The 61,134-nt window shown below is 41.1% G+C and overlaps 2 protein-coding genes across 7 annotated transcripts in view; both read left to right on the forward strand.

The window, feature by feature from the left end:
• Positions 1 to 34, forward strand: part of IL1R2 (interleukin 1 receptor type 2) — a 23,027-nt gene extending 22,993 nt beyond the window's left edge. For both annotated transcript variants that reach the window (XM_044434076.1, XM_044434068.1), the window contains one exon: positions 1 to 34. This exon is cut by the window's left edge and continues 838 nt beyond it. The gene's annotated coding sequence lies outside the window, so the exon portion shown is untranslated.
• Positions 35 to 31,601: 31,567 nt separating this feature from the next.
• On the forward strand, positions 31,602 to 55,442 carry LOC123025377 (interleukin-1 receptor type 1-like). Of its 5 annotated transcripts, none has more exons than XM_044434044.1 (12): positions 31,602 to 31,679; positions 33,270 to 33,428; positions 38,375 to 38,441; positions 39,732 to 39,957; positions 41,949 to 42,126; positions 44,692 to 44,860; positions 45,514 to 45,579; positions 45,683 to 45,794; positions 48,784 to 48,929; positions 50,304 to 50,441; positions 52,022 to 52,186; positions 53,127 to 55,442. In XM_044434044.1, the coding sequence occupies exons 3-12, from the start codon at positions 38,381 to 38,383 to the stop codon at positions 53,516 to 53,518; spliced, it is 1,653 nt and encodes a 550-aa protein (XP_044289979.1). In that variant the 5' UTR covers positions 31,602 to 31,679; positions 33,270 to 33,428; positions 38,375 to 38,380; the 3' UTR covers positions 53,519 to 55,442. The 5 variants fall into 5 exon arrangements, with proteins under 5 accessions (XP_044289979.1, XP_044289988.1, XP_044289972.1 ...); XM_044434053.1 differs by lacking the exon at positions 31,602 to 31,679 and adding an exon at positions 37,992 to 38,078 and having other exon boundaries at positions 32,113 to 33,428; XM_044434037.1 differs by lacking the exon at positions 31,602 to 31,679 and having other exon boundaries at positions 32,113 to 33,428; positions 37,992 to 38,441.
• Positions 55,443 to 61,134: the final 5,692 nt, after the last annotated feature.

The raw sequence follows: 61,134 nt of genomic DNA on the forward strand, positions 1-61,134 counted from the left end.
CCTTGTAAATAAACATCCCAATGTTATCGTTAAAGGTGGGTATTGTATTTCAGTTAAGCCTGGATCCTAGGACCAGAGCTTTCTGCTTGGTTATTGCTATTATTTACAGTTTCTAGGACATTGAAATAGAGGATGCTGGCTGGAGCCCTTTTTCCTAAGCCCTAAGGGTCCAGAAAGCCCCCTGGATCAGCCTGTGTTGGACCCAAAGGATGGTGGCTGCATACCTTGCTGGGTTGGTGTGCAGCCCAGGTGATCTTGTGTCCCTTCCCACACACCTGGGAGTCAGGTGACCCCCTTCCTCCCTTCACAGGGCATATCTCCCTTATCTCTTCTTCTTCATTATCTACCGCGTAAGTTCCAATACTGGAAGCTAGCTTGGCTCAGAGGAAAGCACACAAATGCAGGGGTTATGGAAGGGAATAGGGCAGGTTTGGGAAGGGTTAATCATTTGCTGTTCATGCAGTGCCTTCCTCGTTTATGTACATCACACAAAACTTTAATTAATTAATTAATTAATTTCTATGCTGCCCAATAGCCCAAGCTCTCTGAACAGTTCATAAAAGCACATTCAAAGTAACAATAAAAGGTACATCATATTATAGCATCACAAAAAGTTTACAATGCAAAATTTAAAACCAAACTTAAAACAGGTGGATTGTTTGAACAGGACAGAGTAGATGAAGGTCAGGAGGGGTGAAGTTAGGAGAGGAGTTCCATCAGGTGTTGTAGTCCCAAACCATGTTGGGATTTATACATTAAAACCAGCACCTTGAATTGGGCTCAGAAGCAAATAGGCAGACAGTGCAAGCAGTCCAATATTTATGTCAAATGATCAGACTGCCCGATTCCTGCTATTAGTCTGGCTGTTGCACTTTGCAAAAATTGCAGCTTTGAAACAGTCTTCAAGGGCAGCCTCACAGAGCAGCATTACAGCAATCTAGTTGAGTGATTATGAGAGCATAGATCACTGATGGACAGCTAATTTTGTCCAGATTGGGGTGTATCTGAGCTCCCGGACAGCCTTCAGTGTATCTGGCAGAAGGCACTCCGAGCCACTGAAGCCGCCTGGGTCTCGGGTGACAAAGATGGTTCAAGGAGTGAGCAGGTCAACTGCCTGGTCATCTCTGCATTACTGGGTTTGAGTCTATATTCTTCCTCCCCTCCTTTTTTTGAAGAGGATGGACCATGGCAAGGTGTGGACTGTGTTTTATTTCATATGCTTATAGCCAACACACTGAGAGTGGATATAGCCAAAATGTCACCATTCACACTCAGAAGATACACACACACACACATAGGCATGGGGGGACTTCAAGGGAGGGTGCGCTAGACTGCAAGACAGATAATTGTGTATTTGTTAATTCATACAATAATAAAACAAAATTTTATAAACAAAATTTATAAAATTCATACAATAAAAAGCAATAAAAATACAATACCATCTAACAACTACAAGGATCAGTAAAATTACCTCAGTCACAGCAGTGATAAAAATAATTATTAAAATTTCTAAAAATATTCATTCAACAATTCTTAAAATGTCTCATAAATATAAATGTTTTTCCCTGATGCTGGAAAGATAACATTGAGGGCTCCAGGCATACTTGTTTGGGGAGCAAAGTCCTTATTCCAACTTACTTGAAAAAAATTATATTTAACGGTTTTTAAAGAGGTTCCAAGAAGGGTGCTACAGGGAGGAATGTAAAATCTATTTGCATTGTTGAAAGAAAGAAAGCTGGTCTCCTTTTCATGCCAGCTATTGATGTCATAGTAACCACTGTGCTTTTCCGCAAACTTCTCCATATTTGTTTGATGACCTCTGAGTTGCTTCATTTTCAAAGTATTTGTTTAATCATTCTGCAAAGAGGAAAAGATTGGCGTAACTATAATTAATTCCATAGATAAATTTATTTTGCTGTAGCCTGGAAATTGACTGATAGAGAATGAAAGAGAACCATCACAAACAATTATTTGCTTTCTGGGGAAAACTAGAAAAGGAAGTGAAATCATTTATGTTATTATTCAAAAACAACATTTTGCTGGCAATTTTCTCTTTTATGGTAAATTATATGATCACCTGCATGACAATACCATTCTGGATTAGCTTTAGAACAACTGGACCACTGATTAAGAGGCTTCCTGGTATGAAAACCAAGTATTCTGTAAACATTCACTCCGTTCTCTAGGTTTTTATGCCAAGAACTTTAAAAGCAGTCTATTAAAGGTTAGATCCAGGATCTGCCTTCCATTGTGAGAAGAGATCTAATCTTAGGAACTGCCTCTACCCAAGTTTAGGAGGATCTTACTTCCTCCCCACAAATTTCATCTCACCCTCTTCAGCAGAGTTCTCAGAGCTGCTGTGTAGCATTTTGGCTGGATTGCCTGAGTGGCCCTTCTCTGCGCAGTTGATGGCAGTGAAGTCCAGCACTGAGCTGGATTGGACCTGATGGCCCTCTGGCCCCTTCCAACACGTTTCATGATTCTAAGTCTGCTTCTACCAGTTCCATTGCACACGTCTAAATTTAGATTGTGTTATCCAATAACATTTTGCTTTCAAAATTTCAAAGGACTCAGGAAAGCAAAATCCAAACTCTATTTAATTTAAACTGTTTACAGCCCCAGTTGGACTTAAAACCCCCTCCAAAGGAAATAAAAAAGAAGAGACTTCCTGTTAGGCTGACCACTCTAATATTATAAAATGCATCCAGCTACACGTGTGTGTCAGAAATTTAGTAAATGCCTTTGCTGAAGAAGAAAATGTGATGCAAACTATATTGGCTTTTTCCTACTGTTTTCAGCAACTGATCAGGCAAACTTGAGCTTTGCCTCGAGGATGGTTCATACATGCATTAAGGTCTTCAGTTATTTACCACAGGGTGACTCACATGTAAGTGTATGAGATGCCTCCACTACAAAGACATTTAATCAGGCAATATAAAGCCAGTGGGATTTCATGGCTGAAGGAAATGGGACTTTGCTGTAGGCAAACCAGCACTGTAGGCAAACACTCTATGAACTCTCAACCAGTAGGAATGTTGTAATACACAACAACATAAACAAATGGTCTTCTTTATTTTTCTAAGCAGGAGTCATTCTGGCTTGAGGAATGGCCACAGGGCCTCCTGCGGGCCATTCTGGCACCATGGAAGGGGCCCCCTCCAGTCAATTAGTGGCACCAGGCTCGGCAGGAGGCCTTTCCAGGCTTCTTTTTCTCATACCCCAGCCCAGGTCTTCTAAGTCAGGCCTTCGTTGGCTACCCTCCTCAGGGTGAAGCATGGTGATGCCATCATCAGGCAGTGGACTGCTGTTTTTGGCAGGGACTGTGCTGCTTCTCAGAACTGAGTGCAGGGTGCATGAAGTTCAATCCAGGAAATTTCTGGAGCAAATCATGGATCAGTCTGCAAGGGACCTGGGACTGGGCTGGAGATTCACCTTCCAGAAGAACAAGGACTCGAAGCACAGCCAAAGTAACACTAGCACTATTTATAGACAAGAAGCTGAATATCTTAGAATGGCCCCGTCGAAGCCCAGACTTCAGTCTGAGAATCTTTGGCAGAAGGTGAAAGTTTGCCAACAGTTCCTATCCAATCTGGGGCAGAAGAACTGGCAATTGTTGCAGGATGCAGATGTGCAAGGCCCAGAGAGACTTACTCCAGAAGATCCACAGCTGGAACTGCTGCCCACAGTGCTTCTACTTAGTTATTAGTTCTGGGAGTGAATACATACGCAACCCACCAGTGCAACCTGTTCTTGTTTACTTAGCTTTAGTGCCACAATAAAAATCTTTTGCACCTTCATAGTGTTAAGTCCCTTGTCCATTATCAAGTAGCAAGAATGCCATTTCAGTTTCATGCTGTAACAGCAAAAAGTGGAAAAGTCAAAGGGGGTGTCTGAATATCTCTCCAAGGCACTCTTCATGACTGTGGTTAGTTAACTGTGCCTTGTTCTTTCTCCCTGTCTTTTTTGGATTCTAGTTGAAATTGAAGTCTAGTTGCAATCACTAGTCATTATGATAACATTGGTTAAACTTAGGGTTAAATTTGTAAGCGCATAGATTTACAGAGTTAAAAAACCAAAAACCAGGCACAAGTAGAATAGGGTCATAAGTCCTTTGTAATTTGAGAGGAAAGACAGTAAATATGAACCCTTAGAGAGATTATGTTCTCCCACAGTATTTGCATGGTTTGTTTTTTGTTATTTTAGCTAAAAAAAAAGCAATGTAATCCTTTAGAAATTGTCTGCCAACAATTGTTTGCATATGTTCATTCATGCTCTTACTGTGATTCATTTATGATATAATGAAGTGCATATGATGAAATATCATTGCTTAAACTTTCCACATGCTAGCTTTTCCTCCTCCTCCTCCTCTGCCTTGTTCTTTTTAAAGGCACAAGCACCTACAAGGTGTTTTGGTGCTTGGCTTAAATTTTGGCTTTTTCTGTTGACTCACATTTTCAGCACATTGTACATGGTTTGGATGGTGCAGCTATAGAAAACTCCCTGCTACATTAGTACATGCTGGAATTGACTTTTGCAGCCAAATCCAATGGGGTACACGAATGCACTCAATTCTCACTGTGCAATGTTATGCGTATGTATTCAGAAGGCATTTCCATTGCATTCAGTGGGCAACTATGTGTGTAGCACTGCAGCCTTCATTCCTAACAGGAAGCAAGTCTTGGTAGAACATAACTTTCTGAAATCCTACTGCTGACTTATTTTAAAATAAATTGCAGTTGGCTGAATTTGTGATGCGTTTCTATAATAACTGTTACTCGTGGGAAGGCTTACTGGGGAGTGCCAGACCTCCTCCATGCAACTTTTAATTCTTCGAAGCCCCAGAACACCTGACTGAGACGCACCTTGCAGGTGACAATGAGTGTGTGACCATGGCTGAGGCTCATATTTGGTTGTTTCCGTGCTGATGGTTTGTTTTTTAAAGATGATGTTCTGAAGTTCTTTCTTCACCCAACTTATATTCACTGTAGAGGTGGCCATCTAGAAGACAGAAACATGCCAAACAGGTCTATTATAATGTGATGCTTGGTTCCAGCCCTGACTGAATTGAAGTATACCAAGGTCATGTCCCACTCCATCATCTGTCTGCCCAGCCCACATCAGTTCCGGGGTGGCTGGAATGAGAGAAGCTTGCCAGATGCTTGTTTCTGAAGATACAGTTCTGCTTGTGCAGGGCTGCAGCTCATAGGAACATCCTTCTCTTGTTAAGGTAGCTCTCCTCTTTTGGACCTTCCCACAATGTATGGACAGTGGGTAAGGGGCACTGGCAGGGTTGAAGGTGTTTGGGAGACTGAGATGTGAAGCCACACTTCTGGGTAGGGATATATGAGAATGTTGTTGTTGCTATTGCAAAACATGCAATAATATTTGGGGGATAATATTTGCAACTTGTTGAACATGTGTTTGTGTTAATCTCATTCCTAATCCCCAGCCTGATTTGCACAGATTTCCTAATATGTACAAAGTTCCTCTGTACACGGAATAAGCCCTATTTTAGCCAAGGAAGCAAACCTGTGCTAATTTCTTGTTCATTCACTACGCACTTGGTGCAAGGTTTCTATTCTTGCAGAGTGACTGAAGATCACAAATGTGAACAGGAATCAAGCATAGGACTGTTGCTGTTTGGAGGATCCTGGTGATTTCAGGCATCACTTGTTGATCTGTGGTTGGAATCCTCAACAGGACCACTTTTTTGAATTGTGAAGATAAGAACAATTTTGTGCTGGATTTCTACTTGTATTAGTTGAATAGCAAACATTCAACATAATTGTGACTAGACACGGTTACTTTAACTAAAGCTTTATCTGACTTTCTTTTAAGGTGATAGCAAAACAGAAGAGCAGAAAATGAAGCATCTGGCTGAGTTAACAATCTGTATTGTGCAACTTTTTCAAGTTTTCCCAACATTTTCTGGCAAGGCAGGCAGCTGCAGTTTCTGATTTTGCTCCAGGATATAGGCAGAATTGATTGAGTGATACAAATTGCTAGTCAATAATTTTATGTACAATCTGTATTATCTATAATGCAGAACTGTAAGTCAATGAAAACCAAAAGAAAATTGCCTGTCTCTCTGTGCTGAGCTTGCATATACTGAAAGAGAGAACATGAGCCAATCAGCTGTTTATGGGAATTGCTCCTCTGGACACTCTCCCACATCCTTTCCAAAATCTTAAAATAAACAGATCAGAACTGGAATGAAGCCTTTCTTCCTTAGCCGAAGAAAAACAAAATGAATGAGGTGGTGACTATTCCCATTTTTTTCAGTCAGCAAGTTCTTGGTTCTCTCATTTTCCCACTGTTGCTGCCATTGTTTAGTTATGTACTGTCTAATCATGACACAGGAATCGCTGTTCTTGTCTCACATGGTAGGACACCCAACAGGGGCTTCCCCGCCCTTATATTTTAGCCTGTGGATATTCACACTTTTCCGTGAGGATTTCCACCCCCAATAAACTGCTCCATTATTTTTCCTTTCTTGTTTCCAAAAGGTCCCATGGCCCAGTGAAGAAGATCTGAGGTTTTCTATGGTGGCCAGCCTCTGGAGCCCCTTAGTCATTACTGTCTTAATCATGACTCATCTTTGCCGTGGGGTTTCCATGAGAATCCAGCATGAGCTCCTGACAAGCCGTGTACTCTGCCACAGAAAGTAGGCCACTGCACTTAGGCCTAACTGCATGTGGGGCCAACAGTGTGGTTAGAGATCATGCCACTGAAATGATGATAATTTAAGAACACCACACACATCCACACACAGTTTGTTTATATGCTGTATACATTGTATTGCTATTTTTTTCATTCAATATTTGTCTCTCTCTTAGTCCATTTTACAACTAGCGGTTCCACAAGCTAGTCGTAGATAAAAGAACAAAGCAATTGGTGAATGCCTTTGCTTCTCTAGTTATCTTGATTTATTCTTATGTATACAGGCAGTCCCTGAGTTATGAACGTCTGAGTTGCCAGCAGCTCGTACTTATGAACTAACTGCTCTAAAGCCTATTCATTTTTTAAAAATTGCTGTAGAAAATGATCATCACCATAGAGAGAGAAAAGGGAGAGAGGGAGGGCCTCCAGAGCAATGGCACAGAGACAGGAAATGAAAGCAGGGAGAAGGAGGCCTCCAAAGCATGCCTTCCTACCTTGCCCATCTGGACAGGGAAATCTTTCTGGCAGTTAATTGCTGCAAAGAGGAGGCACTGGTGAGTTTGTGCAGGGGAGAGGGGCTAGAGATATTCATGGTTTTTCCACTTTCATGGTGGTCCTGTGCCCCTAACACCCATGGAAGGGGTCACTCTACGTGATCCAACTTACATACAAATAACTTAGAGAAATTTCTATTTTTTCGGGAACAGAACTCTTTTGTAACCCAGGGACTGCCTGCATTCTCCTTTTTGTCACTTTTATCTTGTTAACTTTATATTGACATAAAATTCCATGACAACAATAATCATAGAGGTGTGAATTCTGGCACCAACAGAGGTTTTTCTTAATGCCAACTGCCTTGTGGGGCATTTTTCTGAGGGTTTTTTTTAAACTTCACTCCCTGTGTTGCAATGGTGATGCCTAGTAATTATGCAAGCTAGTTTTGTAAAGCTAGGAAGTAGTTAGAATGTCACCTTGAGGTTATAAAAGTATGCAAGGTGTTTGGCAGCTCTGAATCATGAACAGAAAAGAAAAGCAGTCCATGTCTCACTTGATGGAATTGATATCTCCTGACCCTGCTATAATCAGTTGACTGAGGGGCTGTGATGGTTACATGATCAGCCTAAGGCTACAGATTTCAATGGGAGAGAGCTACTTGATCCTAGTGCTTGTTGGCCACAGGCCATGGCAAAAAGCTTTGTCGAAAATCAGAAGAGCTCACCTGTTTCCAGTCTAGACAAGGAACAGAGCACCAGGTCACTTGGGAAATAGCTGTCATATGGATGACACTAAACTTCAAAACTCTCAATGACCCCATTGAGTAGACCGACTCATCTACATATTGAACCAGGAGACAGAACAGCAGAATTCCATGCCAAGGGACTGCATGCAGAACATTCTGTGTGATCACCTGTTACACTCTTTTAGGAATAACTGAGTACAGATTACAGTCAATTCATTCAAAGTATTTTAATGAGTTGTGTATAATTCATATGCATATGCTAAAGTGGGAGGAAGACCTAAAATGGAAGACTCTGAGGAATTCTCTTTACTGCATGGGCCAAATGTCATTAATTCATCTGATTTTTAGGCTGCCTTTTAGAGTAACCTCTCTGCACCAAGGAAAATCAAAATTTCAGCAATTTAACAGCTTAAACCAAATAGCACCATCTGCACAGTAGAATCCTAACCCACCGATTGGGCATGGTAAACAGGTGGTTTGGTACAGCCAGCCTGAAGTCCTGTGATGAGCCATGTCTGGCAAGCATCAGCTGGATCAGAGTTCTCAGGGCCAGCACTTAGAAGGTCCCATCCTTCTCTCCTGTCAGCTTAATTGCTTTTACAATAATGTGGCAAATGCGGCTTTTACAATCATGTGGGTGTGGCTTGTCACCCACAATGGGCTGTTGTGTCATGCAAATCCAGCCATTCTGATTCTGAGTAATCACGGCTTTGTCCAAGGGCTTTCAGCTTTTGTTTAAAAGGGAGTTTAACAGTTTGTGCCCACACTTAGTTTTTGCTTTGTAATAGCTTTTAAGGGCTAAAGATTGATCTAACTTCACATTTTATCTGGCCCTGTCCCATGACTAATTTTAGGAGGATTAAGCTGAGTCTCGACACTTCCTTTTTCCAGCACCCATTTGTCTTCTAATGTCAACTGAAGTAGCAGATGTGGTATTCCAAGGCAAAAGCAGCTTCAAGACCCCTAACTTACTAGGCAACACATCTTGTAACATGGAATGCTTCTGTAGAGTACCATTTTTAGTGCAAGAAAACACACATTATTTTAAAAGTAAGCCCATTGGCCTGCAGGTGTGGAAACTCTTTCCCCTGGGTGCAGCCAAACATTTTGGAGCACTTTCCACGGATATTGGAACTTTTTAGAATATTTAGTGTAAGTATATCTTGATCTTGCACAGAACTGTTTAGAGGCTACTTGTTAGGCCCACGTAAGTGTGACCTCTGCACCGAGGCGACACCATTCTGTTGCTTCCAGGTCATCCACTGAGCCATCTAGTTTGAAGACTGATTCACACCTTACGTAAGCATTTCAGTCAGTTCATACTTTTGGTCAGAGCAGGAGTGTGGCCAAAACCACAATAGACCTTTTATGTTTCATGGACACTTTGTAAAGCAGCAAAAACAGACAAACTGCAAGAGCACCGGAGAACACTGGCTACAAGGATGCCAGGAGCAGGAAGCGATTTTCCTCCCTCCCCCTTAACAGTATAAATGTAAAAACAGACACACTGGAGAACAAGAGTGAAGTTATTTAAAATGATGTTACGTAAGACAGATTCTAGTTACAATTTGGGACCAGGGAAAGATCTGTTTAGGAGATAAAGTAGACACTTCAAAAGTTTCTGAGTAACTTGAATACAATGGAGTTAGCTCTTTACTCCTTTGATCTGGAGTGTTAAGGGGCAGAAGAGTGGCTTCTAGCTAATAGGACAGACACAGACACAAAAAGCTCCATTACACGTATCAACAGTCCAGTACTTATAAAAATGGGACCCCCTGCCATGATCAAACTAATGAGCTTGACAGTTCTGCATAATCTGTAACAACTCCAGCAAAAGTTGCTGAAGCTTGACATTTTTTTTTTTACTCTGTTTACTTTTTACTCCAGTTTGTGGTATGGCATATAACCTATTTCTTCAGATTCTGGGGAAAACTATTGACATGCTTTATTCAGACTTGTCAAGGAGGCATGCCTTTCATTGGTTTGGTTCTAAGCAGCAGTTCCAAAGATAGTAAGGTTTTCCTGACCCACTATAGCCTGTGACAGCAACTGCTGGCAAAGCTATGCCTTGCAAGCTCCTTTTCATTTTGAAGCTAGAAATTCCAATAGTTTCCAAGATGTTTGCAGAGGGAATAGACTATATTTGATGCTTCATGCCTGGTCCTTTAGTTAAGGAATTTGACCTTGTAAAATCGGTCTTCACATTACTACACAGATTGAGCCCCTAACTTAAAAGCGGGGATTAGGGAGACGTTAATTCTATCTCACCTCCTCATGATCCCATTTTGATCCACAAGTTGTTCATCAAATAATTCTTCCTTCTGTCCTTCCTCCCTCCCTCCCTCCCTGACAGGTCAAACATAGTAAGATGAATGTAGCATTAAAAAAAATCACTGTGTCAAGAATTGAATCTGACATTATAAAATGTCACATTAGCATTTTCTTATTTATGTTTGATGTGTGTCATATCTGAAGGTTTCTGGATCGATTCCATAAATGGAAGATAACAAACATAATTAGCCAACTATAAGTAGGCTGTGAAACTTTATTTGAATCCTATACACACTTCACCTATGAAACTAAAGAATCATGCGGTCTGTGATGCATGTGCCTTAATTGACACACTTTTAATGGTTTTATGCTTTCCCTTTAGGTTGTCATTGTGGTGACTGATTGAATGATTATATAACGGCACCACTGCAAAATCTCTGATGCTGTGCTATTAAATTTGGTAAGTTTTTCACATTGTTATCTGTCAATGTAAGTCTCCCCCCCTTAAAATGTTCATACCTTTAACACAGATATTTGCAGATAAATATATGTTGTAATGGAAAAAGAGCTGTTTGAAGAGGGATGGGAACATTTTCTTTTTGTTTTTTTGGTGTAGTCATGTGGTTTGACACTATGTAATTTAAAAATTGGTTGTTGATTTTCAGAGAACTGTGTAATGTAGACTCTAAAAGACACAAACCCAACCGGATCTTGATAACCTTTAATACATTTAAAAATGTAACTGGTATAAACGAAGAAGTGAATGAGACTAGTATTGTTCAAAGCTCTGTTTCCATGTAATAACTAATAAAGCCATCACCCTGGCTGACACGGCCATGATCCACCAGCAGCTGGGGTTTAAAAATGTGACGTAAGGTATTGTTACACTGGTGATCACATCATTTACTGGAAGCAAGATAATAACTAGCCAAATATTTTCTGGAAAATAAAGTTGGTTTTGCAATGATGTTATACTTCCCTTCCAGTGTTTTTCCAAACCCATATGATTTAACTTGACAGTTGCCATTAATCTGCTTGAAGTCTTCTGGACTAACACTCGTCCAGGCCTCCACCCCACCCCTGCAAGAACACCAAACACCCTGCCATATATTTATGGAATTTCCTCTGCTAAGGCACAGTCACTGAATGACCCTTTTCCTCTACTAATACAGAGTCATAAAATGGATACTTGTAAAATGAAGCTGCTCAAGCAGAAGTCACTGAACAAATACGAAGAGACCTGTGGAAAAGCATAGTCAATAGGCATATTCAGACAACATGGCAAACCAGAGTGGTTTCTTATCATTGCTTGACTGTTGCTCAGTATTAGCCAAGTCATAGCATTTCAGCACGATAAGAAACAATGGTTTGTTCTATGGTTTCTCTGTGCCATGGTGGCTTGTGCCATCTGAACCCAAGATTGCTGCTTGACCAGAGTGGCAGTTTCACACAGCTGCCAAAGCTGATCCTACCTTTCTATATCCTCCTGCAAAGATCTTCTTTGGGGCAAGAGCCAGACTAACAGTTGTGTGTGTGTGTGTGTGTGTGTGGGGGGGGGGGGAGGAATCAGCTGGATAACACTTCCTTCTACTGGGGCCCTATTCCATAGCTGATTCTCCCCCCTCCTGATGCTGAGGGACTTCCTCTCAGGCAGGACCGTGGAAATCAGCTGAGAGGTGCTGCAGCACCACACAGCTGATTCCACCTCTCCTATTTGCCTGAGAGAGGATCAGGTCTCCTCTGGAGCTGGAGATGAGGGAGCCTGATCAGCTCCCCTATCCTACCTGGGGTGCTTCAGGGTGTAAGCCAGTTTGCACAGCACAGACTATTTGGCAGCTGCCATGCGCTGAACTCAGCTGGTGATCACAGCTGTCCAAGTCTTGCTTCACCCCACAGGTCTCCTGGGAATACTGCCTGGAGGGATGAGAGGGAAGGAGGTGCAGGGAGGGAAGAGATTAGCAGGATGAGTTGATCATCTGCTGGGTTGATCATGGTAGAAAACCCTCCAGCATGGTAACCACACAGGGTTGCTTTTTCATAGCATGTCAGTGTGCTACTGAACATAGCAATGATATTCATACAGCTTCCTTCCTCCCTCCCTCCCTCCCTCCCTCTTGGAAACTCCTTCAAAGACTTGTAATATAACCTTTCCAAATATTGCTGTGTAAGTAGCCCTTAATTATTAAATGCATACTTGAGACAGTTACTGATCTCCATCTTACAACTCAGTGCACCATGTTGAATACATTGGGAAGGTAAAATTGCTAGATTTAATCAAAAATGGTTAAGGTAAAGGTTTCCCGTGCACATGCGTGTTAGTCGTGTCTGACCCTGGGGCGGTGCTCATCTCTGTTTCTAAGCCAAAGAGACAGCGTTGTCCAGAGACACTTCCATGGTCATGTGGCCGGCATGACTAGATGCTTTCACACATGGGATGCAGTTACCTTCCCACTGAATGGTACCAATTTATCTACGTGCATTTGAATGCTTTCAAACTGCTAGGTTGGCAGAAGCAGGGTAAGTAACAGGAGTTCACTCCGTTATGTGGCACTTGGGATTTGAAGTTCCAAACTGCTGACCTTCCGGCTCACAAGTTTAGCATTTTAGCTGCAGAGCCTCCACACCCCTTACAATGATTACCTTCACACTGACTTACTAGATCCTGCTGTACCTTGAATGGGACCTGGGGTAAGAGGCATTGATCAGAATGCAGCTGCAAATCTTGCTTACATTTGTGGGAAGATGGGGCAAGGGCCCAGCATGCAAGGTGAGTTAGTAGGATTGCACCTGGCCCACCTGCTGCCGCCACCCCATTTGGCAACTGGAACACAAATATGTTTCCAAACCTGTGGTGTTTTAGCTATGATGCTGGAGGGGGCAATTTGACAATGCAGTATCGCTCCTAATCACCTCTGCCTTTCTTTTTTTTCTCATTACCTCTATTTGTGCATCCCTGGGGCAATCTTCAGTAAGTATTTTTACTGCATTGTAATGCCTGACTAACAGGCAGTGTCCTAAGACTCTCCTCTTAACCCATCTTCTGCCATCAGATCCCAAATGTCTTCAGTCCGTTTACATCATGACTATTTCATTTGTTGAGGTTTCTCCTTGGTGCATATATCAGTGCATGCTAAACTGTTGGTACTGTTCTGTATCCAAGAGGATAATGTACAGTGGGGTAGGACTGTGAATACATGCCCTATCAAAGCTTCTGTTGCTTTCCTGCATCCACACCTCCTGCTTCTTTCTCTCTTTCAGAATTGCAAATGCAATGCAATTACTACAACCATCTTGCAAGACTTCCTGTGAAGCATGCATTTGACTGCATAAAGACATGATGGTGCTTCCTATACACTCTTCTGGATATGGAGAAAAACCTCATTCCAGGTGCCTGGGAGACTAATGTTGTTCCTCAGAACAATTGCAAGTCAAGGGTAGACGTACTCCTTCAGGACAACTCAGAGCAATCTAGTCTCAAGGTGGAGAGCAATGCCATTGCCAATGGAACCAGGCCCAGTGAACTCTTCTGGAGCCCACCAACCAATGACTGAAGAAGCAGCTTGGCAGGTAGAACAGCAGGCTCAGATGGCAATATATAATGGAGAGAATCGGAAATACTACTTTTTCCTATTTGTTAATCCATCACAAATAGTGGATTATAAACTGAAAAGTGTTTTCTTGCAGGAATGATACGTGAGGATTATTTTTGCTCACCTGCACTGCAGTCCCATCCAGAACTCCCAATTGTGCTATCTTCTTCTTGTTTACTCAGGTGCTGTAGAGTAACCAGCAGCCCCACTTTAAATGCTCCATGCATCTCCAACTTAGCCCATGCCTGGACTTGCTTCCTGCTGGATGTCCCCATGGATGATTGGTGTAGGAGAGGCTTTTAGGGCAAAGAGAAAGAGGCAGGTGTCTGTGAAGCCAAGCTGGGAAAATCCATCAGATTCCCACCCCCAAACCACATTCCTTTTGCATCATTAGGAAGAGAAGTGGTGGGAGCAGGACAATTAGAAGTGGCTGATTCTAAAGGGAAAGAGAAATTCAGGAGCGAGTCAGAGAGAAAATATGTTCATTGCTCCCTTAAAAGGTTAAATAAATTGAGCAGAAGGCTATTTGCTAGGTACCTGAAATAGGGGTGAGATGCTGATAGTGTAGGTTTTTGAAGAGATGAGTTTGAGAACTCTTCAGGCTGCCCATGTTGGAAAATGGAAGCGTGTTATGGCTGTTAATCACTGGACCTCAGATGAAGTGATGACTTGTATAGGAAAGGGTACAGCTACAGACTACAGGCAGGCCCTTCTGTTCTCCTTTTAGACACTAGCTTTCAACTGTGTTTCTCAGTCCAAGGGTAAATAAGCAAGCAAGCACAATTAAGAACAAGACAGCAAGCATATGGAACCTGAGGCAAACAAACCAGCTCCTCATATAGATTTGGGGGAGAAACTAAAAGTAAATATGACATTTAGTACAATGAGTGCAGCTAAACAAACTTGTACGAAACGTATTTGAGTTGCTGAAAGTTTTTCTGAATGAAGAATCAGAAAGGCCAAACCAATGTACCACAAGGCAGAGGTCATCCCATGTGTGTCTGCAGGTAAACTGTTTCTGTATTATGCATAATGCTGTATTTTAAAGGCTTTTAATCTTTATAAACCATTCATTTTATCGAAATTTAATGGATGGATGGATCTTCTGTTAGTAAAGGAATGGAAAGTGCATTGCCTTTGGAAGTTCTGTGCTTCAGCCAACAAGTTCATGATGTATAAACAGGCCTAAATATAGCAGTTTCTGATGCATCATGACTGTTACCTTTGGAAAGAAGTCAACTCAAGCTTGAACACCACAAAAATTCACTAGTAAAATGGAGAATAAAATAAAGAGAAGAACCTTGTAAGCCATGAACCTTGCAGGAGGAAGAAAGGTGAAGTATACATAGCATAAATAATGTTTTTGTAAATATTATTTGTAGGCAAGTGGCTACTGATAAGCTGCAGTCAAGCTTAGATTCCTTAGAACTTGTGCACTACACTGCCAGGCAAAACTAGCGAGGGATTTCTGTTGGTCCAAATGCTGTGTTCAGACTGATGAGCATGGTTCGTTACAGGGTTCACTGTAACTCCCTTGTTCCATCACAGAGATATGAGGTGGCGGGGGCATGAGAGAGGATCTTCCCAGGCTCTGGAACTCCCTTTGAAGGGAGGCTAGAAGGGGTTACTCTTTCTTGGCAAATAGATTTTTATTAGACAGGTCTTTGACACTGCTTCCCGCTGTAAAAATAGTCTCTAAATGACGCATGTAATACAGAAATATGTTGTATCACTAGATAAATCTTTCATTTTAAAATTGAAAGCAGCTCTTTGGTACAATCAAATTTGATCACTCCAGATTTAGCTATTTAGCCAATATCCCCAGATATAAGCTCAGAGGGTCCTTCCCTGCTTTGCGTTTTCAAACTGTGCAAACAGCCCTTTTAGTGGGTCATTATCCTCATACTCCAATAGAACATGGTGTATATTTTTGTGGTTCTCCTGTGGCAGAGAATCTTCCCCATTACATGATATCCTACATGATATCCTAGTCTACTACATAGAGCTCTAAGAAATAAAATTTTAGCTGGAACTTTATAAGTCATTGATGCATACTTGGATTCTGAGAAGACTGTTTTTATGTTATAACAATGCTTATTTATCCTGTGAAATGTCTCTGTTTGCTTTGGCAGCTATGAAGATTATATTGAAGGTGGCATCAAATAGGGTAGCTAACTGATAGTGATTAAACTAGCTTTTATTTTACCTTTTTTTTTCAATTTTAACATCTGTTATTAACAAATTTCCCTAATCTTTCACTATGTCTTTTGTAAATTTTGTAATGGGCTATGGTTAAATACAATAAAACTTGACTTGACTACAGAAATATAAGATTGCTACATATTAATATTAATAAATATCAATATTTAATTGATACCTAGAATTGAAGCGGAATATATATATGCTAAAGATTTACTTCAGTTGAAAGATACAACAGCTGGTATAAAGCACACATCAAAGTAATGTGCAACTTACCAAGGAAATAAATACAGAATATGTATATGTTCCAAAGCTGATCTAAGGTCTTCATAGGGAAGTCTGGCTGGAATGTTTTCATAGGATCAGGTAAGAACTTTGGTAAGTTGACAAGAGTTGACAAGAGAAAAGATTTAATGCAAAAAGTTGCATTCAGGAGCTGGTACAAAATTGGTCAAAAGGAAAATCTGTGTTTTTCTTTTGACATGAGTCCCATGCTAGGATTCACACCTTGAGAATGTGTCATTTTTTTTTTTCTTTATGAGAAAGTGGGCATTGCTCTAAATTCTGTAAAATTAATACCAACTGCCTAACTGCCATTGGAAATGTGGAAGCATGGAATATATTTTAGGAATACAGTGCATTTTACTATATAAATACATGCAATTAACACGGGAGCAGGAGGAGATAGAATTGCAACTGTTCCTGTTGCTTGGCATGTTCATGTATAAAAATAGCTCATGAACATTTAGGGGTTGATAATGTATTGAATCTACATGTTTTTGTAGTTAAAAGTCTAACATTACCAAGGAGAAAAAATAGTTCTCCATATCTTTGTTTCAGAGGCATTTTAATTGTTTATTCCTTTTGTACATATATATTTTTAGTTGAAGTTGTCCAGTTCACACCTATGTCTGTTCCAAGTAAATTGACTGAAAGTATTATTGAAGAAAAATGAGTAAACATATAGAAGGATAAGCCTTGCCGAAAGAGAATCAACATAGCTTCAGCGAAGGTAAGTCTCATCTCACTAACTTGTAGAGTTCTTTGAGAGTATCAGTAACTATGTGCAGAGGGTAGACATTGTTTTAGATTTTCATAAAGCTTTTAGCAAAGTACCTCACTAAAGACTTACAAACAAACCTAATAGTTATGGAATAAGAGAAGTCCACTGATGTATCATTAAGTGATTAAGGAACCAAAAGGAGAGAGTAGGAATACATGTTGAGGCATATAAAAAGCAGGGTTTCACAACGCTTTTCAACTTCTTAGGAATTAGGAGTGAGCAGTAAAATAGCCAAATTTGCTGACGACACCAAAATAGCTTAGGTGAAGAGATTGCGAAGCATTCAAAAACGATCACTCCAAAATGGCAAGCGCAGGTAAGCAAGGGTTAACTTGATGTACACTTGGGCAAAAAATTCCAACTCCAATGTGAAGCTGATGGATGCTGAGCCAGTTGTGACTTGACCACAAAAGAGGTCTTGTTGTGGTCATGGACAGTTCAATGAAAATGCAAACTTTGTGTGCGCTTACACTGAATAAGACAAGCTCCATGTTAGGTATAATTAGGAAAGGCACTGAGAACAAATCTGCCAATAACATACTGCCTTTACATAAATTGATGGTGTGACAACACTGAAAATAGTGTCTACAATTCTGGTATGGCACCTAAAGAAGTGTACTACAGAGTTGGTAAATGGCAGGCAAAAGTAGCTAAAATGAGCAAGGGGTTAATGTAGCTCCCCCATGAGGAAAGGTTCCGACATCTGGGATTGTTTTGTTTAGAAAATGGTAAGGGAAGGCATGCTAGAAGTGTCCGACATGATGCATGGAGTAGAGAAAGTAGATAGGCTGACTTTCTTCTTCTTCTTCTCTCTTTATACCAGTTCCCAGGGTCATCCCATGAAATTTATTGGTGAAAGATTCAGAACAGAGTAAAGGAAATGTTTCTTCATACAAAGCACATTTAACTACAAAAGTATCCCAATAGACATTGCTTTTGCAATAGTAATTGGAGGCAGCCATGTGGGTGTGTGGGGCAGCGTTAAAGCGCTTCTGCTTCTCATGTGAAGGTCCTGCTCAGGCTATCTAGACATCACTGCTGGTTGTGCATGTAAAGTTCAGGCCTCAAGGCATGAAAACACAAGGAGCCCGATCCTGAATTCCTCCAAGCTTCCCTTCCCTCCCTAAGTTCTCTGCAATTGTATCATCACTCTCTCAGTCTCAGGTTAAGTGGAAAGATTTTACTTCCCGGGACTTTCTTTTCAGGGAAAGCAATCAGCAGCTGCAAAGCAAATTCTAAGTTAAATGCCATTCCCTGTAGGTTGAGTAATCAATTGCCACACAGATGAGTTCAAAGTAGCAAGAAAAACCTATCATAAGGCAGAGACCTCTTCTTAGAATGGAACAGAATGTTCTTTCTTGGTCTTCAGCACACAAGTGTGTTTGCTCATAGAGAAATGGTTGGAAGTAAAGGCGAGGGTTGCAAGGCTATAAGAAGAAGGCAAAAGGAAGAAGGGCTTGTGTTGGAACAGGCAGCGGCTGGTATAACTTGTTTGATGCAGTTTGCATCCAATAGCTTAGTTCAGGCTTTAAACAGAAGCATCAGGAGGAAGTATCAGCAAAAATCATACACATTTGGCAAAGACATTAAAAACAGTGTATTATACCTGCGTTGTGCTCTGCAATTTATTCTTTTAAAAAGTGTCCGTGTGTCCGTGTGTGTGTGTGTGTGGGGGGGGAGGGGTGGGAGTTGCCAAGGCATATGCAGCTAAAACCATGTAAATAACATAAATATTAAAGCTAGCCAGCTGAGTTGCCAGTTCAATGCTCTCTGGTCCGGCTCTTGGCATCTACATTTAAATGATCAGATATCTGTTACAAAGACAATAAACTTTGAGCCTGGGCTGGACAGAGGCCTGGTTTGCACAATCATCATGGCTCAAATAAGCAACAGGTGGCTTATGTGACCTGTGATACATGCTGGAGTGCGCCATGCTTTATTTGCATTACTACACGCACACAAGTATGGCTTATCATATGATCCAAAGCCAGGTGGCCTGGCTTGTTTGAAAGGGAGACACCCCACAAATAACCCAACAACAGACCCTCAAGTATCTGAGGGTTATTTCCCTCTCCAACTTGCCATGCCAGCTCGCTTTGGATGACCTGACAAGGGACACACAGGGATGGTGTTATTGGACAAATGATGCTGAGTATGCACCATAAGCAAGAGATGGTGGCTCATATAAGCCATGGTGATTATGCAAATGAATTCAATATCATCTATAAATAACAGTCCCAGTGTACTTGCTGCAGGTATCTAGAAAAAGAACCAAGATGATCTATTGCTTAACTGGCTGAATATTTTGTTATCAGTTAGTCATTTAGCGCAATTGCAATATAGAAAATGATTTGTGTACTTTGGGCCTAGAACAGAATTTTAAATAGCTTTGGAGTATTTGCATTTGGCTAAATCCCTGGTCTCAAGCTCCTTTGAGTTATTATACATGTCTGAGATTCCGAAAAACTACTTCACTCAGATCAGGCAAGGCCAGTGCGCATGTGGGACAGATTATTTCCTGTATGAAACTTTCCAGTATTGCAATTCATTCTTATCTGAAATGAAGGGCTTTAGATTTGCCTTAACTGGGATTGTGGATCAAACTGCGGTTGTTTTAATTGTTTTGAAAATCTTAACATTAATGTATTATCAGTCCCATATCTGGGAAGAAGTGGCCATGGACACACACACACTCTCCCTCTCCCTCTCCCTCTCCCTCTCCCTCTCCCACACACACACACACACACACACACACAAGTGTTCTTCAAAATGTTTCCACACTTTTATATTTTATAAATATATTTTATATATTGTTTGCTGATGGTATTAAAAAGTTGGTATGACTCTGGGAAAAATCCATTGCAAAGGAAAGTGACTGTGTAGAAAATTAATGTAATATGTTTTTGAAATTCTTAATAAATAGCATTTAAAAAAGTGTGGAAACTTTTTGAAGAACCCCCCCCCCCCTCCCTCTCTCTCACACACACACACACATGATTAGTTACTTCTTCTTTGGTCCAGTTAGAGCAGCAGAGCCTCCGTTGTATCTTACTGCAATACTAAGAAGCCATCTATGTTATATTTAGAGTGAAAAATCAAACCAAACTATCATGTCCTTAATTGTACATGATATTATATGATTACCTACTTTATCAAAATGGTTCTTGTCCACAAGCAATCCTCATTTCCCACTAGCATAATATATAAGGACAGAAAAAGGGCAGCATAGAATCACAGGACTAGTAGTTACTGGTAGTTTTATTCTCCATGACTTTGCACAATTCCTTTTTAAAGCCATCCAAATTGGTGGAAAAAGTACACAAGACCCAAAGAAAGTGGTATAAGAACTGGGCATCATCATCATCTTACATGATCTTTTTACTCTACTTTTCTTCACCTTGCTAGGAGCCCAAGATAATTTACAAGGTTTTCCTCCTCCCCATTTTCTCCTCACAACAACAGTCCTGTGAAGGTAGGTGCACTGAGAGCCTGTGACCAGCCCAAGAACTTGAAGGTCAAGTGGGGACTAGAATCTGGATCTCCAAGTCCCAGTCCAGTAGTCTCACCACCGTGCTGCACTGGCTAATGAACAGGAGTCATGCCCTTTGTTTGATGTAACATATGGGCAACACTTGAGACATGTTTCCTGATAGCATCACAGGATTCTTCCGTGCTCTTTGTCTGAAATGTCATTAACTGTCCTGACTTTGATATGTAGAAATGTGGGATATAAATTATTCTAATGCATAAACAAAACAATGGAAATGATGGTAGCAATGCCGAGCTGCAAAGATATCTGGCTTTGCTGTGTCATGTAACTTGATTCAAGAGCAAGAATTTACTGGCACTCAGATGATCTTAAAAAAGAAAAACGGTTCCAGGAAATTAAGAACACCAGTGATTGAGAACCGTACTGCTAAAGATTACAATCAGCATATCATTTAATCTGTTCATAACATATTTAAAGGTTGGGTGATAACTAGTTATGGTTGTGATGCCGTGGGATTCTTCTTACTTTTCTTCCCTGAAATTCAAATAGGCATATGGTTTACTTCCAAACTCATAACAGACTAGTAATCCTAGCCAATTCACCCTTCTTTCAAAGGGATTTTCTACTTCCCAAATTTCCAGGACTCCTAGGAAGAGTTTTTCTTCAGAAGAGTTTGTGAAGTTCCTTAATTAGAAGGAAGTCATATCAATGACTTCATATTTGGCTGCAGTTGCCTATGTCATCTACATCATCACCATCATCACCCCGTCATTTTTCCAATTCAGTCATCATAGGACACTCTTTAGGAGGTGTGATGAGATGACCACCACCCATGCAAGCATTCCAAATGTGGCTGGAAGAGGTCAGGCATTAGAACAGACCTCCCACCCTCATCTCCAACTCTGTCATCTCTGCATAGGATTCTCTTCTCAGATGTTGTGCCAATGTGCACACAACTCTACATGCTGAAGTGCTCCATCTCTGAGTAGCTGTGGAACATTTCATCCTTCGGCTCCCCATTGTGGAAGACAATGCAGACAGACAAGGAGTCCATGTACCCAGTTATCTATGTGGGAAATTCATCACCCACAGTGACCACCCTGCCACACACCAATGCTGCGGCAGAGTTGGCTTTTGCATTCTCTCTTTTAACAACCACTGACAGCCTAAGGAGTACATTGAGGGGTCATCAGTAGTTTTCTTAAATTGGGGGACAGAAGTTAAAAACTGCAGAAGTGTGCAATACTCTGTGGATGGTGATTGGGGGTCTCAGGCTGGAGTGTCCTGTGGGTATCTTCTGTCATGGTGGAAAAGGTACCAGTCCTGGACATTGACCGAGTGAGACTCCAAAAATGCTTTTTTCTTCCTTTTGCTTTATTTTGACAGCTGTCAAAAGATGAGCTGTCAAAGGAAAGGAACACATGAGTGACTGTTGCTAATGAAAATGAGGGAATGTAGAATTTATATGCCTTTATGGCAACATTCTCTTTTTGTTGTTTAGCACTTGACTGTCCTATGGGAAAGCTCCTTTTTGCCAGTTGTTCCCAAATTCTTGCTGCTCAGCAACATGAAAGAATTTGTGCCATCCCCTTTTAAAAGGACTAGCATTTTGACAACTAGCTATCTCATATAGTGTTCCCCTTGAAAAGGCTTTTTTTTACAGGGCTTTCCATTGGTTTCATGAGTTGGACATATGCATCCATGCCTGTATGTGTCCATGTGCTGATTTCATGGGAAGGCATGACAAACCCTTAGTTGGAATTTTGACAGATGGCTTGCAGCTCCTTTTAAAAGGGGGTGACTCACACTTTTCCATGATGCTGAACTCCAAGAGTCCCTTGAACAACTAGAAAGTCTTCTAAGATTTCTTCAGTAGTCTTAAAATGAAAAAACAAAGAACAAAGCATAAAATCATTTCCTTTTGTTTTAGAAGTTATCAAAGAACACAAAAACAAAGGCACCTATGAGAAAAATGAGTAATGTGATTGAATGACCTGGACAATTGCCTGCAGACAATCTGGTTTTGTGTAGAGATCATTCACATGCACGCACACAGACACTATACAAAGGCTGAGATCTGAGATCAAGTTAATTATTTGACACAAAAGGTTTGATGGATGTTTGGTGTTTTTGTTGGATGAATAACAACAAAAACTTCCACATGCCTTTCACACAAGTGAACTGGTTTTGTTAAAACAGAATCTCATTAAAAAAACAAAAGTCACAACAGCACTGATTCACTGGAATTTTACAGGTCTTTGACACTTGGGCTTATTAGAAACCTGTGGACATAGGTGGAGGCACACAGCTTAGGGCACAGCCTTATGCTAAATTCCCAGCATGCCTCAGTCAGTCATGCTGGTTGGGGCATACTGGGTGTTGCCAGACTTTTCTTTGTCTAAACATGCATAGGATTGTGCTCATAAATGCTCTAACAGAAAACTCTGCTGCTCCTGAGATTTGATTTATTTATTTATTTATTTATTTATTTATTTATTTATTTATTAAAACATTTCTATGCTGCCCCTTGCCGAAGCCTCGGGGCGGCTCACAACATAGAATAAAATACACAATCAGCAACCTAAAAAAATGTTTAAGGTTAAACCAGTAGCTATTTACCTCACTGTCTCACTTAAATGGTAGTTTCTATTGCTTGTTTTTAGTAGAGACCAAGAAGATTTACATCTTCCTTAGCTAAGAAGGCAGAAAGTATGCCTTTCTATACCATTCTGAAAAGCTGCAGAAGATGCAGCCATTGAGAGCAAGGGAAAGCAATTTCCTTAAGAAAAGAATTGCCAAGAATTAGTAGCATGTTCCTTGTTTAGTCGTCCAGTCTCATCCATTTTGAGTCATATGGACCTCCTATGACTTCTAGAGAAAATGTAATGAAATCCAGTAATAATGGGAGGAAGGCAAACCTACAGAGTGAACACCAAAATCCTACTAAAGCAAAAATTCCAAATACTAATGCAAAACTATTCAGAGAGATAGAATGCAGAATTCAGAAAGAAGCTATGATGGTGCTTCAAATATCACTGCAGTAAATTTGAAGTATCTCAATTGTAAATTTTGGCAGATTTTTATTCCCAAAATGTGTCGATCTAAAGCAATAATAGAAAGATACGTTCAATGTTTCATTTAAATTGCTAGTGATTCTAATGGGAAGACTCAGTGATGTTACAGGGTCCCCTTTAGATTCCCATGCATTACTTCCGATGTAGAAGACCCAAGAAACGTTTTTTCTTCCATTTCCCTCTCCCATTCCATGAGCTTACAACTGTTTCAACATTCCTGATATCTTTCAGTAAAATAAAACAAAGCAATTCTCTTTGATACAAAGAAATACACGCACAGTTTTGCATTCTAAATTCACTTGTATCATAGTATTGTTATGACTACAGGAATAAACTGAAACTCATGCCTGCAGATCTGTTTGTGAATACATTTGTTTGAGATTAAGGACTGATTTATTAGAGAAAAGGGGAAATATAGTACAAAAGAAAAAGGAATAGAATGATTATCTAGAATCATGTACATGCCCCTCGGCCTCTCCCTTCCCCATCAAGTAAACAGGGCATTGGCATGATCATTATTAGCCCTGGCCTAGATGCTAGGGCCCTGGACTTCAGGTCCAGTGCACCAGTGTTTCATTCATTATGTTTACTGAAATAGACACATGTTACTGTCAACCATGTGCTCTGTCTGTGGATGTAGACATAAGTTGGAAGAATACTGACTAGGAAAGGAGAGTGAAGCTACTGTAAAGAATACTCAGCTCTGGAAACATTACAGGATTTGTGTGCATTCAGGAGTTGTATCTGCAGAGTTTGGGCTTTTTTTTTTTTTTTGCATCAGTCAAGGTGTGCTTATTACAGTATTAAAAGAACTTTTTCTGACTCAAATTCAAGAACTAATATTTCAAGTAAAGCAAATGTTTCATAGTGTTCCATCCCGAGTCCTCCTTTTGCTTAGCCAATGTGTATGAGCAATTCTGCTAGCTTTATTTGTTCTCATGAAGCAAACATTTTGCAGTTAGCCTGGCATAAATCTTGGAAATACTATGAGCAAAGGAGCTGTGATGTAGACTCAGTACGGTCCTAAGTACAGAACATTTCTTATGGGGTTCTTCTGCGTTCTAGTTAGTTTTTGATCAAAATGCGTATGACTCAGCCTGCACAGTGCTAGCATTACAATAATTAGCTAACCATGTTCTGCTGGAGCCGGGCTCTGTGGTTGCTCTGTGACTATATGCAGTCATGAGGGACTGGATGAAAGTGCGCTGTTCACGCAGAGTCACGGCAGGGTTGGTCAGCAGCACTGCAGCTCTTGTTCATTCCATAAAAATACACTTTTGGCAACGGTTCACAGTAAATGAACATACCTACAGCACTGTAAAACTTGGAGGTAGGTGGAGAAAACATGGCATTTCAATTAAAAGCTGATGGAAAGAAAGGAAAACCTGAAATAAACTCTTAATGCTTACAATGGTAGCCAGAATTTCCTCCTGCAGCTGTCACTGCCTGATGAACAAGTTATGGCAGAGCCCAGGAAAAGTTTGTATCAAGGGCTGAACTGCAGCTCAAGAGATTCAGTTCTGTGTCCTGTGGCTGGAACAGGAATTGTGTGTGTAATTTACTCAGCATGAGTTACAGGTCCCCAGTGCAAGGGTTTCTGTATCATCACCCAGCAACTGCTTTATGAATGGCTCCTATTAACAAGGTAATTAGCACAGTCTGTACTGTCTGTGCTTCACTTTCCTGTTTACTATTTTCTCCCCCACCATGTGCATATACTGTAAATCTGTCAGCTCAGCATAAATACTTCATGCATATGATAAAGTGGGCTGAGTGCACAAACACTTATGCCATAATAAAAGTGCTCCCCTTTAAGGTGCTGCAGGATGCTGTTATTTTTGTTGCAACACATCAAACTTGTCCGGCAAATTGTTCTAGAAATGAGAAACTCATGGCATTTTTTCTGATTTGGATGTGTGAACTGTCTTTCATTCTTTCACATATCTCCTTGCCTCCTTCCTGGCTGAAACCATCTTAAAGGTTTATTAAAATTAAATACTAGGTGCAGAGAGGATGGAGGAAGGATAGTGACTGGTACTGGAGCTGGCTTTGTAGTGTCGCAGAACTCAATAACAAAAGACACCTGCAAAGTCAGAATACAGGTCATTAGGGTGCAAAAGAAATGGATAGTTTGTTGAACTGAATTCAGTTGAATGCTGTACCTTTCCTTGTTTCCACACCAAAAAGGGCTGACTCCACCTTCAAGATGGAACATGCTACTTATAAGCCAGTTGCCTGGAAGGTCTGATATAATTGGTGGACCTTCTTAAACTGATGCTGCAAAATGGGACTTAGAATGTGAAGTCCACCTCCATTCATCTCAGTTGGCTCTCTAGGTCCCAACCCCTACTTGAAACTGTCTTGTTCTCAACATCTTCTTACTTACGCTTTGGCATTTCAGGAACGGGCCCAATCCAGACACTCTTCTTGTTTGCAACTGAGATTCCCAACATCCTTTCTAGAATGTTTGTAGCACCATCTATTTCTGCATCATGACTGATCTGTACACTTCATGATATGGGAAGGATGGCTTGCAAGGAGAACAGACATCACGCCAGCACTTGACGGTTGTCAGACTGATTGGATGTGAAAATTAGCACCACAAGGACTTTCTTTGAATATTCCCAGCTGTGCCGCTTCTGAAGCTAATTCCCCTCCTGCTAGTTTGCTATTAAATTTGCCACCAACATTTAGTGTCATGCTAGTGGAAACAGACAAATTTGTTTTTTCCATTAAAATAAAGCATGTAGTGTTGGTGGGAAGATATATTGCTTGAAAGCAAACAGATGCTCCTGCATCTAAACAAGACTCCCTGTTCAAGTTCCCTGTCCTTGCATATCTTATGTTCAAGGGAGACTGCAGATTTTTTCCCCACTACTGGGCTGCTGAATTACAGTGGCAAATTCAGCCACGCAACAGGCGTGTGATGCAAAACCAGGAGATGTATGTGTCCTGCAGGTCATGTGTTGCCCATCCTGGGGCAAAAACATGATGGCAGAGAAGCCCCACAATGCAAGTATTCATGCGTTCTGAGAAATTCAGCATTGTGCTAAGAAACTCAGTATCAGTGGGAAAATGGGACAACAGACAACTTTCTGGCAGAAAACTCCGGAACATTTTCCACCTTACTCTCCTTATTTTCTTTCTGCAAAAGAACAAGCTCAAGCTCCTCTATTTATTTTACTTAATTTTGGAAAGCAAAGTAACAAGAGAACGTTTCCATAAATAGCAGTTTTGGATCGTTTCTCTTTCCTTCAGCAGATGCAAGTCCTATTCAGAGACAAACAATTTATGGCCTTATTTTTATGTTTGTTTTTAACTTACAGCTCTGCATTGGGGAACATTCAGCTGGGATATACAGTGTTTGATGAGCAATTTGTTTTGCACAATTGGTGAAGCACTTGTATCTCCCAAGAGCAAAACCACAAACGGTATCTGGACACACTGTCAGAATGTGTTGGCAGATCCCAAGAAAATTGCAAAACATGGATTGCTAGAGCAAAGCCTTCAATGACACATTCTGTTTTTCTTTTTCTCTCTTTAGCTATACTAAAAAGAAAAGTCCAGCAATAGCTTTAATTGAAATTACTGCATGAATTCAATTTGCTTTCTGGAGGTTGCATATTTACTATTTAGCAGAAGCTGAACTCACAATGAAATATTTTGGCTCCAATGCTTCCAAAAAGAGTGTTCCTGTTGGGAGAACAAGCCATCCTGGAATAGGATCCTGCCTCCTTACCCCCAGCAATCCACATGGCACCTTCAGCATGCCTTGGCTTACTTCCCTTAGATATAGTAGGGACTTGACCTTTATTTGTTTATTATATTTATACCCCACCTTTCTTCCAGTGGCTTACATAAGTCTCATCCTCCCAAACTTATCCTCACAACAACCCTGTGAGCTAGGCTGGACTGAGAATCTGTCAATAGCCTGAAGTCACCAGTGAGCTCCATGGTCGAGTAGGGACTAGAACCCAGACCACCTGCATCCTAGTCCTGAACTTTAACCACTGCTTCACACTGTCTCTCAGACCTTAACCAAATGATATAGTTTGACCAATATATGTCATCTCCTGCATCTAGCCAATGCTGATAAAATGTGTGATGAGATTTCAGTTTCTCCTGGCTTTGAAAGTGGCAGCCAATACAATTCCTAGGGTTGGATCCAGATTTAGTTATGTTTAGAGTAGACCTGCATGACTAAGAATGACTAAATCAGGATCTAGCCTAGGATATGCAAGAACTGATTTGGGGAAATGCACAACTTTGGACTGGAGCAAGCTTTAGTTATACATAAAGTAGATCTACTGGAATCAAAGATATTCATGACTAAGAGAGTATGCTTAGAGTAGAACCATCAAAATCAACAGACAAGATCAAGTAAGTCATTAATAAGGTCTGATAGATTTCAGTGGGTTTATATGAAGCATGTGTTTGTTAAAACCCAAAGGTAAAACAAGTCAGTTGAGACAGACACACTTTTGTTGTAAGGTGCAGCTTGCAAGTAGAGAAAACTGCTATTGATAAAAGTATGCCAATTACCTGCAGGTACTGACCAGGAATTGAAGGTGAGGTTGTATGCTCCCTGCCGCAGCATTTCATTTCTGCTCATGCTTGTGAACAGCCTATGTGGAAGGCTGGTCCCTCACTTGGATGGTCTTCCAAGTTTTTCCTGTTTGTACATGTTATTCAAACAGTCCTCTCCATGAAGGTCCCTAACATTTGTGTACCCCCTTGCTGCATTTTCTTAAGGGTCATCATAGGGACATCTGAAAGGGCTTGCCAAATGCAAATAACAGATACATTGGAAGCAGTTGAGTGTCAGGCATAGACTCAAAGTTCACATCTCACTCCAGGTCTATGCACATGGACTGCCTCTTTTCAATGTTGTTAATTTGGTAATGACCTTAATGCTTGAAACATGAATTTTTGGCTGTTGTGCAGATGCTGCTCTAAGAAACCACACTTAAATGTTGAACCCATGTGGTGATGAATCATTCAGCCTATGTTGTTGCTATGTGCTATCAAGTCATCTTCAACTTATGGTGACTCTACAAATGAAAGCAGTCCAAAATGTCCAGTCCATGATAACTGCACCCAGCTCTTCCAAGTTCAAGGCTGAGGTTTCCTTTACGGATTGCATCTTTCTCAAATGTGGTGTTCTGCTATGCAAGGCATGGTTTTTCTGAGAGCTCCCTTCTGCCTATGCTCCAATACCAATCACAATCCTGAACATGATTCTTTTCTCCAGTAATGCTCCAGTGAGGTTTATTTCTAGGGAAACCTTTGGATTTAGAATTATTTTTTTATTTTAAGGAACAACACGATATGATGAGAAAATGGTGTGACTGTGATTCCCTTCCTAAAGTACTGGAACCCTGAGAAAGCAGATGTCTATGAAAGAAAGAGGGTAAATTAGCTAGGATTGCAGATTTAAAGATTCCACAATCAGGCGATTGTGCAATATTATTTGGCATCATACACAATTTAAGCTAGAAAAGATGTGCAAATTTATTAGAGAAAACTGTAGAAAGCTGAGGTCTATCTATACAAATTTTCTAAAATTGTTTATATTTTTGTGCTCTGTAGACTGTAAATAAACATCTAAAAAAACACCAAGAATGAAAACCAATGCATGTTTCAAGGAAAAACAGTCCTGTCATCTCAAGCATTTTCCACCAATGCGGATGACTGGGCAGTGCTGGGAATTTCAGGACTTTTTGTCTATAGCTGCAAAAGGCTTCTGGTTTTAAAAATTGTTAAAGCACGGCATGGCTTGGTTACAGATCCTGATGCATCTCCTAACCCAGTGGTGCGGACCTATGGCATGCATGCTGCAGCAGGCACGCAGAGTCCTCTCTGTTGGCACATGAGCCAAGTCTCCCCAGCATCGCCCCAGCAGCCGAGCATCGGACAACAGCGCACATAGGGGCCATCGCATGCTTGGAAAGAAGTAGTGGTGCCAGGCAATGATGTCACGAGCTGCGACTCTACCTGTGACTCGTCTGAGCTTTCGCATGGCTTGTCAGTGCGCTGCCGCCTGGACTGACTGTGAGTTGTTTTTTTTCTAAACTAAAACCTCTGTTTTCAGGTTTTATTGTAGTTTTGGCACTTTGTGAAAAATAAGTGGGTTTTGGGTTGCAGTTTGGGCACTCAGTCTCTAAAAGGTTCGCCATTAATCTCCTAACCCATCATTCTGAGGTTGTTTCTGCTTCCTTATGCTATTTCTCCCCACCCACTGATAGACTTTTTATTTATTTATTTATTTATTTTTGGATTTATATCCTGCCTTTTTCCTACAAAGGGCTCAAGGCAGCTTACATCATTCTCCTCCTCCATCTTATCCCCACAACCTGCTGAGTTAACAAGGGTTAATAGTAGCATTTTTGGTTACCTTTATTAATTTTTTTTGGGGGTGAGGAAGGAGACTAATTTTCAGTGTACATTTATTCATTATGTATTTGATTTCATTACATTTCTGGCCAGGGGTTTATATTAAGGCACCCGTGTGCACCCACTTTGTTTTTTAATTTTTAAAAAATGCATACATGGATTTTATGAAATGCTTACTAGTTTCTAGCAATTGCACATCAGCTTCAATGAAAATGAATCATGTATCTAAATAAGCTGCCATTTGAAGGTGGTCCCTATCTGCCACCTGGTCATTTTATTTATTAATTAGTTTTATATCCTGCTTTTTTCTTTTTTAAAGAATTCAGGGAAGCTTACATTATTCTCTCCCTCCTGTTCTCAATCTTATCCCTGCAACACCCCTGTGAGGTGGGTTGGGTTGAGAGTCTGTGACTGTCCCAAAGTCACCCTGTTGCCTCCGTGGCTGAGTGGAGACTCGAACCCAGATTGCCTGGGTCCTAGACCTAACCACAACACCACAATGGCTCATATATTGCAGCCATTTTTGAGTCTTCAATCCATTGCACTATAGGAGGTGCTTAATCTTCCAGTGCTGTCCTATCAATTGCATAGGTGTCAAAAGGACACGGAGAATCCATTCATCTTGACCATCTGCTAATTTCCATGAAGTAGTTTAAATAATTTGAGAGTGCCTATATCAGTGAATATTCAAGACTGATCAAGTACGACATTTATTTGCATCATGAGATCCTCCTAAGAGAAGCAACTACTGCACGTTGCCAAAACATACATTCAAATGCTGCATCAGCTGTGCTGCCCTCCAGCAACTGGCTGAATCAGACAGTCCTTTATGAAAATGTTTGTTGAAGAAGATGCAGCAGATCGATGTCAAAATGGTAAGGCATCACAGTTCCTCCAATTCTCAGATGTGCCCATGGGTCCAAAATGCCATGGCATTCCTACTCTAGGCAGTTTACAACAATTAGGGTGCAATCCAGTGGAAATGCCAACAACACTCTGGTCCACAGGCTTCCTGTGGAAGTAGAAGATTTCTGCCCCACAAGACTTAGATGGCTCATCTGCCAGACCCCCAGCTCTGAGCTCAGACTGTGACTCCTTGGTTGGAGCTGGGACTCAGAATTGTCCGCCAGCCAGCCAGCGCCTTCTGGCATAGGACTGTGCCCTTAAAACCATACAGTGTGGCAAACAGTGTACTCAGAATTGGCAGCGTGGCTGTAGTGTGGAATGTGCCACGCCACAGACGCAAATGCGTGGCATGCGTGCCCTTTCGAACTGCTTCCCATGCGCTTGCCATCATGGCACCGGCCAAGGGCGCGCGGCGCTTGGTCACTGAGCAAACGTCGCGGGGAGCGCGCGGCAGTCATTCCACGCGGAGCCGCGCGATGGTCGTGCGTGGTGTGGCGTGGCGGGGGCGACCCAGAGGGATCGTCCTCGGGAGGCCCAGCACGGGGTAGGCCTCGCGGTGCGTCCGGGTCCGACCTGCGGTCGTCCGAAGCCGAGTCAGCGCATCCCCGCTTCCTGTCCAGCAGCCAGCTGCTGCTCCGTCCCGCGGATCCGTTCCCGGCGGCCGCCGCCTCCTTCCCGAGCTCGGTCCCGACGGGCAGGGGGCGGAGTTTGGATGCGGCGCGGCGCGCGAAGTTGCCCTCGCCGCTTACTGCCTGGGGCGCTCCGGGGAGCGGGGCCGTCGGCGCCGGTCCAGGTGAGGCATAGCGAGGGGGGCGCGGCGCCGCCGGATGGGGGGTGGCGGGGGGCTTGCGGCGTCGGCTCCTGCTCGGCGCAGCCCGCGCCAGAGGCGGGAGAGCCGCCGCCACTTTCCCTTTCTGGCTCGGAGGGCTGGCGCGCGGGGAAGCATTCCGCTCCGCCGCTTCCCGGCACGGCCTGCGTCAGCCGCTGGAGGCGGCGCTGCCTGCGCTGCGCTGCGCTCCGCAGGGCTCTGCCCGGGCGGCCCCTCTCTCGCCCGCTCGATCGCCTTTTAAACGGCGCAGCGCTTTGCAAGGGGGTGAGCAGCCCGGATCGCGGTCGTTCTCGTTGCAACGAGCGGGTGTCTTCCCAGGCTCTCGGAGCGCTCCTTTGGAGCAGGTAGCAAGCCGCGCCCCGCTTTGCCGGAATGTCTGCCCCTTGAGCAGGTGCTGGGGGCAGATGCACTGCCTGGCGCGTTTTAAGGTGCAATCCTACGCGTGGTAAGATAGGCAGAAGAAAATGCATACGGTTTCCAGCGTTCTTCATCCATCATAGCCTAGCTGAGGGCTGCAGGACTCGGAACGCGTCGACACATAGGCGAGCTTGGCAGGTTTGATCCCACCTTATCCTGCCCTTATATTCGCAATGTACACGCCGGTCCCTTCACATTTCTGTCTTTCCTAAGGTGGTTAGGCAGCTGCTACCAATTCTGCAGGCACGTCGGTTTCTTTGTGCCTCCCAGAATGACTCTTTGAGACTCTCATGTAATGTCTCAATGGGAGGCTATGCATTTTTGGGGGGCTTGTGGCCAAGACGAGAAACAGTCTCTGGCCACGGGCTTACAATTTTAAAAGAATTAATATGACAGACTGTACGAACTATTTAGATAGAGGAACATTTTTCCTCAAATGCCATCCTTTTATTTTATTTTGGAATTGATACTGAAATAGGAAGAAGTGCGTGTGCATGTGCAAAATAGTTGAATGTTTCTTTCTAATCACAAACACATAAGCAAATAAGGAATAAAAAGAGAGGAATAGGGAGGTCAGGCTGAGTGTGATGGGAAAGATGAAACACCTGCAGTTTGTTACACTGTTAAAATGGAATGCAAGACTTGCATAAATTTGACGCCTAGTTTTGGCGTAAATACATAACCGAGGTAACAAAATTACAGTCAAAGGCTAAGAGCACAGAGTGCCAAATACATTTGCTGTGTATGCGTTCAGTGAGGTAAATGCAATCTGCAACTATGGTGTGGTGCAGAGAGAAAGTGCATTGCATATTGCATTCTGAATTAAAAATGATTTTCCAAATCAAGGAAAGTAATTCCTTGAAACTGGAAAACAAGTGCTTTGGTACACAGTGAATCTTGCAGTGTGACCTCTTCTCTCCTCACTGATACAGTTCCTTGGATGCTCCTCAAACCTGCTCCAAAGGACCCCCAAAGCCTCTGGAGCAGGTTTGGAGGCTGAAGGGGGAGAAGGAATCCGTCTTCTGCAGGAGAAACATAAATACAGAAGCCATACTTTTCTTGTAAACACATTTGTGGTAAAATGCTCGTTATAAAGTTTGCAGATATTTTTCCTCATTTTCTTACTTTCATGAATAGGACAGTGAACTGGTGTTGATCATCCCAGAGATTGTTATGCCTGTGTATTTTGGATGGGATGCTAGGTCCTTGCCTTGCTTGCTTCGTGGCAGGTAATCGTTGTGCATTGCAGGCCCGTGTGTGCTGGATTCTTGTGCCTTGGGACCCCTTCATGTTCAGGTGAGACAATTCAGATGAACTGGGTGGCAAGCATGTTTGTCTGCTTTTGGAGATTGGGTTTCTGGCTGCAGACTATTGACTGCTTATGTATTTATGAATGTAAGAAAAGAACTTCTGTCTTCAAACTGTGAGGTCAGTGAACTCTTGAAAAGCAAACTTTTGGAAACTTTGGATTCAGCAGAAAAAGTGTGTAAACAGTATAGAGTAAACAACATGGAACAGACTATGTGGAAAGGTCCTGAATTCCTGACCTCTGATTGTTTTTAACTAAGATAAATAAGGGAGTATACAAAGATTTTTTTAAAATAAAAAAAAATTAAAAACCCAGCCACAGCACTGACACGCATAGCACATTGTCAAAGGCCCTCCATATAGCTCCCATCAGCACTAGCCAATGGTGAGGGATTATGGGAATTGTAGGCCAAAAGCCATCTGGAAGGCCTCAAGTTGTCTACCCTGTAATGGGGAAATTTATGAATGAAAGACGATATTTAGTAGTATCCCATATGGGGCTGGCCCTATCATAAGGAACCATGGGGCAGCTTCTTCAGGTGGCAGATGTGGAAGGATAGAGAATGGCAGTGCTGAGAGTTGGAGGACATAACTCTGTTTGCACAATATCGCTTGTTCTCACATCTCCTCATCTAGATGATATTCCTCATGCACAATGCAGGACATTTTTCGTTGCCATTGTTGAAATAAAATTCAACAAAAGTAAACTTTGTTTACATTTTGTTTACTTTTTATTGATTACATTTTGTTACATAAGGACATTTTGTTGAAGTAAAATTCTGTACATAGATCATGGCTATATTCTTTCTTACCTGAGGCAGCAAAATGTCTTCTGTCAGCCCTGACTACAAATATTAGGAGATAATTAGTTTTATTCCACAATGGGATGAATTGTACAGATAAATATGGTAACTTCTTCAAAGAGAAATGAAAGAGAGTTTAAGAGATACTGAATATTTTCGCAACTTCTAGAAAAGAGAGTGGAGCCTATTGGTCTGAAGAAGTGGGCAGCATTCTATGATGAGGTGGAAGGCAAAATAATAAGGGTGGGTTTTTCTTGACAAGTTTTATGCTAGTATACACACATTCATACTAGGTCAACTATGAAAAGATTTACACATCTTGTTTATTAACAATTCTATGCTCCCTACCGTCAATGTTGATTTCAGATGGCTTGCAATTGCGTAAAATACAACATCATAAAGGATAATAAAAACTTATTCATAGAATTATAGAATGGTAGAGTTGGAAGGGGCCATGAAGGTCATTGAGTCCAACCCCCTGCTGTTGCAGGACGCCAAGTTACACCATCCCACTCAGATGGCTGTGCAGGTTCTTTTTGAATGTCTCTAGTGTGGGAGAGCCCACCACCTCTCCAGTCAGTGGAAGCACTGTTGTATTGCTCTGACACTGAGGAAGCTTTTCCTGATGTCCAGCCTGAATCTGGATTGTCATAACTTGAACTGATTATTCCATGTCCTACGAAGCCTGACCAGTTTTAGCTGTAATCTTGTATTCTATCAACAAATGTACAGAAGAAGACTGGACCTGTGCATTTTCCCCCCTGCTCCTATTCATCTGTTAAAAACAAAACCTGGTGTTATGCTTGTTACCTTCCACTCCTTGGTATTCATCCAGACTTTGTTAATTCTTAAAATATTGTTCAGCCATAGAATTCACCTGGTGTGCTTCTTTAGATTCCATGTTGCACAAACCCATGGTGAGGCTGTGGTGCACAAGACCATCCTTGTGAATATCTAAACCCCACTTGTGGGTTGTTGTGTTGTGTGATCCCGGTGACATGGGTAGTTTAACCTTTGCATAAGCTTCACTCCCTGGGTTCAAATATGGGCTGGATAAGGAATCCCTGTTGAGCCACGGCATGCTGTTCAAACCTGATCAAGGATTCCAGGAAGAGTATGTGTCTAACCTCTCTTACAATGAAAGTGCAAACAAAAGAATCCATTGTATAAAGACCTGACTGTTTTGATGAAAGGCTTTCTACTGCCACATAGTTAAAGAGCATGTCTTGCTTATATCCCTTGTCAACTCATACTTCTTTTGTCAAAGCTTCTCTTCCTTTTTGTTCTCATTTGGCCAAGACAAATTCTACCTCCCTTACCTTTTGTGGCTTTCTGGGCTAATCCTTTGAAGCACTTCGGCACATCTTGAACTTTTTCCTAATGTACAATATATATTCTGTTTGACTTTCTATTATTACAGTTTTAAATAACTTCGAATAATTCTAAAGAAAGATGAGCATCCCTGGCTCTCCCATTCACCACCTTTTAACAAATGCCTAGGTTTTGAAAAGTTCCCTATTTTAAATTAAATGTGATCAAACTGTATATTCTGGGCAAGCTTTTAACTTCGATATGCATTAATGCTGATAGCATTGTGGTCATTGTCCCTGGCTGGTATGACTCTTAGATGAGATCCAGGGCATCACTTAGACACTAAGTTTGCACGGTTGCCTTTCTCTACTTGGTTGTACAAGTTATTGCTCCAGGCACTTTGTTTTGCCACAAGTGCTGTTTAATTTTTTTCCATCATTACTTAAATTTCCGTTTGGTGGGCATCCTGTTTGGCTTGCTTTGTTTTTTTTTAAGATTTACAGATCAGCATTCTGATTCTGTTTAAAGGGATTTACTGTATTAGAACTAACTTCCTTTTTTTAATGAAGATTTTTATTAAGATTTTAAACTAAAAACTAAAAAACATCAATCATCAAATACATCGGACGTAGTGGGTCAGCCCCCTATAACATATCTTTTTAACAATCTATAATCATATTCAAATCGATTTATAAAAATTTAAAAAACATCTTTAAATCTAAGCCAAGTCCCGTTTCTCCAGCCAATCATGAAAAAGGTCCCAAGTTTGATAGAAGTCAATATCTTCTTTCTCCTTCAGTAATAGAGTCAATCTGTCCATTTCTGCACAGTCCAGAATCTTTTTTAAAATCAGTTCCTCAGTGGGTAGTTCCTCACTCTTCCAGTATTGAGCAAGCGCAATCCTCGCTGCTGTGATTAAATGTAGCATCAAATACATTTCTTGTTTGCTAATATTTTCCGGTATAATGCCTAACAAGAAAATTTCACGTTTAAAAGCTAAGGGTTTTTGAGCATTTCCTCAAGCCATTTATGTATTTTAATCCAATACTTTTTCACATATTCACAGGTCCACCACATATGGTAAAAAGTACCCACATCATGTTTACATTTCCAGCATCCGTTTGACATATTTGGAGACATCTTAACTAATCGACTTGGTGACAAATACCATCTATAAAACATTTTGTATAAATTTTCTTTATACGAAGTTTGATAAAGTTACCTTAATATTTCTCTCCCATAGCTTTTGCCACTTTTCTAATTCAATATTATATCCAAAATTTTGTGCCCATGTTATCATAGTTTCCTTAACCTGTTCCCCTTCCATTTTCCTGCCATAAAGAGACATATTTAATAAAATTATCTACTTATTCTTTGCCTTTACAGTTCTACCTTTTTTTTCTCCTTTGAGTCCAAAGTCTGTACTTCTTGTTGTGAATCAACCTTCAGTATTTCTCCTTCTTCAGAATGGTATGCTGTTATATCCATTGCTTCGGCACCTTTTGCTTCAGCACCTTTTTCTCCTTCTTTAGAGATGACAGGGTCCTCCTCTTCCAACATGGCTCTAAATTTTTCATAGAACTCTTGTGCTTAGAACTAACTTCCTGATTGGACTCTTGTAACACGCTCTACATGGGGCTGCCCTTGAAGACAGTCCAGATACTTCAGTTGGTTCAGAATAGAACTGGCAGGATGTTGCCAGGGACCAGCAGATACTCATATATAACACTGGTCCTCTATTGGTTACACTGGCTGCCAGTTAAAGTCTGGGCCCAATTTAAGGTGCTGGGGATGACTATAAAGCCCTAAATGGCTTAGGACTTAGAGACCTGAAGGAGCATCTCCTTCCCTATGTGCCTGCCTGCCCCTTAAGATCAGGGTCAGAGGGTGGCTACCCAGAGAAGGACCTTCTCTGTGGTGGCACCCCAGTTATGGAATGCGCTCCCCAGAGAGGTTTGCTTGGCAATGTCACTTTATTCTTTTTGGTGCCAGGCTAAAACCTTTTCATTTTTCCATTATTTAAATGTTTGACTAGGTTTTAATGTGGGTTTTATTTTATCAGAATTATTTGGATGCTTCGCTTCGCTTCGCTTCATTCTTCTTGTAAGACCATCCCAAGTCTTTAGTAATTGGATGGTATATAGTATATAAAAGCTATAAATAAATAAATATTTATTAAATACATATTTGGTCCTACTGCTTCTATCTAGAGTGATAATTGTGGAAAAGTGTATTGCTCTTAGGTTTTTTTTAAACTTTGTGGATAACAAATTTTTATGGCATACAAAATTATCTACGTTTATTTCTTTGTGGGACTCTCATAGAATTAAAAAAGTCTGTGAGGGTGTTTACTTTATCCATGCTACATTTTATCACTTACCAGTCTTCCAGCCACACTTAAAAAAACAAAAAAAACAAAACCTCAATGTATTTGCAGATTGCACAAGAAGAATTCCTTTTGAACCGATGCCATTGTTCTCAGGTCAAGTGTTAATAATATAAGGAATACAGATTATTAGATTAGGTAAGCATAGATCCTTTTAGTGTTCCATTTTAAATGATTACATATAGCTTGTATGTATTGATGCTGCTTAATGTATTTATTATAACAGCTTATAATTTTATGCCTGAGAAATGGAAGAAAGTCCTAATGTTTTTATATGCTTCACTTTATAGCATACCAGGTGATTACAGATAAAGAATCTAACTAACTTGGAGAATGGGGGTTTGCTTTCCAGAAAGGGGCGTGTGTGTGTTGACTGTAGGACAGAACTTTTAAAAGGCAATGCAGGTTTGAACATCTTTCCATTCCTTTATCAGCAAAAGATGATCTCGGTTCTGTGGATCGTTTGTTGGATCTTTCTGGCTGATTCTTCAGCTAGGTCTTGTAAGTCAACAGCATTTCTTATACATTTAATTCTATTGCATGCATTCCAATAAATGTCATCACGCATTTAGGTTCTCTCCAGCTTACAAAAATATGTGACAGTTACATCTCACATGAGAAGCTGCTTTACTTGAGTTTGCACATGTATATTCATCCCTTGATTTTGTGTCACTTTCATGATTGCAGAGATAAAAAGTCAGACATAGAAGATACGAAAGACCTGTTTGTGGTTTTTACTGGTTCCATTGTATGAGACATTTGTTAAGCTGTGGCCAAGTGTCTTCCTTTTTTTATGATGGAAAAATGAACCAGGATGTTTAAGTTAGGGAAGGACAATTTTATATATCTTATTTCCCAAAGAGAGAAATAAGGAGACAAGCATATACATAAAAAAGATTTATTTTGCTTTCTAAGAAATCTTACCTTTAAGATTTATTAGAGGGATGCCTTTTGCTCGCTTAATTGACAACATTTTTATCCTGGCAATGCTATGCCCGTTTAGACAGAAGTAAGTCCTACAACTTCCGGTCACCCCCAGCTGGCCATGCATTGTAATATTAATACAATAAAGCCACTAAGTAGCTTACAGTAAAATATAAATGTATGACAATGTAAAAACAATATAGAAATAATTCACAAACCTCTTACAGATAAAATAATAAACAGTAAAACAGAGTAGTGGCATAGATGGTTTTGAGCCCAGGAGAGTTGCAGAGGAGTTTGACTGTAAGAAAATTGTTGCAACGCTTCCCTGCCTAGGGCTTCTGGTTGCACTTCCCGTGTTCTGCTAGTGATGGCAGTCAGGCAGAAGGATGCGGCTGGGCGAGGGATGCAGGGACTGTTCATAATGTGACAGATAATATTGTGAGCAGGGGCCATTTGCTTTGTGATGCACCCAAGGGGACAGGTTCCTGCTCCTACCTGGATTATTGTGAATTTTGGCCACATCATCATTTGAGCAACACAAGGAGAATGGGAACTGTGGTGCAGGTAGGGGTCGTACAGAAAGATGGGGATCTTTGAATTTTCTCTGACTATATCTCTGCTTTTTAATTGACAGTGCCAGCATATTTGCTAACTCTAGTATGTAGCCATGGTGACAAACTGTTCATTTGCAGTACTGTATACTCAAACCTGCTTAATTCTCAGTCAGTTTCAGAGCAAAATTTGCCATAGTTGTATCCAAGCTTATGGCAGGACATATTATTAAATCTTTGAAGTATACCATTTGTTGCAGTTACAAATACAGTTATATAAACAAGATGTGCATTGTATTTATTGATTTATTAGGTGTCAACATTGCCACTTTTGTGCCTGTGGGAGAGCCTGGGGCTATTTGCTGTCCACAAAAGTCTTCATCCTCTGTACAAGCGAGTGATAATGTAACATGGTACAGAAATGGTAGTGCTATACCAATAACTAGGGATACCTACTCCAGGATCCATCAGCGGGGAGACTTGCTTTGGTTTAATCCTGCACACATGGAAGATTCAGGACTCTATCAATGTGTTGGGCAGTAAGTTCATGTTTTTTAAAGTTAAATACACCAATTGGAAATGCAGCTTGATAGATATAACCTAAGAGAGTCCAACAATAATGATATGGCAACAGAACTCCAGAAATTTTTCCATTGCATATTAACATATTTGTTGGTTGTAATCAGGCAACAATTATTCTTAATTCACAGGTTTCTGCACTGAGAAAGCTATGTAGCTGTTAGGCCCTGCAGGAGGGCTAGGTGAAGGGGCACTTGCAGGCACCAATGCGCCCTTGCATGCTTTTCTTGGTGCTGCTGAAGTAGCCTCCACATCTATTTTTATTTCCCCCTTTTTAATTTTTTAAATATAGAAAAAAACATAAATACATAAATACAAACACCATAATATTAATAATATTACACACAAAAGCTCAACTAATGAATAAAAAAGGAAGTACTATAGTTTTTATTTTTAAATAACAAAGTTTATTTTTGGCAGCAGAAATTATTTCAGAACCAAACTGCTCCCGGATACTGGTGGGAGGAAGTACTTACTGCTGTGGAAAGCCTTTCCCCTAACAGTTTCTTTGTTGATGTGATACAGCATCCAGTGTTGCCCTGTAACATATTACTAAGTGTATGTCATGCTCTAAATGGCACATGAAGATGAGTAATTGAGAGAAATGAACTCTCAATTTCATTTGGGATCTGTTCTGTCGAATGATCAGACAGCAGCAACTATGAGTTCCTTCCATTCACTCCAGCCAGTAAAAGGACTATTGCTATTTATTGCAGGACCAAGCAACAGGAATTTGTGGCTTTCTTAATCTAGATAGATTTTTATAGTAATGTACTCTGTGACACAGCATTATAAACTGTCTAGAAAATGCACTTAATTCAGGATAGTAAGGAAGTAAATGCTGTCAAAATAATTTTGACATGCTAACTACTTCGGCTTATTGATACCAGTAAAACAAAACAAAACAAAATCCTCCAACTAACCCTCTGGATGTCAGTTTTGTAGGATTTTTTTCCTCCTGGACTGACATCCATAACAGCATGCTTGCAGTATCTGGATCATTCTGCTTTGATTAGAAAACCCAGATTAAATGACTTGATAGCCAAGTTTTCCACTTAGGTTGTTCAAGTTCAGCCTGAGTTAGCAGTTGCCCAAGGCTTCATAAACCATTGAGATCCTAGTTTATTTTCCTGGTTTCTTAACCATTGCTTGGCTCAAGTTCCCAGCTTCAAACAGAAAAGGGAACTCTGGCTTAATGTAAGGCCAGATCTTTGGGGTGAAGAGAAACATGCATCTGAGATGTTCATCTCCATCTTTATAATCCATGGTTAACAAGTTTTGGATTGCAGTTTGGACACAGCATCAGTTTAGTTTACCTCCCAGGGCTAGGCTTTTTGGAGTTCTGAGCTTTTTGGAGAAAGGACAGGATACAAATTTAAAATAATACGAATAAAATGATTGTATTTTAACCCATACAATTCTGCACACCTGTCACATCAGGATAATCCTTTTCTTCAGCAGTATGAAATGAAACCTGCCTGTGAGAAGAAAAAACTATAGGTTACATTTATTATGCTGTGTGTAGTTTCTTGGGTGGGTTTGGGGTGTGTGTATGGATGAGATTACTTAATCAGAATCATGGGGGTGGGGGGAGATTTTAACTTTAAATGCAGCTCATGGCTCCAAACTTTTTGTAAGGCAACAAAAATAAACATAACATGTAGCCCTCCTACTCATTTCCATATTCTGTCCTTTGTGTAGCTCCTACAATAACAAGCATAACCAAATCTGGAGATACTTCCTTATTTTTTTTGCTCTGGAGGTGGAACAGGGTTTTTTTTTCCACTGGATCTTTGTGCAATTCCAAATAGATACAGATTTGATGCCATGTCATATGATGCATGCATCCATATGCATGTGTGGGTATGTGTGTGTACATCTGCTACAACAAGTGTTACCATGTATTTGGCTTCATGTATATGCTGTGCACAATACCCTTTTGTCATTACAGGAACTCAACAAAGGGTGAGAAGCAACTAATGGTTTTCAACAACAGTGAGGGTTTTTGTTTTAATCAAGAGATAACGTATTTACAAAGACTGTTCTTGCATAATTCTGGAAAGTTGACTTGTCCTGACCTCGATTATTTTAAAAATGAAAGTACTCAACTTGTTTTACAGTGGTTCAAGGTAGGTGTGTGAATGTGTGTTCCATAACTGTTAGGTATATTTTGTTTTCTAAACTGGTAGTGACAAGAGGGGTAGTGGGATGGAAGTAACAAATATTTTTGTAAAGGGTGTTTAAAGCCATTGGATCATATTAAGCCATACGCTGAGTAGCACACTTACACTAAAATGGTTCAGAGCTTCAACTGTTGGGCAGTATAGAAATTGATTAATTAATTAAAAGGTTTTCAACCAAAAGACTATAGTAATTGCTTTCAGTTTCACACTGGTCGATTTTTGTGCTCAAAACATTGGCGATAGTGTAAAGAAATCACAGTGAACCAGATAACTCAGGAAAGGGTGTTGGGAAGGTATCTGCAGAAGGTATCTGGGAAGGTGCTTTCTGCAATAACAGAAAAAAGGTGGCCAAAGTTTGCAACAACTCGGTAAAGGCATCTGAAATTAGAACAGACCAATCTCCAGTGGTCAATCTTTACTGAATGGGCTAAGTTTCAATAACAGCTAGGAGATATGAAGGAGAGCAAAGAGTACATAAGGCAGCTTTTTTCAGTGATTGCAGTAGATATCCCTACTTTGGGGCAGATTGTCTTCCTGTTCCCTCTCTGCCTGTACAGAAGGGTTACTTGCCCTGGTAGAGGGTAAATCAGCAAGAAAAACCATCTTATTAAGGAACAGTGGCATGATGAAGCCACTATAACTGCCTTCCAAGAAACAATGGGACATATCACCTGTTGGGAAGAACTGGAAGAAAAAATCCATCTCTTCAAAAAAGGAAAAGATAGTTGTCTGTTCTTCCATTTTGTTTTCCCTCCCAGCTAATGATGTGTAGGAATCTGGTTTGAAGGTGGGAATCCCTTGGATTTCCTTGCCCCATCTTCCCAGACTCTGGCCTGCTTTCTTTCGGCCTCAAACCTTTTTCATGCGAAGATTCGCATACTTTTTTGCAAGAATAATTCAGCACAAAGGAGAGGTCCACTTGTGTTCCCTAGTGTTCATGGACTTTGTGTTATCTTGGCTTGCTTCCTGACCAGAGCTGAGTGTTGGGAGTGAGAAAGACAGTTGTTCTTGGTGTGCACACTTGTAAGTAGAGTTCCTAGAAGTAAATACTAGATTTGGTTCAACAAACTGCTCTGTGCATGCTCAACAATTTCTTCTGAGTATTTGTGCTTCTGGAAATGCTTTGGTCAATAAAGAATTTTTTGCAGGAATGGTCTGTGCCTTTGAGTGTGCATAGGGAGGAAACCTGGCTCATGACAGTGTGGGAGCGAAATCTGGTGGTGTGAGAGAGTAACAGCTTCACATCCCTACTCTTGGCTCCTGAAACTGATACATCATGTGGGAGAAGGAAGGCCAGTGGCAAAGACCAGGGATGCCTTTAAATGTTTTAAGGGAAGAGAAGACTTCCTTGTTCAGCTGAATTGATCTGGCAATGCTGCAGGTCCTGAGTTATGTAAGGAAAGGCGTTGAGGAAGTTGTAGAGCAGTAGATGAGAATTTCACTACTGAGTTCTTCTGCTGGTTAAATGAAAACCATATGACTGGTTAAACAAAACATACCAACAGGCAAAAGGTTCTCACAGGTCTCCACTTGTTCATTTCCAGAAACATGTTGCAGTTTAGAGAAGGAAGGGACAAGTTGAAAATCATGCCCTGCTCATAGTATGAACAGGATGTGGTGGGGAGAAAAGTGAGGAAAAATATAGTATCTCTGTTGCAATCCTGCATTTAATTAAAAAAAAAAAAAGCAAAGAGGAGCCCAGGAAAGTGATTACTTGATAGTGTTGCAGGGCACCTATCTTTTTGAATAATCTTTTCCAAGCCCTTTTGAATGATCATCAGGAAAAGCTCAAGCTCCTTCTGAGATTTAGGAGAGCTGCTCCCCGTTTCTAGTTCTGCTGCTAGTTTTCCTTCTTTCCAGACTTTCTCAGGCTTTTTGTTTGGCAGAGAGATGGTAGACAAGAAATCCAGATTTCTGTAAACCTTCTAGCATTCTGCATGGATATGGCTAAGCATGCTGGCAGAGTTCCTGGAATCTGTCGGCGTTTCTTTATTCTGTTTTCTTTTTAAATCTTTCTGGCCAGTGAGTCTGAAAAAATGGAAATGACTACAGCCATGAGTATTCAGAATTAAGTCAGCAGTGCAGAAGGAACTGAGAAACTCAGCTTTAAACCTGGTTTCTTTTAGCCAGGGCCACCTGGTTCCCTCCACCATAGCTTGGTACACTTGAGAAAGTATGGCAGGAGAGTAATAGGGAGGGTGAAGTAATTATGAACACTGATGGTCATGTGTGTGTGTGTGTGTGTGTGTGTGTGTGTGTTTTAACCTCCCCTCCTCATTTCCAGAATCCTTTAAGTCCTTAATCAAGCTTAATACTTTCAACATTTTCCAATAAGTTCTTTTGTGAAGGGAGATACATTTTTGCTCTTTCTGTTTCCTGACCAGATACACTTGACTCATGAGTATGAACTGTAGTGATTTCATCTGTTTTCATTTGTTGTGTAAGCTAAGTTTGGGTTCTGTGACATTGCCTGTTTGGAGCTTTGATAGTATTTGTTTGCTTATGTTTTAGGCATGCTATCCTGGATTATTTGAAGATAAGAGATTTAGGGCTTCTGGAGAAAGTCTCATAATTAATGAACCAAGTAGAAACGATGAAGGAATATATATATGCCAGGCAACATATACACACATGGGAATATTGTATAATGTTTCACGAGCTATTAATCTAACTGTTATTGGTATGTGCATGATTTACTTCTAACTTTTGGCTTAAATGTTTGGTAGTTGATAATTTAGATGTCTAATAGTATACTGTAGAACACAGCTTGCCTAATGATGCAACTAATTTATTACCAAACGGCATAAAAATAGTTTCATCCCATTGCATAGCTGTATGCATTTTTCCTTGATATCACAGTGCTTTGTTCTGACACCCTAAGCTGTTTCTGGACCAGCTTAAACTGGCTTTTCATAGACTGTATGTCACTCTGTAGATAAGCATATTTATCTTTAGTTCCAAAATCAGGCTGTTTAGTGGGAACACATAAGTGTTAAAAGCACAGCTTTTTATATGGAGGTGTGGAATACTGGCAACAACAGGATCTATTTTTGTTCAGAAGTATTACTGTATGCATATGTAATGCAGATCTTCAAAATGAGTCCCCAGAATTGACATGCTTTGTTCTACAGGCCATGTGTAAATGCTTTAGCTATGATGTGCATCATGAAGTTACTCTTCTTATATATTGCACACAAATTAGTGTTTAGTGCCCTGGATCTGATTGTAATCAACAGCAGCAAGAAATTTAATTTCAAGAATTTAACATAGATTAGTATAATTAATAATTGTGGCACAATGAACTGTTGCTTTTATTGATAGTTCTTTTGTTAGTTCTTCCACAGAAAATACCAGTAGAGATCATGTATCCAAAAAATAATTCAATTCAAGTAGCACTTGGTAAGCAACTATTTACTTGTGATATGAAACTATTATTTATGCTGCTAAAGGAATTCTAATATTTTCTGCGTACTCATTTGCTAGAATGCTTCTTTTTTTGTAGGATCCAGTATTGTGATGGAATGTAATGCCTCTGCAGGTATTGAAAACAGTGTCTTTATGGATTGGGAATTTCCTGACAAATATGTTCCCCAAGATAAACCAAAAAAATATATGTAAGTATAAATCAAATATTAGTTGGTCTTTGAATTAGGACATCTTGGAGGGTTCATTGTAGTGTTAGACAAAACAATAATTTTAATTCAAGGTATTGTTCAGTTGTAGGGAGGCCTCATTCAGGCGCCATAACTTGGTAAAATAGGAATCCCTCAGGGGCATACAAGAAGGCTTATTACAGGCATTTTAAAATGAACTACTTATTTTTCTTATATGCAACATATAGTAAAATCGATATATACATTTAAGGGTTAGGGTGTTTCTCTAGGATGTAGCTTAAACTTCTGTGGTCTTCTTAAAACATGAGTGTGATAGCTTCTCTCATTTCCCCCTAAAACTTTCTCTATTTTTCCTAGCATTCCTTTTTTGGTTTTTGGGTGGGCGGAGTGAAGCTATTTAATGGTTCTTTTGCTAAACAAGTGACCTTAGAAATACTGGAAGATCTACTTTTAAACATCCAGAAATATACTGGTTAACCCACATTTATCTTTTGATCATCCTTGAGCTAGAGGACAGAGTAGAAAGAGGTTTTTTATAGGGTGCTTGAAACAAACTGCTCTATAATTTGCAGTTCAGCTGAATTGATGCTATATGGCAATTGGTGCAAGCAATTTCTGCACAGACACTGTGACATTTTTGACCTCAGTTCCTTCATGTCCTCAAAGAATGATGTCTTACAGTGGTCTCGTAATGTGTGAAAACCAATGTGGTTAGAGTTTCATCCTGGGATTCAGGAGATCTGGGTTCTAGTCCCCACTCAGCCATGAAGATCACTGGGAGACTTTGGGTCAGGTCACAGCTTCTTTGTTCAACTCACAAGGTTGCTGTGATGATAAAATGGAGAGGAACAGGGTTATGTAGGCAAGCTTCCTTGGCTTCCCCTCTCTGATATGTCAGGCATTGACAATCATGCGCTTTTGGTGACTGACTTTCCCCAGCCATTAACTAGTTGATGCTTTTATTACTGTGCACTGTTTTATAGATGGCTGCAAAATTCTTTGAGATCTTAAAATGAGAAGCTATCCATAAATATTCTTCCACAAACATTTTAAACAGGCCATTGATATCGTTTCAGCCATTTTGCCTTTGTTGTTGTTTCTCACTGTGAAATACTCTACTAGACTATGAAAGGATATCAATCTTGTAAATACATAAATAAGTAAATACTGAATAAGCATAGCCTGGAAATTCTGCATCAGACCAGCACATTAGAAACAGCCAAATGTGGCCAAAGGATGATGCGTCATTATGGCAGCTCGACAGTGCATGTTCATAATGCCTGTCCCATTGCTCTGGTTTGAAGGCATTACAGATTTTTAAAGGTGTTTTGAGATTTATAAACTTCTAGCCTCACAACTGACATGGTGGCAATTTGAGTGCATAGCAGAAGAGTTCAAGCTGGCCATCTTCCATAGTACTTGGATTTGTTCTCCCTTTTTTATTTTGGGCCAATCAAAAATAATTCTGATTTAATTGGTTTGTGTTTTTGAAATGTTATTTTTTGAATCCCCATCTATTAAATTTATCTTATTTATTTTATTTAACATCCTTATTTTGTCTTACTTAATCTTACTGGCTTTTACTTATGGATGTTTATTGTTCACTGCTTTTATTGTGAACTGTGGATTTCATTGTATATTGTTATACAATGAAATATGTACAATATACAATGAACTGTGGATCTCATTGTATATTGTATATTATGTTGTACATTATGAATTTTATTGTGTTGTAAGCCACTCAGAAAGGCTAGGGCTAATAAGACAGCATATACATTGAATAAATAAATAAATAAATAAATAACATGGTGAAGTGATGATTTACAGGAGTAGAAATTATTGGCAGCGCTTTCCTTAAATACTGGGAAAACGCAGGTCGCTTACTTGGAATGGTAGCTCTTTGAGTGGCCATCTGTGCATTCATACAGGCACTGTGTCTGTGTGGAGCCTTGATCTGGGAAGCTTCCATAGCTGAAGAATCTTTGGCAGAAACCTTCTCCCACCGTGTATCATTAATATTTATATATAGAGAGAGTGTGGGGGGGGTGCTGGTGCTGATTTTGGTCCTGGTGGCAATAAGAATTCCTTTACATGCAACCAAGTCATCAAAGTTGGAATGGTGCATGGGTTGTGTGAATGCACAGATAACCACTTAAAGAACTACAGTTACAGGTTAGCAAACTTCCTAGTGGGCTCCGTGCATAACATGTATGGGTGACTGGAAAGCTGACTTTCTGTGGTAAGTCAGTGTCATTTGTGCAGAATGGATGACGACAGCACTTGACCAAAAAGAACAGTCTACTCTGGCCCAAACCTCTGTGTGGTAGTGTTGAATGAAGGTTCATGGTTTTAGCCATGGGGCTAATCAACACAATTATTTTTTGAGCAAACGCCACTGATGGAGCAACTGCCTGTGTGTAATGTGCTTGGGTCAGAACCTCAGGTTGGAGATTGCACAATAGGAGCATGGTCTGGACAACCCAAGACAAAAGACATTGAGGAGAGACTGGCATTTCCTAGCTCTGCTGTCCATGACAGATTAAAAAAAAGCATGTGACTTTGGAAATGCCTCAGATCTTGCCTTATGAAAAGCAAGAATATATCTAACATTGAGGGTATGCATAGTCACTTCCAGTATGTAGCAGGTGAGCAGAATTGCTGATGGAAGGGCATCCTGATTGAGCTGGAAGGTAGATACCACTTTTAGGAAGAAAGAAGCCTCTGAAAGTGATGGGGCAGGGTTCCCACCTACTGTGCACCAACTGTAGAAGCTTTCCAGATGGAGGCTCCATGCAGGCCCAGATCCCATTTGTGATACAGAGGTAACAAAGCTGAATAAACGATTGTTTCAGCTAAGTTCTTCCATCTCAAAATATTTTAATTATGACTTTATCTTTTCCAGAAGCAAGAGCATTATACAACTCCAAATAAAATCAGTTATATTATTACCAATGTTGGGTTTTCTCTGTTTGCTTTTTTATGGCATTAGAGCAATATCACCTTCAGGAGATCAGATACTGGGAAACAAGTTTAATATTTCCAAAGTGAAAGAGGAAAACTATGGACAATATTTGTGTATTGTCTGGTCCTTTGATTCAGAGCCCGTTGCAGCATACCTCATGTTAGAACGCCCAGGTAAATACGCATGCGTGTGTGCATACAGTAGTTCAATACAAAATGTATGTGACTTCTTCTTCACAAAGAAGCAGAGAGATTCTTGATCACTCTTATTTTGTAAGTACTCAGCTGAAACTGGGCAATCTGTTTTTTTCTGTCTGGGGCAACCTAGAAATACTGCGGGGTGAGAAGATGAAATAAAGCATAAAGCAGGGGCAGGGGTGGGAAGATCTGTCCCTTGCTCAGAGCTTTCCCATCTGCTTTAAAAGTTAGCGCTCAGCCTTTGAACTGGGCTCAGAAGCAGTGGGTGAAGCAAGAGACAGTCTGACTGGCCAGCCTAATTTGAAACCCTTGCAGATGTTGTGCTGTATGAATTGTAGTTTCTGAATTGTTTTTAAAGGGAACCCCACACATAACATATTACACAAGAGGTTACTAGGACCTCATGAGAATCCTATCACTGTGAAGGAGAGCTATGGCTGATAAACGATATTCTGCCACTGGTGCTACTTGAGATTCCAGGGACAGAACTGGGGCATCCACGAGAATCCCCCAGCCTAGCTGCACACTGTTTCTCTGAAGGGGAGAGCCATCTACGCACAGCACGTCTGTCCTGTTGGGACTGGACTTTAGTTTATTAGCCCTCATCAAGTTCAACACCTCACTGGCATTACTAAAAGGCAGAAGTAGAAAGGAACGTGGCCATGCTGTTGACACCCTATTGCAGGTCCTGAGAAATTTCATGCAGTTGTTGGGAGAAAGGATGGAATCTCCGTGGCTCTCCATAGCAAAGGTGCTTAGGGGCCAAGATTCCCAGCAGTGACCCAGCAAGTGTGGTGGAACTACCATATCCCAACTCACAGAACCGATTCAGAAAACATCAAGAAAAAGTCCCTTCTGGAGTGAGACCTTTCCTCTAGAACTGGATATGCAACCCTGGTTGTGGAACTCGCTCAGGAAGGAGTCTTGTTAAAGGCCTGGCAGGATGTGGCTGGAAATTCTGCAGGTGTTTAGAGAAGCAATTTCCACCAAATCTCTTTATTTCCCCTTCATTGCATTGGTCTTGAAATATGCACTTTTCTATGATATACTTTAAAAAATCCTCTAGAATTTTCTTCCCAGTTGTTAATGGTCCAGTGCCCACTCTTGTGTAAAAGTTTTGCTAGCATTATAACCAAAAATGCTAATATGAGAAGGGCTGACTTTGAGAAGGGCTTGCTTGTTAGAGCAAAGGAACTAAATGTTATTACGCACATTTGTTTAGCAAAACAGCAAATGGTAGGTTTACCATCAAGTCACTTATTGTTGCTATTTCTTTGTGTGCACACTTCACATGCAACGAAATGTGATAACTCTTTGTCCCTCCGTCCCTCCCTTCCTTTGCCAATACAGTTCTAAACTTGCAGCCTTACTTGATTGGAGGACTTGTTCCACTAGCGTTTATCCTACTGACAGCTCTGGTCAGGTTTTTCAGAGTTGAAATAGTACTTTGGTATCGGGAATCATTCCAGCCTCTTATCAGCAAAGGAGGTAAGTCTGGCACTGTCAGTTCAGTGCCTTGATGCCCTCTTCTGGTTAAAGAGAGCAGAGATTTTCCTGGTATCTAACATTAATTAGCACATGTTGTTGTTCTCCATGAGAGGCGCTTTCTCTCATCACTTCTTGCCAAAGGGAATCAGGATTTGGGGGCATTTTCAAATCAGAGAACAGTGGATCTAAAGATGCTGCAGGCTGATAGGCAGCATCCCATTGGCTGCTAGTGCTAATATAGATCACTTATGTAGGATATACATTTTTTCTGATGCCAAACAACAATGGTCAATTGTTTAGGGTTCTATCAGGGGGACACAAGAGAGACCAAAATATAAAATAAACCTCTGGCATGAAGGTTAAAACATGGAGAGATAAGTCCAGAGACAGAAGCTCTGACACCAGAAGTGTAGGTCAAGATAACCATATACAAAAGTAATGAAATGTTTTCTGCTGTGATGTTTTCTGTTACTGATTAGTGCAAAAAGCTAAATGTATAAATTCATTGTGCATGTTGACTGTGGCAGCTGGTCCCAGCTGAAGCTGGGCTCTCTATTGTTAATGTCCACGTACAAAAAAATGTCTTTTCTATATAAAAAGACTTGCTGGTGTTTCCTGCGTCTCTCATGGTAAGACAGTGAACAAGAGGGACCTTCTTTTGTGTCCTCAACAAACAAATTACTCTCTGGTGTGTGTGCAATAGTGTTTTCTTGGTGTGACTGAATCCTCTGGAAAAACTTGTTGTACCACTGCCACTAATAACTTTGTGCTGGAGACCCCATACGCTAGTGGAATGTCTGTGCTGGTGTTCAGTGGGATATCATCCTATGTTTAGTTCAGGAATTGTAGTTCCGAATGGGATCAACACAGTAAGGGTGAGAGGCAAGCAAAGGAGACCCAAACTCTAACCCTAATGCCAAAAAAGAAGGGGAATGCAACTTTCCAAGCAGCCAGAATCCTGGGCAAGAAATGGTGGATCCCACTTTGAAGGGCATATAAATCTCCCAGGCTCCATCTTGCAAGCCAAGACCAAGCACAACGTTGCTTTCCCTTGACAGCTTGACTTTTCACAAGAGAAAGCAAAGGGAAGAAAAAAAGCTTCTTTGGCCCCTCTTTGGGTGAGTGCACTTCTCTGCATTATCCAACCGAGGGTCATGATTTCTGCAACTGGGCAATTGCAGCTTTATAAAAGACAAAGAAAGATAGAAAAAAGAAAGCATTTGAATATTGGGTATGTGAAAACCCTCCCCCCCAATGTTGGACCCTCTAAGGTGCTGCTTAGGCACTTTGAAGGGACTGTCAGTCGCTGTCAAAATAGAGATTGTATCCAAAAAGAAAGATAAAGGAGGAAAGCCACAGCAAGCCAAAAGTGTCTTCCGATGGTGCTGGTGGTGGTGTTGGGAGACAAGTCAGTCCTGTTCCAGTGTCCTTGGGATACCCATAGGAGGACGGAGGGGGAAGGAGGTGGTAAACAGTGTGGAGTGAACCCAGCCATCTGTTGATGCTCTATGATGTATCTTGTTTCCTTTGGAAAAGCTTTGCTTGGCTCAACATATTAAGCTCGGCCTTTCTCTCTCCAGTTTCAGATGGGAAGCTGTACGATGCATATGTGTTGTATTCCCAGAATATAGCCAATTGTGCATATTCAATGAATATCTTTGTCCTGAAAGTACTGCCTGAAGTCCTAGAAAAACAGTGTGGCTATAAGCTCTTTATCTTTGGAAGGGATGATTTACCAGGACAAGGTAAGCATTTTTAAGAACAGTCTTCTGACAATAAAAGTATGTGTTTAAAGACATCATCCATTTGAGATGAACCATTTGAATTGACGTGAATTGCGTGTAGAAGCCACAAGGTTCAGTCCCTGGCATCTCCAATTAAAAGTACAAGGCATGGTTGAAGGTACAGGGTTCTGCTGCCTAGCTGGAAGGAGGCAGGCCTGCATCTGGCCACTGCCTGGATCAGAGATTACCTGTGCATGCCACGTGTGCCAATGAATTCCCTTTCTTTAGTGCCCTTTGCTTGCACTTGGACAAGCCTAACTTTAGTTCTTTACATTTGGTAGGATTTTGAATTGCCTCTTTTTGAACTGCTGCGACATAGTGAAAACAATGCTGAACTGGATGGGCCAGTGGCCTCACTCCATAGAAGGTTTTCATATGTCCATTTAAAAATAGAGCAAAGTCCTCAATACACATCTGTGATCCTATCTGTCCTCCTTCCGTACCCACCAAACACACACACACAGCTCGTTTTCGCCCTTCTCTGGTGACATTCCACCTCACTCCATGGAGATTTCAACATTCACAATGTTTTTGCTGATTGTTCTCTCTTGCCTGACCTTTGAAGTCCACCTTTCGGACTGATTCCTCCCATGCACGGCCTTGGGCACTCTTGCCTTAGTCTTCAGTCATCTGGCAACATTGTCCCTGTTGTAAAATTCCCCACTACCTCCTTGTCCTCACCTTCTGCATTCTAGCTCACACTCCCCACCTTGCTCTTTCTTTCTCTTGTATGCTGTTGATATGGGGGCTTTCTTGGAAAAATGCTCTTCCTCTTCTTGTGTATGCATTACCCTGTGAGTTTGTGCTACAGCAAAGGCACGGAGGCCAATTACGTAAACTAAGCAGTCTAAATAGTTGCTATTTTAGCTTTGCATGCACTGACTCTTCCTTGCATCCACAGCTGTGGTCACTGTCGTTGATGAAGCCATCAGGCAAAGTAGAAGAGTGATTCTTGTGTTGGTACCAGATCCACCCTACTGCAGCATGCAGAAACCAACCTTTGAAACTGAAATTGCAGTGTACAGTGCTCTTATTCGGGATGGGATTAAAGTTATACTGATCGAACTGGATAAAATAAAAGACTATAGTGATATGCCAGAGTCCATAAAATACCTTCAGCAAAAACATGGGATACTCACATGGAAAGGAGACCTTTCAGAAAAATCTCAAATGGCAACGACAACATTTTGGAAGAATGTGAGGTACCAGATGCCTGCAAGCAAATGTCCACCTTCCTCATGCTTTCCTCTGTTGCCATTAACTTTTAACTCTTCTCCGATATCGGAAGGATGATTGCAGAACCACAGGAGAACTGTTTGTTTGTACTCATTCCAGTTGCCAAGCTGGTTTCTGTACCAGCCAGGAAGCAATCAGTGTTGGCACCTCCAGCGGAATAATTTGGACACTTGGGAAGTTCCTTGTCCAAAACAAATGTGCTCAGCATGGAGCCGAAGTTTTGTTTTTGGATCTGTAAGCTCCTTGGAGAAGTGGCAGAACCCTGTGAATGCTTGAGCAGGGAGACAGTGTGAAAAGACCTTTAAAATGCTCCTATTTTGCAGGCAAAAGAAGTGCATATGAAAGAAATTGTGTTTCTCAGTGGTGTGAAAGAAGCGGTCACTAGCCATAACCTTTCAGAGCCTTCGCATTTAAGTGCCAAGTAGGGTCCGTCCATGTTGCCCCAACACGTTTGTGTGGGTAACAGGCATACTGTGCCTCAGGTTATTTCCCCCTGCCCTTTAGTCACAGGACCTCAAAACAGCAGGTGTGAGAGTTTGCCTTTCATTCAAAGGGATGCCTCAGCTCGAATGCTTTCATTCTGCCCCAAATTCCTTCAGTGCTCCTGCTTATATACACTTTTCCAAACTAGCCCCCTTCCCAAGCCTGTGTAGCCAATATGAGCTATAAACAAATGAGGGTAAAAAAATCTCTACAGTTCTTTTAACAGGAGGGCTCCAGTTATTAGGCAGTGGAACAATGTAATAAATTAATAAGCAAACCAGTAACCATCTTCCCCACACTGCATCCTGGGAATGTAAGTGAGAAGTCATTTCTGCAAAGCAGCTGGAGCTTTGCTCAGCTTTCCTCTTGTGCTTCCCTGCCCACTGAAAATGGGGTTAGATGGAAATAGATATGATTCCATATACTAGGTATATTACTGAAGTATCTCCAAAGGAGAAAACCAAATAAGCATCGAAAGACTATTTTTCTAGGTACCGAATGTTAAGCAAGGAATGTTGACTTTCTGGTTTGATTCATTTTTTATTACGTGATAATACTGACAAATATTGCATGACTGACTTGGAAATGAAGTAATCATTTTTAATACTTCAAAAATGCACCTTTGTATAATATTCCAAATCTGTTAAACATCTGCTGACACATGAGCACTTTAGCTGTATCTAGTTCTTTCACATGTTTTATATGTTAGGATTATTTGATTCCTTAAAATTTTCCAAATATGTGGGGCTTGAAAACCTAGAGAATAATGCATTACTTTGCTTATTTTGATAACTATATGATTATTCCCATAGGTGATATAATTGTACAGTTATGTAGCAGTCCCTGTAACTTTTTAAAGGAATGTATTTCTATGAGATCTGTGAATCTGCCTTCATTCTGGAATGTAGACATGGTTCAAATACATTTATTTGAACCATTGTTTATGGGAATTGTATCCTGAAGAGTTGCCAAATATAAGAATTGAAATGATATGTTAGAGCCATTCTCTCAATGGTTCTTTTAAAACCAGAAATGAGATCATAGATTGAAATTCAGGTTTAGTCAAATTTAGAGTAGACCCATTGAAAGAAATGTGATATAAACTAGTTATGACTGATCATAAGAACTTTAGGATTATTGTTTTCAGTGGATCTACTCAGATAACATAGATGTATGTATGGTATAGCTAAATCTAGATCCAACACTTTACAAAAATAACCAAGTGGTTACTAAACTGTATTTCCTCACTGGATAACTGGAATGTAGTCAGTGTAATAGAAATTTTAAAATAGATCCAGAATAAGAAATTCATATCTTTCTGCTCCGAGACTACCAATGTGTCATCTTTTATTTTGGAGACATACTGTGCAATTTCTATAAGCCAAATAATTTGTAAGTGATATGACACGACATTGAAAATAGACTGATTTTTAGAAAATTACTTAGTATGTTTGTTTTGTATTTTATTATTTTCTATTAAATAAAATGTGTTTATTTATTCATTTTTAAAAGGTCTGTATTTCCATGTCAAATATGTATGTTGATATAAGCAGTCCATGTATCTCAGTAAGCATCCAATTGAGGCTAATCACTATTCAGATGTTGATGGAGCAGTAAGATATTCTGATGATTCAGTGGTGGGGGCTTCTCTTGAAGGATGTCACTTTGCAACTGTAAGGCCTCCCTTAAGTTGACTTTTGCTTGTTGTCTGTTAATCCCTACTCTGCAGGAATATAGTTGAAAAATGTAAGAACTTCTGCACTTGTCCGTCAAGACTTTACATGAGCAATAACTGGCATCCAGGAAGAAGACAATCTCACAATCTCAACAAGGGATTGTCTACCTTGCATCAGCAGTACTGAGCAGCCCCACTTAAGAAGTCATGGAGGTGTCTGCTTCAGCTGCTAAAATCGTTATCAACTAAAATAGAGAAGCAAGAATAGCATATAGTGGGATGGATGGGTGGACTGATGGACTGACTATCTGAGACAGTCCAGTGGTTGGAAAGGAAGGAAGTTTAGATGGGTTGGAAAGAAAGTTGGAGGCAAGAACCAGGCAGGAACAAGGCAAGGAGATGGAGAGAGCCAGAGCATGAAGATGGCTTGTGTTGTTGCTGCAGCAAAGAGCAGCAGTTGGTCCCCAGTACCTCCAGCTGCATTGCATAATTGCTCCTCAGCTGTTTTCTGCAAGCACCTGCAAAGGATAAAGCCAACCTACCATCTGTTTACTCATCCCTTGCCCTTCATGGCTACTCATCAAAGCCAAGGAAGGGATGTGTATCAGTCCAGGAGATTGTTAGTGCCTCTCTGAGGGAGGAGAGGGTCCCTGCCCCCTTGAAGGAGGTGGTGATCAGGCCCATCCTGAAGCGGGTGAATCTTGACCCAGAGTTGACCACCAACTATAGACCAGTGGCTAACATCCCATTCTTGGGCAAGGTGCTCAAATGGGTGGTGGCCAGGCAACTCCAGGCTCTCTTGGAGGAAACTGAGGAAACTGGTTTCAGGCCTGGTTATGGGACTGAAACTGCCTTGTTCGCCCTGTATGATGATCTATGCAGGGAGAGGGACAGGGGGAGTGTGTCCATGTTAGTTCTTCTGGACCTCTCAGTGGCTTTCAATGCCATTAACCATGATATCCTGCTGGATAGGCTGGCTAGATGGGAGTCGGATGCAGAAGGTGGTGCTGGGAGATTGTGGCTCTGTGCCATTGCAGCTTTGCCATAGAGTACTGTAGGGTTCCATTTGATCCCTCATGCTCTTTAACATCTACATGAAACTGCTGGGAGAGGTCATCCGAGGGTTTGGGCTGCGGAATCATCAGTATGCTGATGTCACCCAGCTCTACTTCTCTTTTATATCTAATCCAGGTGAGGCAGTGGCTGTCTTTAACCGGTGTCTGGCCAGTGTGATGGGCTGGATGAGGGCCAATACACTGAGGCTTAATCCAGACAAGATGGAGGTCCTGTTGGTTAAGCAGTTCAGCCTTCCAGGTAAGTGATTTTAGCCCTGTTTTGAGCAAGATTGCACTCCCCTTCAAGGCCAGGCAGCACAGTTTGGGAGTGCTCCTCAACCCAGAACTGTTCCTGGAGTCTCAGGTGGTGGCAGTGGTGAGAAGCGTGTTCCTTCAGCTTCAGCTGATCCATCAACTGTGTCCTTACCTAGATGAGCAGTGCCTAGCATGGCACATGCTCTGGTAACTTCTTGATTGGACTATTGTAATGCACTCTATATGTGGCTGTCCTTGCAGACAGTCTAGATACTTCAGTTGGTTCAGAAGAGTAGCCAGGTTGTTAACAGGGACCAGCAGATATGCTCATATAATAGTGGTCCTTAACCACCTATACTGGCTACCAATTGAAGTCTAGTGCTGGTGATGACCTATAAAGCCCTAAATGACTTAGGACCTGGATATCTGCAGTAGCATCATCTTCCCTACATGCCTGCCCAACAGATTTGAGTTGGAGATCCTTCTTCAGGAGCCCTCCTTAGAAGAGATTAGGAGGGTGGCTACCTGGAGAATGGCCTCCTCTGTGGTGGCACCCCACTTATGGAATATGCTCCCCAGAGAGGTTTGCCTGGTGCTGTCACTTTATCTTTTTGGTGCCATTCCAAACCCTTTTTATTTTCCCAGTATTTAAAGGTTTAGCTTGTGATTTTAATTGGGGTTTTATTGTATATAATGGATGCTGTGCTCTACTTACTATACTCTCTGGATGGTCTTAAAAACAAAATATTTATTTTATTTATAATTGCATGTATAGGCCCCAGCCCAGCACTCTTAATCACTAGAGCAGTGATGGTGAACCTTGTAGAGACCGAGTGCCCAAACTACAACCCAAACCCCACTTATTCATTGCACAGTGCCAACACTGCAATCAAACCTGAAAACAGGTTTTAGTTTAGAAAAAACAACTCGCAGCCAGTCCAAGCAAAGATATATATATCCTTGGCAGTGCACTGACTGGCCATGCGAAAGTTCAGCTGAATCGTGGCTAATGAGTTGTGCCTTGTGACGTCATCGCCCGGCACCATTACTGCTTTCCGAGTGTGCGCATGGCCCCTATGTGTGCTGCTATCCGATGCTCAGCTGCTGGGCCGATGCTGGAGCAACTTGGCTTACGTGCCGACAGAGAGGGCTCTGTGTGCCTGCTGTGGCAAGCGTACCATAGGTTCTGCAGCACTGCCCTGACCTTACCCTGGTGCACTTCCCTAACCCTAATATAGGGGGAAAGTTCCATTGAAAAGAGGGCAATTTTGAAATGGCCTTCCTTGAGTAGCTTTTTCTGCACGGCCCATCATTTCTGCCCATTCTAAACACATTTCAACCATCAAAATCTTATCAGGGCACCACGTTTTTCTAACCCTAACCCTACCCTGGTGCACAGCAATAACTTTAATATAGGGCTAAGGTTACATTGAAAATAGGGCGATTTTGTAAAAGCCTTCCTTGAGTAGCTTTTTTTTACACAGCTCATCATTTCTGTCCATTCTAAACACATTCCAACTATCAAAATCATATCAGGACACCTCATTTTTCTAACCCTAACCCAGTGATGGTGAACCTTTTAGAGACCGAGTGCCCAGTCTGCAACCCAAAACCCACTTATTCATTGTAAAGTGCCAACACTGCAATAAAACCTGAAAACTGAGGTTTTACTTTAGGGAAAAGAACTCACAGCCAGTCCAAGCAAAAAATATATATCCTTGGCAGTGTACTGACCAGCCATGTGAAAGTTCAGACAAGTTGTGGCTAATAAGTCGCGGCTCATGATGTCATCGCCTGGCACCACTACTCCTTTCCGAGCATTTGCGTGGCCTCTCTGTGCGCTGTTATCCGATGCTCGGCTGCTGGGGCGACTTGGCTCGTGTGCCGACAGAGAGGGCTCTGCGTGCCCGCTGCAGCACACGTGCAATAGGTTCGCCACCACTGCACTAGACCTTGCTGACTTTGTACGTTACAGCAATAATTAAACAGTTCAATCTGGTGTGTTGGCCGTATTCCTAGAAAAAAATAGATCGTTCTCTCACACTGGGAACATTGCACCGTGGTGGTGTTTCTCTCACAGAACAATTTATGTCGGGATCACTGGTAGATGCATGAGCGTGTGTGCAGATATGCCCACAACAGCACCACATGCAGTGCTCAGGAGAGAAAAGGTTCTGCACACCTGGTGTAGACCCCTGGCATGGAGAGACGATCAAGCACAGCATGGACACTTGATCACACACCAGCTGTTTATCAAGTCCCTTTAACAATGTCTGCATAATGTTTAAGGGCAGAATAATGGAATGACATTAGCAGAATTATTTTTATTATGTGTAATTGGCATCTAGACAATTGTGAAATAAACCTAAATCTGCTTAGAGCAACCAAGAAAGACCAGAAGGGAAGATGTGATTTTCACACAAACTTCGCCATCTAAAACTGGGAACTAGACTTGAAACAAATGAAAGACTGATGACTGAATGATAGCTATATTTATTTACTAGCAACATTCTAATTCTCTATTTTATTTATCTCATAAAAAATTTGAACATGCACTTTCCTACATTCCAGGCAACATGTATAGACCACCATAGCAGTCTGGCCTTTTTCTGAAGAACCAGTTAGTTCCTCCAACTCACTATCTATCAGGATGTACATCCTTGTCAGACATTAAGAAGTAAAGATACTGCTACTCTATACTAGATGGTAAATGATATCTAAGTAAAATACTGACAATGGTAAAAATTCTTCATTCAGTCCTATTTACTAATAACAGCAACCAAATTATTCAGCAAAAGGAACTGCCTCTTTAATTTCACATCAAGATGTCTCTGTAACGTTGTTTGACATGGGAATAATAATCAAAGTACAGCTGATGGGACTTTATGTGCCATCTCTTGAGTCACTAAGATTGCAGCTGGAGCCATTACTTTCAATATACTTTAAAAATATTTGCTAGTGTACCAGAGAAAGGTACCAAAAAAATTGATTCCAGACTAAACCATGGAGGAGTATTAGTGGAAGAACATACTTTCCATTCATTTGCATGTGATAAAACTTATGCCTTATATGCTAAGATCTGGATAATTAAGTTATCCTTCCCTTTTTGGCATCTGCATCCTGTTACATGAAAGACAGGGATTGGATTAATTAAAGTATCTCACCAGCCAAAAAGGCTCTCAGAAGGGCTTATGCTTAATTATTTAACTCAGAGAACTTCTGCCCCACAGGTTTGCAATCTTCAAAAAAGACATATGCAGAAATGGCATGGGAAGAGAAGAAGAAATTTTTTTTAGAAGGGTTGGTGGAATGGTGTCACCCCACTCTAATGTCTCTCTGTACAACCTGCTAGCATAGCTGTTGGTGGCTCAAACCAGGTATTAAACCAGTACATGTACACCTTCACAAGGAATGAAGGTGGGCAATTATGCTTACCCATAGAAAACAGTGTACTGTGGAGGTTTCCTTGCAAAGAAGGATGGATCCACATGCTTGCTAAACTTCTCTTGCACTTGTACAACTCCCCAAACCATTTCCCTCCCTGCAGCAGTACACAAAGTGAGGCATGGAGAATATCTTGCTGTAATCCTGGGCAAGCTTCAGCAGAGCCCCCAAGTGTCCTCTGGATGGGGTGAGGGAGATCACCCACCAGTTCCTCACCCAAGAAACAATAATGCTAATGCTTAACATTTTCCTCCCCAGCACCGTGCTTGGATGTGTGGAGAAGCCTGTCATGTCTAAACCAGCTCCACAAAGCACACTTGGCACTGTTCCTAAACATAAAAATGCATTAGGATTTTGGTGCAGGTTCTGAGTTGCACAGCACACTAATTGGACAGCAACGTGACTACGTCTTTCTCATTCTTAATGTATTAATTTCTTTGACTTCCTCCCACACAACTTCCAGCACGCTCCTTGTTCTCCCCTGCCTAAACTGGAGAACTGTTCCAAATAATTGACAGCTGTAGAAGAGTCCAGGAGTATGCAGAAGGTAGATCTTCTGCCATTTTCACATGGGTTTGTGAAAGGGATTATCTGGCCACTGCAAGTCAGAACAGAGGTTTCCACCATCATGGGGAGAAGGGATGGGACATTTTAGCTTGAGGTCTTGGAATCCTTGTAGAGCACAAGCTGAATATGAATCAACAAAGTGATGCGGCTGCAAAAAGGGAACTGTCATCTTAGCCTGCTTTAATAGAAACATC

Source organism: Varanus komodoensis, unplaced genomic scaffold (assembly GCF_004798865.1).
Source record: "Varanus komodoensis strain SLA01 unplaced genomic scaffold, ASM479886v1 scaffold1, whole genome shotgun sequence".
Classification (NCBI taxonomy): Eukaryota; Metazoa; Chordata; class Lepidosauria; order Squamata; family Varanidae; genus Varanus; species Varanus komodoensis.

Excerpts from the sequence above, each read along its gene's own strand:
- LOC123025377 (XM_044434019.1), top strand. The coding sequence starts at position 39,632 with ATGGCAGGACATATTATTAAATCTTTGAAGTATACCATTTGTTGCAGT. Across the intron at positions 39,958-41,948 it reads CTCTATCAATGTGTTGGGCA|GAACTCAACAAAGGGTGAGA; the intron begins GTAAGTTCATGT and ends TTGTCATTACAG. Across the intron at positions 45,580-45,682 it reads TTCAATTCAAGTAGCACTTG|GATCCAGTATTGTGATGGAA; the intron begins GTAAGCAACTAT and ends CTTTTTTTGTAG.